This window comes from Oryctolagus cuniculus, unplaced genomic scaffold, assembly GCF_964237555.1.
Source record: "Oryctolagus cuniculus unplaced genomic scaffold, mOryCun1.1 SCAFFOLD_94, whole genome shotgun sequence".
In the NCBI taxonomy this organism is placed as follows: domain Eukaryota; kingdom Metazoa; phylum Chordata; class Mammalia; order Lagomorpha; family Leporidae; genus Oryctolagus; species Oryctolagus cuniculus.
The window spans coordinates 52,762-124,850 of NW_027208303.1; the positions used below are offsets into that span (position 1 = coordinate 52,762).

The 72,089-nt window shown below is 41.5% G+C and overlaps 2 pseudogenes; both read right to left on the reverse strand.

The window, feature by feature from the left end:
- Nucleotides 1-36,571: 36,571 nt before the first annotated feature.
- LOC138848193 (high mobility group protein B2 pseudogene) lies at nucleotides 36,572-37,694 on the reverse strand (annotated as a pseudogene).
- Nucleotides 37,695-50,353: 12,659 nt separating this feature from the next.
- LOC138848194 (U6 spliceosomal RNA) lies at nucleotides 50,354-50,421 on the reverse strand (annotated as a pseudogene).
- Between the last annotated feature and the right edge of the window lie 21,668 nt (nucleotides 50,422-72,089).

Below are 72,089 nucleotides of genomic sequence, written 5' to 3' on the forward strand. Positions count from 1 at the left end.
TTATGGGACATTCCAGAACATTCTGGAACATTCTGAAAACATCCCAGAACATTCCAGAAGCTTCCAGCAGAGATTGCAAGTGAGGGGCAGGGAGACGTTGGCTTTTTACCTGTTGGGGAGGAGAAAAAAAATGTGGAGCATTCTGGAAATGTCGCAGAATGCTCTGGAATGTTCCAGAATATTCCTGTTGCCTGAACATCTAGAACATTCTGGGATATTTCGGAAACACTCTAGAATGTTCCCCTGGGAAGGTGTGAGGACTGGCTGGCACCACACTGCTCACCTGGGCGTCAGCATCATCACTGGGGACAGGTGTCTGTCAGGGAGGAGAAATTGGCTGAGTCAGCATGGGATGGCCTGGTGGCTCCATGGAACGTTCTAGAGTTTTCTAGATTTTTCTGGAACCCCCTGGAATGTTCCACCCAGGCCACACCCACCAGTTCATTCCCCTCCACCCAGACCACACCTGATTCTCATCCATGTCAGCCATGCCCCCAGCTCACAGCCATGCCTCCACCCTGGCCACACCCCTGGCTCACTCGTGACAGCCATGCCCATCCTGGCCATGAACCCTCCACACTGGCCACACCCCCAGCTCACCCATGCTGGCCACACACTCCATGTTCCCCCAGGGATCCCGTTCTCCTTCATTAACACCAAGAACTGTGCCAGGTGCTTATCGCTCAGCTCCTGGTCCTGGGCTGTGGGTGGCGCCAGCTGTATACACTTGCCCTGTCTAGTGGGCGCTGACTGTATACAGCCAGCCAGACGCACCTCAGGCAGCATGGGCTCCGTGCTGTGTACACCGAGGGTGCCTCTGTCTAGAGGGTGCCCACTAACTACCACTGGGTCTGCACCAACTGTATACAGTCACAGTCAGGATGGCTCCTTCTAGTGTGTGCTGACTGTATACAGTCAACCAAAATCACCCAGGATAGGATGGGGCTGGGATGGTTCTGTTCAGTAAGCACTGACTGTATACATTCAGCAAAACCTGCCCCAGATATCTAGTAGGTGCTGACTGTATGTGCTTGCCCCATCTAGTGGGTGCTGACTGTATACAGTCAGCCAAGCCCACCCCGGACAGGATGGGATCTACTTAGTATGCACTGACTGTATACAGCTGGCCGAGCCCCCCTCTAGGGTGTGCTGGGGTTGAGGATCTTGTATTTAGTAGGTGCTGCCTGAACACAGCCAGGGTCAGGCTCTCTCTCTAGTGTGTGCCACCAGTATACAGCTGGCCAAGCCCCTCTAGGATGCACCAGGGTCAAAGTTATTCTGCATAGTAGGCACTGATTGTATACGGTCACGGTCAGAATGTATCTCTCTCTAGTGGGTGCTAACTGTATACAGCAGGGTCAGGCTTTCAGGTTGCAATGTGTGTCCCTAGTAGGAGCCGACTGTATACACTCAGGATCCATGTATACAGTCAGGGTCAAGCTCTGGACTGGTTGCATACACTCAGGGTCTGTGTATACAGTCAGGGTCAGACTCTCTTTCTAGCAGGTGCTGGCTGTATCCACATGTGTGTGCAGGGGGCTCACCAGCAGTAAGGGTGACGCAGGTGGCAGTGCCATCGGTGCCCACATTCTGATTGAGAAAGAAGATGTGGCCATTCTCCTGCACCAGGAACTTGAAGTAGTTCTGGCCTTCAACTTCAGGGGGAGAGGTGGGCATTCAGGGTGTGCCAGGGCATGCTGGAACATGGTGGAATGTTTCAGGGCATTGTGGAGCATGCTGGGACATCCTGGGGCATGCTGGGACGTTCCAGAGGCATTTTCTAGAACATTCTGGAACATTCTAGAACATTATGGAATTTTTCTGGAACACTCTGGATGCTTCCCTAGGGCCTGCTAGAGTCTACTGGGACTGTCTGTAACATTCCAGAATGTTCTGTAATATTCTGGGGGAGAGATTCTAGAACATTCCAGAACATCCTAGAATTGTTAGAAACAAAATTGGAAAGATTCTGGAACATTCTAGAACATTGTGGAATTGTCTGGATGTGTTCTAGAACATCCTGGAATATTCTGGAACATTCCAGTTGCTCCCGTAGGGCCTGCTAGAGAGTCTATTGCAATCATCTGGAACATTCTGGAACATTCTAGGACATTATGGAACATTGCACAAATGATGCGAGTAATTGATACCTGGGCACAGGCCACGCCCACCACAAGGGCAAGAATGAGAGCCTTCATCATCATCGTCTTTTCGTCGTCTGGAACCGGCTGCTACCAGGCATCTCTTTATAGCCAGGGCTTGGGAGAAGTGGGCAGGGCTGAGGTTGTGCAAACATCCAGGTGGCACTGGGATGGGATGAGGTCCCGGGGCATTCCAGAATGTCCCAGGAGCTTCCATGAGCTTCCATTATGGATTCTCTGGGGCTAGGGATTTTCCAGAATTTTCTAGAATGTTTCAAGGACACTAGGCGAGTGTTTCTCAGGTCTTAGAATATTCTAGAATTTTATGGAGTTTTTTTTTTAGAACTTTCTAGAATGTTCTTAGAACTTTTTCTAGAATACCTGCTGAGTGTCTTCGGGGGTCATAGAATTTACTAAAACGTTCTAGAATACACTCAGAATTTTCAAGAATGCTCTCAGAAATTTTTCCAGAATGTTTCCAGAATGTTCTTGGAATTTTTCCTGAACACCAGGTAGGCATCATTGGGGTTTTAGAAATGTTCTAGAAACAATGGTGAATATTCTCAGAATTTTCTAGAATGTTCCCAGAACATGCAGTGAAAGTCTTTGGGGGTCCTGGAATTTTTTAGAATGTTCTCAGTATTTCTAGATTTTTGTAGAATGTCCTAGAACATTCCAGATTGCCCAGTGACCATCTTGGGGGGCCGAGAACCTCTTCTGATGGGCTGGAAATTACTACGGCCCCCAGAGATCAGCACAGGATGTCCTGGAGTGGCCACACCCCCTTGACTCCCCTCCCATGTGTGCAGGTGCTTAGGCTATGTGCGCTGTGTAAATGTCAGCCGGGCTGGGCACAGCACCAGGACACCCGCTGCACCTGGCTGGGGAATTTCCACTCAGACCTGCATCCCAGAATCCCCCTAGGATAACTAGGTGGCATTTTGGAACATTCTGGAACATCCTACAAAATCTCTAGGACATTCTGGGAAAATTCTAGAATATTCTAGAATGTTCCAGAAGATTCCAGAATCTGGATTTTTTTTTCCAACTTTTTCCCTGGCAGGTGTCCAGGCATGGTCTTGTGAGCTCCGGGGAGGTCATTCTGGGTCTCTGTCTCTCAGTGAAAAAACTGGCTTGGAGCAGTTTTGCAGCATGAAATCCTTTAATCCCATTTCCTACTCCAATGACCCCAGGGTTCTGGCTGGCTTCAGCCAAAACAAACTGCCCAGGGGAAGCACAGGAGTTTGTGGGGGGCCCCCTGAGAACAGGCAGTGCCGAATCTGGAAGATGCTATGGTGTTCTGGCTTGTACTCTCTTGTACAAAAGTGGTTAAAAGACATCCTCATACTTAAGAATGAGGTATGCCTCCTAAGTAGTGGTTTACCCTGCTGCACCACAATGCTCATCCTTGGCATTTTATCTGATGTTTCCCTGGCATTTGGACTTGTTTACCTAAGTTCATTTGTTGGAGCCAGTGTTGTGATGCATTAGGATAATCTGTTGCCACTGATGCTGGCATCCCATATGGCCACTGTTTGTGTCTCAGCTGCTGTACTTCCCATCCAGCTCTCTGGCAATGCATCTGAGAAAGCAGCAGACAACCCAAGTTCTTGAGTCCCTGCCACCCATGAGGGAGACTTGGGTGGAGTTCCAGATCCTGGCTTTGATCTGACCCAGTCCCAGACATTGTGTCCATTTGGTGGGTTGACCTGCAGATGGAAGATCTCTCTCTCCCCCTCCCTGTCTCTCCTTCTTTATAACTCCATCTTCCAGATAAATAAATCCTTTTCACATATTTATTTTTCAACATTTTTTCTCCTTACTTGCTAGTATAGCATTCTCCCTTGGTGCTGCTGCTCTCTGTGGACTTGTCCTCCTCAGCCTCTGACTAGAGCACAGCCACCTCTCCAATGCTGACATCCTCTGACACATGTTTCACTCTTCTGTTCTCTCTAAACTGCAGACTCTTGATCTACCCAACTAACTCTCATGCATAGACACACACACCTGAGGACTCCAGAGTCTTGGATTTCAGGTTGTAATTAACTTTCCTTTTCAGAGGACTGGTGAAAAAACAAGTCTGGAAGCCAGGGTGCAGCCTTATGGTTCAGATGTCTGTGTCCCACATTGGAGTTTTTGGGTTTGATTCCCGGTTCCAGCCCCTGACTCCAACTTTCAGATAATGTAGACCCTGGTAGCTAGCAAGTGATGGTTCAGATGATTAGGTTCCCTGCTCCTGGGCCAGCCCTGACCGCTGTGGACATTTCAGCAGTTAACTAGAGGGTGAATACCACTTCTCTGTCTACTTGTTCATTTCTTTGCATCTCAAAGTAAAAAACAAAACAAGTATGTTTGCATCATCCATTAAAATAACTTCCTCAATGGAAAAAGTAGTGTCATTGTTATTTTTGGGGAAAAATAATGCTTCTTGGTTGTAAATGATATTTGAATAATGCATAAGTGTACATCAAACTTCCATTGTGGACAAGGAAGAGAAAGATGGAAGCAATAATTTTTGCTTCTGGCTTTGGTACTTGTCATGTAACCTTGAAAAATTCATTTAAACTCATGGGACCTGAGCATCCTTAAAATTACAGGCTCGTCTAGTTGAGGCAGGTGGTGTAAGGGGAGGTGGCAGGAAGCTGAGAGCTTTCCTTGTTTCTGTGCCAACAGAGCTAAGTGACATTAGCAAGTCATTTGACCCCTCTGGATCTTCCTCCCTTGTGAGATAAGATTGTCTTTGTAGTTAAAGGATTTATTCTACACAGTCCTATCTTATGGTAAGGTTCACATGACTGTGAAGTGTTTTATAAACTGGCAGTGTAATAATCAAGTTGGCACTGAAGATGAAATGCTAAACAGCATAGAACTTCTAAGGCTTGTAGTTCTATTAGGAGCTACACAGAAACATTCAAGTTCATGGGCATTTTTAAATTTAAAAACAGAAACATTGAATCACTGTTCAGAATCAGTATAGTTGCTAAAATTCTTATTTATAATCACTGAGATTGGTAGTGTAATTACTGATAGCATACTCCTAGTGTTGTATATTTTAGTTTATACAATACTTAGACTATATAAAATATAGGTAGCATGGGAAGTGCGATACACAGCAGTCTCGTAGAATAGTAGATGTCCTAAACAGCACTCTGGCCTCAGAATCAGCCCTTAAGGCACTCAGATCTGGCTGAAGAGCCCATGAGAGTATTTTAGGTATGGAAAGCTGTGGGGAGCAACTCGGACTATACTGTTACTGGAATTAAGACTTATTCTATGCATCTGCTCTCCCACAATGTGGCGCTGGGAGAGGAGCGTACAGCTTCTACCCAGCTGCCCCTTACCAACTTGATAAGCTGCAAGAGCCGCTCCTGATTGGAGGAGAGCGGCGGGCTCAGCATGTGAGTAGCAGAGCACGGATTGGTGGAGAGGACTATATAGGAGGAGAGAGATGGCATGGTGGTGTGGGTTGGTTGGAGAGTGCGTTGGAGAGTTCGCGGGGAAGTTCGTTACTTCATTCTTTCTCACTTCTCTCTACTCATTCTTGCTTTGGGAGTTCGCTGTTTACTTATTCTTACTTTACTATAGAAAGGACTTGTTAAAAAAGGGAACAACAAGCGTCCGGTCTGGTGTGGCTCCTCCGCGTGCGGAGGAGCAGCAAATGGTGCCGTGACTCAGATAGGAAACCTAGGAGGGAAAAAACGGGAAGAAGTGGGAAATTACCGGAGAGAGAGACTAGCAAAGAGCCTAGGGGAAGGCCAGATGGAAAGAGTGCCGGTGAAAAGCTAGTTAGAACCCAGGAAAAAAGCCGTGGGGGAAGAAAATTAGAAGCTAGGAAAGAGGTATTAACTGGGAACGTCTGGGAGACTCAGTCTTCCATTACGCCCACCGCTCCAACATGTCACAGACGGTACAGACAATGGAGTTCTTTGGCTACTCTTTGCCCACTGGCTACCTCTTCCTCCTGCTAGGCACCATTCTCTATTTCTCCCTAAAGATCATCCATTGTGGGCTGAATGTGGTTTCTCTCTCTTCCTACTCCCCACCTCCTCGCAGCTTTTCTTCTAAGCGAGGGAAACGAGGGGGGAGGAAAATTCATGCATTCGTAAGAGCAGTCGTGGAGATGTCCCCCTGGTTTCTACAGCAGTGGAGGCAGGTGGGATGGAAATTACGCGAGGCTGGGGAATCGATAGAAGTGCTGAAGCTGTGGCAACTCGTTGATCAGGTGCTTCAGGACCCCACGGAAGGGATCGAGTTGTTGCTTAATGAGGGGAGTGAATTGCAGGAAGAATTATGGCAGGGCAGCCAGGAGAGCAGCTATTGTAATGAACAGGTGAGAAGAAAATCAAAGAAGGATTTAGAGAGCCAGGAAGCTTACGTGGGGGAGAAGGAAGCTGAAGAGGGAACCTCGCCCCCGAGAGAGATGCCAAGAATATATCCTGGCCCTACAAGGCTGGCAAATTCAACCATAAAGGATGAATCACCACCCCGGTATCGCCCATTAGTACTACCAAAGTTTCCTCCTGTAAAGAAAAGCCCCTTTTTTCCACATGAGATTGAAGAAGAGTGGGAGGAGGAAAAAGGAGTGATGGAGGGAGTAGGTATGCAGGAGGAGATAGAAAGGCCGAGAACCGAAAGCAAGCAAAGGGGAGCTGTTTATAGAAAACCTGCTTGGGAGCAGTACCAGGAACCAGGCCAGGTGTTTCCTGTAATTCAGGATCAACAGGAAAACAGGGGTTGGACACCTCTTGACCATAAATTACTTAAAGAGTTGCAACAATCAGTACAATTGTATGGGCCCCATGCAAGTTACACTCAGGCAATCCTTGATAACATTGGGCAGCAAGGCCTAATACCCGAGGATTGGAGAAACTTAGTAAAGGCGGTGTTGGGTGGGGGTGACTTCCTCTTATGGTTAGCTGCTTATAAAGAATTCGCGCGAGAATATTCAAAGCAGAACTATCAAGCAGGGAATCAAGCATGGGATGAGGAAATGTTAAATGGAGAAGGGCGATTTGCCAATCCTGATGAGCAGGCCCGATTACCAACAGCTGTCCTCTTACAAGTGAGAGAGATAGCAAGAAGAGCCTGGAAGGTGATACCCAGAAAAGGAGAAATAAGACACAGCCTAACTAAGATAGTACAGGGCCCTACTGAACCTTATGCTGACTTCGTGAACAGATTAATGGAAGCAGCAGGAAACATTTTTGAAACTGTGGAAGAAGCAATGCCCTTAGTCAGAAGATTGGCGTATGAACAGGCCAATAAAACATGTCGTGAAGCTCTTAGACCATGGCAGCATAAAGACATCCCTACCTTTTTGAAAATCTGTAGGGATGTCATGGATGATGTAGCTTCTGGATCACATGCTGCAGTAGCTGTAACCCGACAATTTAGACAGAACATGAGGGGACGAATATGCTTTAGATGTGGTTGAGAAGGGCATCTAATGAGGGAATGTAGGGTGAAATTTCCAGCCCGAGATCGGCAGGGCATAGAGAACTCGAGAAGACCAGGCCTTTGCCCACGCTGTAGAAGAGGGAATCATTGGGTCAGTGAATGTTACTTTAAAATGAATAGCGCAGGCAATCCCCTGAGGATGCCAAATGAGCCGGGCCCCATAAGAAGATCAGGTGTATATGGACAACAGCAAAAAAACGGAATGTGGGCCCCTGCACCCTGGGGCCAAAACAATTGGTGGGTGCCACGGTCCCAACAATACAAAAACCAAATATTTACTGCGCAGAGTTACGAGCCACCGAATATTCGGTACTAACACCTCAAATGGGGCCACAAGCCATAGAGGTGAGGGCAGAAACAATTTCAGCGGAGCATAAGGGACTTGGAATAATCATAGGAAAAGAAACAAATGCTTTAAGAGGCCTAATGGTCATTACCGGAGTCATTCAATTACCTTTTGATAAGTTAAAAGTGCTAATACAATCTACAAAGGGTATTATTCAAATCAAGCCAGAAGAACCTGTGGCTCAAATGCTGATCATGATTGGAGCGCAGGATGTTCATGGACCCCAAGGGGAGAAATTTACAGCCTTGTCCCTATCTTTAGCAGATCGACCTCTGTGGACCTTAACCATTAGAGGAAAGTCGATTCAGGGCCTGCTAGATACAGGTGCAGATGTAAGTATAATTTCAGAAAATGATTGGCCGAAGTCATGGCCCCTTCAGCCAGGAGATAATACTTTAGTAGGCCTAGGTGCGGCCATGACACCATCAAGAAGTGCTCAGGTGCTTCATTGGCAGGATCAAGAAGGGAACAAGGGAAATGTGCAACCTTATGTTAGTGCACTCCCCATCACATTATGGGGAAGAGACATTTTAGAACAATTGGGACTGACATTAACAAATGAGGACCAATTGGAGAGTTCTACAGGACGGCGTATTATGTATAAAAAGGGATATCAGGAGAGAGGATTAGGCTCCAGAGAAGGCAGAAGGGACCTAGCCCAGCCCAAAGGCGATTTTAAAAGACAGGACACGGGTTTTTCGTGGGGGCCACTGAGATGCAGCCGCTACCATTGTCATGGCTGGACAACAAGCCAAAGTGGATACCACAGTGGCCCCTTACCCAGGAAAAGTTGGCTGCGGTAAATGATATAGTGTTACAACAATTAGAGGCAGGCCATTTGCAACCATCAACCTCCCCATGGAATACGCCAGTATTCGTGATAAAGAAAAAATCGGGGAAATACCAGTTGTTGCATGATTTACGGGCTGTTAATCAGCAGATGCAACCCATGGGGGCATTACAACCTGGACTCCCGGTTCCTACTATGATCCCAAAGCATTGGCCATTAATAGTACTCGATCTGAAGGACTGCTTTTTTAGCATACCTCTACATGAACAAGACATTCAGAGGTTTGCTTTCACCGTACCTTCCATTAATCATCAAGGTCCCGACAAAAGATATGAATGGAAGGTGCTTCCCCAAGGAATGACTAACAGTCCTGCCATATGCCAGCTATATGTTGACCAGGCAGTAGAGCCGGTTCGACAACAGTGCCCAAAAGTACAAATTTTACACTACATGGATGACTTGTTAATAACGGCTGAAAGTGAAAGTCACCTTATGGAAGCATATAAGCTGCTGCTATTATATTTGGAAAAAGTTGGGTTACAAGTAGCGCCAGAGAAGATACAAAAAGGGGAAGTAGTACAGTACTTAGGGCTTAAAGTAACTTCTGAAAAGGTGACCCCATTAGAATTTGAAATTGCAATAGATGGGTTGCAGACCCTTAATGACTTCCAAAAATTATGTGGCAATTTAAATTGGTTGAGGCCCTATTGTAAATTAACCACCGAAGATATGATGCCATTATTCAATATTTTAGAAGGAGATGCCCAGCTTGATTCCCCTCGTAGATTGACAAAAGAAGCCCGCTTGGCGTTACAGAAAATCGAAAAACAAATTAAAGCAATGCAGATGGAAAGATGTGATCCACAACAAGCCCTAGAAATATTAATTTTTATGGAACAGCTGTATCCCTTCGCAGTCATTTGGCAAGGAGAACCCTTGTTGTTTGTATACCCACATTCACATGCACCGCGTGTACTATACACCCAAGGCATAGCAGTGGCTGATTTGATATTAACAGCAATAAAAAAGGTGACAGAAATGGCGGGGAAGACTCCAAAGCGATGTGTAGTTCCCTTTGCTCAAGAGGCAGTAGAAGCCTTTACAAGGGAATGCTGGCAATGGGCATACATAGTTCTCATTCTACAAATAGAGATTGACAATCACTACCCTCGCCATCCATTTGTTAACTTCTGCACACAGGTTTCAATAAAACGGGTGCAGAAGGTGCGAAGGGATCCAATTCAAGGGGCAGTTACCATATTTACGGATGGAGCTAAAGGCGGAACAGGAACAGCTATATTTAACAATCAACGATATTTTGTCTTAACAGCATCCCCTTCTCCACAACATGCAGAATTAGCTATTATCGCAACAGTATTACGCAGAGAGAGCGCACCCATGAATATTTTGTCTGATAGTGCATATGTGGTGAATGCAGTTCAGATGCTTGCTACACAGTGCCTTATTCTTAAATCCTCCTCAGTCTATTCTTATTTAAGTGAAATTCAGGGGTTATTAAATCAAAGAGAGCATGCTATTTACATAGGCCACATAAGAGCTCATTCTAATTTACCTGGCCCACTTACTCGAGGAAACATGATGGCAGATCATTATTCAAGATTCTTGCTTGCATGCACCGCTTTGGAACAAGCTAAAGAATATCACTCTAAATGGCATGTTAACACCCACACTTTAAGTTTTAAATTTAATATTCCCTGCAAGCAAGCAGAAGATATTATTAGATCCTGTGAAAAGTGCGTTGTTACCATAGTTCCAAAGATTCCTGCGGGAGCCAATCCCCGTGGCCTTAAACCAGGACATATCTGGCAGATGGACGTTACACATATCCCCTCTTTTGGGCGACAAAGCTGTGTTCACGTCACTGTAGATACATATTCAGGTGTAGTTATGGCCACAGCCATGAATAAAGAAGGAGTACAACAAGTAATCCAACACTGCTTGCAGGCTTTTGCAGCCTGGGGAGTTCCTCATGTGATCAAAATGGATAACGGCCCAGCGTATACATCAACTCGTTTTGCTGCATTTTTGAAAGAATTCGGAATCTCCCATATTACCAGTATTCCATACAATCCACAAGGGCAAGCTGTGGTAGAACGCACTCACTTATATTTAAAAAATTTAATAATTAAACAAAAAGGGGGAATAGGGGAAATGGCCACATCCAACAAGGATGCCTTGGCCCTAGCTCTTTATACAATTAATTTTTTGAACAAGAAAAAGAACGGTAAAACACCTGCAGAAATGCATGCTCAATCAGCTGATAAGGAATCAATACAGTGGATAATGTGGAAGGATTTACAGGACAACCAATGGAAAGGCGCCGTTTGTTTTTTTCCACAGGGTGCGGCACAACCAATATGGACCCCTGAGAGAAGAATTCGGTTGGTAAACCTACCAGCAGAAGAGCTAGAAGAAAAAAACTCTATTTGAGGAAGAAAAACAATGAATAACCAATCCCTGGGATCTTGAATATGGGACATTTTTCAAGGAACTCTGAAGTAGCATGACAAACAAGACAGTCAATAGCATGAAGATCACGCTGAACTTTACACAGGCGCGTATCAACGCCAAAAAATTAAAAAGAAAGGGGGATCTGTGGGGAGCAACTCGGACTATACTGTTACTGGAATTAAGACTTATTCTATGCATCTGCTCTCCCACAATGTGGTGCTGGGAGAGGAGCGTACAGATTCTACCCAGCTGCCCCTTACCAACTTGATAAGCTGCAAGAGCCGCTCCTGATTGGAGGAGAGTGGCGCGCTCGGCGTGTGGGTAGCAGAGCACGGATTGGTGGAGAGGACTATATAGGAGGAGAGAGATGGCATGGTGGTGTGGGTTGGTTGGAGAGTGCATTGGAGAGTTCGCGGGGAAGTTCGTTACTTCATTCTTTCTCACTTCTCTCTACTCATTCTTGCTTTGGGAGTTTGCTGTTTACTTATTCTTACTTTACTATAGAAAGGACTTGTAAAAAAAGGGAACAACAAGCGTCCGGTCCGGTGTGGCTCCTCCGCGTGCGGAGGAGCAGCAGAAAGCCACTCTGGCAAAAAAGAAAAAAAAAAGGACCTAAATAAAAGATCTCTGTGAGTGAGATCCCAGTAGAAAGAACAGGCCATCAAAGAAGGAGGTACCTTTCTCTGAAGGGAGGAGAGAACTTCCACTTTGACTATGACCTTGTCTAAGTAAGATTGAACTCAGTGAACTCAAGAGGCTTCCATAGCCTTGGCAACTCATGACTAGAGCCCAGGGAGATTTCGGATGCCATAAACAAGAGTGTCAGATTGTTAAGTCAACAACAGGAATAACTGTGTGCTTACTCCTTATGTGGGATCTCTGTCCTTAATGTGTTGTCCAATGTGAAGTAATGCTATAACTAGTACTCAAACAGTATTTTACACTTTATGTTCTGTGTTCTGCAAACTGATGAAATCTTAACTGAATATAAACTAAATCGATCTTCTGTGTATAAAGATAATTGAAAATTAATCTTGATATGAATGGAATGGGAGAGGGAGTGGGAGATGGGAGGGGTGCTGTTGGGAGGGAAGTTATGGGGGGGAAGCCTTTGTAATCCATAAACTGTACTTTGGAAAATTATATTTACTAAATAAAAGTTTAAAAAATTTAAAAATAAAAAAATAAATAAAAATATAGGTAGCAATATTTAATGCTTCTCTTACTGTTCCTGGATTGGATTATAGTATATGTTAATAAACCCTTTTTAAAGATTTATTTATTAATTTGAAAGACAGAATTATAGAGAGAGACACAGAAATAGACAGAGATGTTCTGTCTGCTGTTTTACTCCCCACGTGGCTGCAAGCAGCTGGAGCTGGGCTAATCCAAAGCCAGGTGCTTCTTCCAGTTCTCCCACATGGATTCAGGGGCCCAAGTATTTGGGCCATCTCCTGCTGCTTTCCCAGGCACATTAGCAGGGAGCTAGATTAGAAGCAGAGCAGCTGGGATATGAACCAGTGCCCATAGGGGATGCCAGCACTGCAGGTGGTGGCTTCACCTTATATGCCACAGCACCAGCTACAGCCTATTCATTTTAAATTAATAACTAAAGATTATCTGCTGTTCAGCCTCCAGGCTTTGGCTTGGCCCAGCCTCTGCTGTTGTGGACATTTGGGGAGTGAACCAGAGGTTGAAAGATCTCTTTTCTTATGTCTCTCCCTCTCTAACCTTGCCTTTCAAATAAATAAATGAGTCTTTGAAATAAAAATACATACACACACACAAACACACACAGTACCAACACAGTGGGTAAAGCCATGGCCTGCTGTGCCAGCATCCCATATGGGTGCTGATTCAAGTCCCAGCTGCTCCACCTACAATCTAGCTCCCTGCTAATGTGCCTGGGAAAGCATCAGAAGGTGGCCCAAGTGCTTGAACCACTGCATTCATGTGGGAGGCCTGCAAGAAGCACCTGGCTTTAGATTGGCTCAGCTGAGGTCAATTTGGGAAGTGAACCAGCAGATGGAAGATCTGTCTCTACCACTTCTTTGTAACTCTGCCTTTCAAATAAATAATAGATTTTTAAAATGGGGGAAAAGGGCAGTTTTGTTGCCTTCCCTTTCCTTAGAGTAACATAATCAAAATCTGTTAGGCAAATGAATAAGGGAAATTCTGAGATCATGTATTGACCACAGAAGAGAATGGATTCCTTGTGCATTTTCTGGAAGCCCATGCTAGTTAGAACCAAGGGAAGCATAACAAAAAAGGGGAGGCCTATATCCCTCTTATTTGTCTTCTTTGTTCATTGGAGCAGTGGAGAGTTGAGTAATGTAATATTGGTGTTTGTCTCCATACAGTTCACTTCTATTTAGCTGGTTCTTTTTTTATTTTTGCATTTCTTTTTTATTTATTTTAAGAGATTTATTTGAAAGGCATAGAGACAGGGGTCTTCCATCTGCTGGTTTGATCCCCCAATGTTTGGGTGAGGCTGAAGGCCGATGAGCCCCCTTCCAGTTCTCCCATGTGGTGTGGGGTCCAAGCACCTGTCCATCACCACTGCACCTGTTGGCTGGAGTGGGACAGGAATTTGGGCGGCAGGGATTTGAATCAGCAACTGTGATGCAGGCCTTGCAGTTCTGGTTGCACCCCCAAACCATGGTGCCAGCCTTGATAAACTTTTCTTTAAAGTGGAATTAGGGGTAAAAACGATCTGAGGTGCATGTGCGGTTCCATTGTGAGAGGGTCTGAGGCCCCACGGGTGACCAGGGGCCAATAGGAACACCTGCAGCCTTGGCCCGCAGGTCCCAGGCATCTCCCCTCTCCTTCTGCCCCACCCACAGCAGCCCGGCCCAGGCTCCAGTGGTGCCTCAGGTATTTCCACCCCAAACTGGTCAATTCAGGTCACTTTGTGATCCCTGAACAGATTCAGTAATGCATGCTTCTTCTCTACTACAAAGATCTTATGTTGGTCATATTTCCAGTTACCAAAATCAAATCAACTCACACCTGGACTCTGAGTATTCAATGACATTAGTTATCAAAATAAATGTATTCAAATATTCAAAGACCACTTCAAAGCTTAACTGCCTTCAAGAGTTTTTGGCACTGGAACAGCCACTGTGGTTTTCTACACATGAGCACTCACTATTTTATATACCATTTAACAATTCAAACATCACTTCAGCTTCAGCAATACACAACAATAGAATGGATGATTCTACATAATAAACATGTTACATTAGTTTGGACTTAAAACCTAGAACTAAAACCATGTGGTAATATGGATGGATTTAAGGAAAGATGTAGAGCTAGGTAGCTAAGGCCACAGAATCCCAGACCTATTGATTTTAAGTGAGTCTGGAACAACAGCATTCCATTGCATTATCTTCCATCTCAGAGTCCTGCTTTTCCAGTGAGACCCACCCCACTCAGACCATGTATTTCCTGCCTGTGTCTTCATGGTGGTGGAAGCTGTTCTGATACAGGCATCTCCTGGATAGTCACCAGCTTCCTGATTTACTACCTGAACTGGAATCAACAGTTGTGAGGGATGTTTCCCAAACACCCAGGCTGAACTGAATGTTCGTCTCTGGCAGTCAAAAACTTCTGCCGTAGGAAACAGAACATGTCCTCTACTCTGGGACTCCTTTTTCTTCTCATGGGGTTCTGTGGTGATCTGTGGTTTTCAACACAAATCCTGGTAGCATTCTGACTCAAAAGAAAGACCAGGGATAAGAGTTCTTTCTGGGGGCTGGTGTTGTGGCATAGCAAGTTACACTGCTGCATGCAGCACTAACATCCCACATGGATGCCAGTTTGACTCCCAGCTGCTCTACTTCTTCCCTAGCTCCTTGCTGGGTAAAGCAGCAGAGAATGTCCCAAGCACTTGGTCCTCTGCCCCCACATGGGAGACCTGGAGGAAGCTGCTGGCTTCAGCCTGGCCCAGCCCTGGCCATTGTGGCCATTTAGGGAGTGAGTCAGCAGATGGACCTCTGTGTTTCCTCTCTTTTTCTCTCTGTAACTATGCCTTGCAAATAAATACAACTTCAAAAAGTTATTCTCCATCAAGTAATACACCCTTTTCCAGGCAGTTGTAAAGCTGGGAGTCATAGCTTCTTTTATATTTTGGATAATAAGAGTTCTGGTTTGAAAGCATGTTCATCTGAAACAAAGATCACTCATTATCCTTTGTTAGAGAAGGGGGCTCTGCTCTTTGAAAGTGAAAATTAGAAGCGGTAATGTGTGATGAGCTCCACCTGCCAGGTCTGGGGAGACTTATTTGAAAGACAGGATACCAGGAGAGGAAGCTTTTCAGATTCCCTGGCCCTTGCTTTAGTCTTATGTCTTTACTTCTTTTGTTGCATCTTGATGTCAAGAGTGTACTCTTTATGCTGAAATGAGGAATTGTGTCTTACCTCTTTTGGGCCTTTTTCTAAGAAGAGTGTATATATTTTTCTTGCATATAAGGATGGCTTCTGGGGTGGGTGGATCTTTCTTGGAAGTTTTCACAAGCCAGCCAGTAGCCTATATTTTCTTCACAGAATTCAGTTTTTAGAAAAGCCTCCAATACAGCCAGACCATCTGTATGTAGGGAAGAGCAGGCAGAAAAATAAAAAGAAACATGAGGAATATGAGGAAGCTAATGATGAAATAATCCCTTGTACTTTTCTAGTACTAGGATTAGCTATTCTCGTTTTTACTCAATCCTGTAATCCTGCGGATTTAGCTCTTTAAAGACAAAGATGCCTGTAGGCAAAATACTTCATTGGTTCCATACTACTAAAACAGAAATACTTCAGTTTGTTTTAGTGCCAAAAATGTATTTACAGGAGAGGCATAAATCCTCAGGGAACTAAGTCTCTTGCAAATACTGCATGCAATGAAAAGCATCCTCAGCCTCAACCAAGAGCACTGCCATTGCAGAGCTGAAGGGTGATTTATCTTCCCCACCTGGTGTGAATATGCTGCAAAATAAGCGGAGATAAACAGACCTTCTAGGTTAAGTCAAATTCTCCCTGTTGAGCTGCTGATTTGAGGACACAGCCTTTCTGCACTCTTGTGATACTTGCAATGGATTCAATTCAAGCCTAATTCACAATTGCTGGCCAGCAGCTCCTGGAATGCTTCTGACCACAACAGTGCTTCCTTCGGGGAAGGTCTGCAAGAGCAGTTCTCTAATGAGTTGTACTCAGAGCAGTTCCCCTCCCAGCTCAGCAGTGAGCTCTTCAGATTGCAAACACAGGAATCTCAACTTACTTGATGAAAGCTTGCTACCTGCTTTTCTTGCCAATTGTGGCCTTCCCAGGAATGGTGGAGTTTTGCCATAGGTAGCTCAACCCGGTCTTCAGTACTCTTCTTCTTACAAAAAAAAAAAAAAAAAAAAAGACAATTCAGTAAGTGGTCATCCTTGAATACACTACTGAGCCTGAAAGCATTTTTACCAAATAAAGTCGCCCAATAGCTATAAACCAAAAGCCAACAACAGGCTTACCCACCTAATATTACACTCAGCCCCGAAGTACTAAGCAGTTTCATCAGTTCCTCAGAATGTAACTATGCTGTGAGCACTAAAGATAGGACTGCCCAAATTTTAATTATCAATACACTGCACAGCTAATAAGGCAGATGCTGTCTCTGGCCCACAAATGGAGACAGTTTCCCTGCAAGGTTAATCACAATTGGGAGACATTTTGCACCTGATGGAACCTGCAGCAGTACTGCCTTGAGCCTACTCCTCTCCTTCCCTTTCCACCTTTAGTCCTGGATGGGCCAGAGACCATGCACAGGAGGTTCCATTGGTCACCCGTGGCCCCCTGTCTACCTGCAATGCTCCTGGTAGGAAGATGCTGCAGAACAGTGATTTGTCCCATGATTGTCACTGTGTGAGATCAGCCCATCATGAGAAAATGACCATGGATTCAAATGAGATATCAACCGCAGAAGCACTTCCCCCAGCATCAGTGCAGGAGGGTGGATGATGGAAGGCACAGCATGGCCAGGACTCTAGGGACCCTGCAGGACTCTGCTGCCCTGGATGCCTATAGCAGGCAGCTGCATGAGGCCCAGTGTGCCAACAGCGCCCTCCTACGAAACCCTTCCCCCTGTCTGCCCATACAGACCACACAGATGCTGTGTCAGTGAGTAAATCAGCACCGCGCACTTGGTTTTCCTGATGAGACTTGGCCTTCATTACTTCCCCAAGCGCAGCACGTGCTGCAAGCCTCAGCCAGCAGGGCCAGCGGGAGAGGTGGCAACTACCAGCTGCCCAACAATGACCACCGCCTTTATAGCCAGCCTACATGGGGCGGGTCTGGCAGCACTGGTCCTGCCCCAGGGCAGGAAGGATTGGCCCCAGGTTCCCCGCTGGGTGGAGCCTGAGCTGTCCTGCAGCAGATTCTGGAAGCAAGAGAGCTGCTGATGGCTGAGGCCCTGGCTCAGAGCACACTTAGTGAGACCCCATGCCCGGCAAGGGCGCTGGGGCCCTGGACTTTCCCAGGCTGCAGTCCTAGGGTGGAGGCTTACTCAGCCCTCCTTCCCCAGCCCTGCCCACAGGTGGAGTGGGGTTCCCATGGGGGCATCTTCCTTCATGGGAGCATGGGTGAACCCCAAATGCCGCGACTCCCAGTTCTGAGTGCTGGCCCGCAGCCTTCCGGGAGGGAGTAGGATACAGAGACTTTGTGGGGAGGTGACACTTGAGCTGGGCCTGTATTTTGGGTTTGCTCTGGATGCACAACCCAGCGCGCCTGGACCTGCTGGTCTGCTGCAGGCCTCCTGGAGGCTCTGGGAGCTGGGCGTCCTGGTGGCAAGGGCAGGAGGGTGGGAGGTCGAGGCGCTGAGCTCCCGCTGGGTGCACCAGGCACTTTGGAGCTGTTCAGAGTAAGGAGTTGAGGTCACCTCCTGAACCACTGCTGGTCCCAAACTCCTGGTTTGGGATTTTCCAGAACCTGAAGTAGGGGTGTGGTGGGGGTGGTAGTGGTTGGCTTCAATGCACTGTATTTGTGAATTCTTCAAACACAGCTTCTCCCTACTCCTGCAGGCTTTCAGGTGATTGACGAGGACAGAGTCCCTCCACTGCAAAGTGACTGAAGTTTGGAAACTACGTCCAGAACATCACAGTGTGTATTCAGCTGATCATCCTTCAGGCCTGCAGGTGGACAGCAAGAGCCACAGTAAGATATTAACTACTGTAGATACTCTCCTTTCTTTCTGGTAGACCCACCAAAAGAGAATGGGAGATGAGTACTTGAACATTGGAACCAGTCAGCATGCTAGGGTGAGCTGCCAGTACTTGGAGCTCAGGAGTGGACATGGAGAGCAAAACATGCATTGTAACTAAAGAGGACAGTAAGGCATTTTACTGTGAAAAGGGAAATCATTTAAAAGTGAGCAAGACACCTTAAGGAAATGTCTGTATAGTTATTTTTGTTTCTTTGCAAGGCAGAGAGAGCCCTTCCATTTATTGCTCATTCCTCAAATGTCTGCACCAACCAGAGCTGGGTCAGGCTGAAGCCAGGAACTCAGTGTGGGTCTCCCACACAGGTGGCAGGGACTCAAGTACTTGAGCCATCAGCTGCTGCCTCCCAGGGTTCTGTTAGCAGGAAGCCAGAAGCAGAAGCAGGGCTAGGGCTTGAGCCCTGAGAATTCTGACTGGGATGTGGAAGGCTTTACCACTATGCCAAACACATGCTCCAGTAAGCTGTTTCAACACGTTTGCAAAATGTAAGAATGTGGTTTTAAATATATGCTCTTTATCTTAAAAATTTGCATAATCTTATATTCAGTTTCATATGATTCAATACTTATTATTAAATACAAGTAACATTTAGATACATGCTTTCCTCACCAATACAAACCTCAGTAATTTTTTCACTTAGAACCTTGAATATTAGCATTCATTCAGACTGAAGTTCACTCATAAGCTGGGAATTCTGACAAAGAGACAGTAGGGAAAAAATCTAGATGTGTATCTGATACCTAATAAGGTTCTGAACCTGATTGACAGAATCTGAGTAACTGTTCAGAGAGTGACTTCATACCTCTCCCCTCTGTAATGAGAAGACTGTGTCCTTTGGCCACTTTCACATGATGTTATGTAAATTTTACCTGAAAAGCCTTTTATAAATTCTGAAGTACCATACAGAAGCATATATGCATTTCCATATGTGTGAAAAAAGGCAATGTCAAAGGCATAGCTATTCCAGAGAGAAGTTAGGAGGATTAGCTCAGTTTTTAAGTGTGTAAGTACCATTAAATATCAACATATTTGAAATAGATTTATATATAGAGTGTGGAGTTCATGATAGATATTGAATAAATGCACTCTGGATAATAAGCAAATATCAGAAATAATGCCACACCCATCAGTGTTTAAACTCTTCAGACAGCTCCGTGCCAGGGAAGTGCAGTGATCCCTGTAAATTAACAAAAATCAATCTGTGTATACCCATGGAAGCCACTGGTTTATATGCAGCCTATACTAGAGGTTTTTGTGTTTAGTTAAATTACTTGATTTTTTAATGAATGTTTTCAGACTGATACCTGATGCTGAGTGGCAGACAATTTTTTCTGAAAAGTATGTGGTTGAGAAATATAAATATAAATCAGTTTATAATTTTTGTGTCTGAATATTTTTATGCATTGAGACAGTACCTGCAATAATCAGAAGACTTTTCCTCAAAAAGTTGCTACATTGATGCATCTTCATTTATGTATATAATGTATGTTTAGGTAAAAGGAAGAGAGAGAGAGAGAGAGAGAGAGAGATCTATCTTTCATCTGCTGGCTCACTTCCAGATGGCCACAAAAGCTGGGGCTGAGCCAGGCCGAAGCCAGGACCCTGGAAGTCTGCTCCAGTCCCCCATGGGGGTGCAGGAACCCAAACACTTGGGCAATCTTTGCTGCTTTCCCAAGCAAAGAGCTGGACGAGAAGTGAAGGAGGTGAGTCTCAAAGCAGTGCCATAAGGAATGCTGCTGTTGCAGTTGGCAACTTACTCCTTTGTGCCACAACGCTGGCCCTGGATTGATGACATATTGAAGTGCTGCCACTGGCTTTTGGCTAAATAGGATGACTTAACGTGTTTTCCACTCTGTGGAAGAGGAACAAATAAGGCAGTTGGTTGTAAAAGTTGCCCATGGAAACCACAGCCTGAGAAAGATGAATCAACTCACCTTGCATTTTCCACGTTGCATCTACACCACCCTTTTCTGGACAAACATCTGATGGTATGCCCTTGTGATGGAGGTTCTCAGGGTGCTGGAACTTTTTGTAATTTTTTTAAAAATATAGATTAAGAAGAAGGCAAATAAACAAAAAATTACAAACTGCTGCCAATACCAAGAAGAGATTATTGAGCGTAAAAGGTCACCTGTTGGAGCTAGCACTATGGCACATCAGGTTAAAGCCCTGGCCTGAAATACAGGCATCCCATATGAGTGCTGGTAGAGTCCCAGCTGCTCCACTTCCAGTCCAGCCTCCTGCTAATGCACCTGGGAAAACATTATAGGATGGCCCAAGTCCTTGGGCCCTTTTGCTCATGTGGAGACCCAGAAAAAGCTCCTGGCTCCTGGCTTCTGATCAGCTCACTCTCTACCTCTCCATATAACTTTTTCAAATGAATAAAATATTTTTTTTTAAAAAAGGTATCCTGCCATACTTCTTTCTTCCCTGTTAATTCCTAGGAATTAAAAATTGTTACAGGGCCAGCACTGTGGAAAAATGGGTTATAGCAACACCTGCAGCACTAGCATCCTCTATGGGCACCATTGCATGTTCTACTTCTGATGCAGGTCTCTGAAAACATACTGGGAAAACAGTAGAATATGGTAGAAATCCTTGAGTCTTGCACCCAAGCGAGAGACCTCGATGAAATTTCCCTGACCCCTGGCTTTTTTTTTTAAAGATTTGTTTATTTATTTGAAAGAGTTACAAACACCCACCCACCCACACACACACACACAGAGAGAGAGAGAGAGAGAGAGAGAGAGAGGTCTTCCATCTGATGGTTTACTCCCCAGCTGGTTGCAATGGCTGGAGCTGCGCTGATCTGAAGCCAGGAGCTAAAAGCTTCAAGTTCTCCCATGCATGTGCATGGGCCCAAGCACTTGGGACATTTTCTACTGCTTTCTCAGGACATAGCCAGGAGCTAGATCAGAAGTGGAGCAGCAAGGACTCAAACCAGTGCCCATATGGGATGCCCATAATGTTTTCTTTAATTGGAGAAATGTTCCTTTGATAGAATGAGCGTATGACCCCACAATATTCTCTACTTACTCATAATAGGGTCTGAAATGTAAAAGTCATGATTAATTTCTTAGAAGAAAATTTACATACCCAGAAGCAAAGAGTGAAAATTAACCTTTTGTTTTTCTCATGAATGAATCAGAGTTTCAAAACTAATACTTAACTTGTATTTTAGAGGAGTTAATGACTTAACCATCTCTTCTATTAGAAATACTACGTTGTGGCCAGTGCTGTGGCACAGCAGGTTAAAGCACTGGTCTCAAGTGCCAGCATCCCATATGGGCTCCGGTTCTAGTCCCAGCTGCTCCTCTTCTGATCCAGCTCTCTGCTATGGCCTGGGAAAGCAATAGATGGCCCACATCTTTGGGCTGTTCTGAAGCTCTTAGCATAGTGAACATATATTAGATTCTCATTATTGAAATCTTTAGAAATGTCAGAAAGCATGTAACTTTCTTTAATGATCTGAAACAGAGATGAGATCCATAAGGGCAGAACTGCTCAGCAGCCACACTGCAGGAATATGTATCTTTCTGACGATATCTTCATCTGCTTCTTGCAGTTGCAGCTAGTCTATGAGCTCTTGGTCTGTTTTCTGCCCTTGGGAGGGCCTAGGGTGCTCTATATTGTCTGTAAGGATTCAAAATTTGTTGTATATTAGTGTCTAATCATAAAATTTCCAAAGTGACAAGCTGGATGTAATAAACTATTCCAGACTGCAAAAAAAAAAAAACACAAAAAACAAGAAAATACAAACATGGTGTACTGTCTATAAAGTACAGCGGTAGATCTGTATTATAGAGATACACATCTCTACACAATTCTCTGTTTCTTTCCCTCTGAAAGTCTACATTCAGCTCTCGATGGTGTGATTACTTAGGAATAGATTTCATATACTTACTTTCATAATCAGTGAACTCGGAATTATTATTGTAGTATTGAGGATTGTACTGACTAAAACACTATGTTTATTCCATGTTAAATAACATCATCGTATCTTTGGATTCCATTTGTCCTGCTACTGATGTATTCACAGGAGAGGGGAGGTGGGAGGAAAACCCAAGATCCATTGGGGTGGAGGAGGAATGTCAGAGGCTGTGGTTCTATTGTACTGCAGCTTGGGTTCTGGAAGAACACATTAATGCACCCAGATGGTTTGAAGCTAACTGAAGGGCTATGTTCTGTACAATTGTCTGTGGTGCTGCATTTTCATTTATGTAAAATTTATTTCCTTCAAGTAATATATTAATTTGGATGAAAATGAAGATGTTAAGGAATTTTCAGAATGGGTCTGTTTAACCCTCATTGGCTTTGTTTTTAGGCACTTAACTCAGAAAAGAAAAGATAGAAAAATACGTTTTGGGTTCTCTTCATCTGTACCACGGCACTCTTTGGTTAAGATTTGTCATTTTGTCATATTTGATTCTCTAGACTCCCTGAAAAATCCCCTACTTCATTAGATGGAGTCCGTGTCTCACCATGGCAGTGAAATGTTCCAGCTTTGCATTTAGCTAGGCCGTGGACACATGCCATGGCACTTGCCAGCCAATTGTGTCAGGGGCATCATCTGAATCAGAATTACTTGCATGAAAACAAGGAGTTGCAGATTCTTCCAGTGAAAGTGGAGAGGAGCAAGAGCTGCAGAACATTGCCAGGGTTGAATGTGCCATGGGATGCCATGTGGTGGCTGGTGTCTGGGGTGCTGGTTCTGCAGAAGATAGGGCTTATGGGGGCTGGTGCTGTGGTATAGCAGGTGAGGCTGCCTCCTGCAGTGCCAGCATCCCATATGGTCACCGGTTGGAGTCCAGCCTGCTCCACTTCCAATCCAGGTGTGCTGTGGCATGAGAAAGCAGTAGAAAATGGCCCATGTCCTTGGACCCCTGAACCCACATGGGAGACCTGGAAGAAGCTCCTAGCTCCTGGCTTTGGATCAGCTCTGCTCTGGCCATTGCATCCAATTGGGGAGTAAACCAGCAGATGGACGATTCTCTCTCTCTCTCTCTCTCTCTCTCTGCCTCTCCTCTCTCTGTAATTCTGACTTTCAAATAAATAAATCTTTTTTTTTAAAAAAAGCTTATGCTTAAGGGTAGTGTTCATGGAAAATGTGTGGGACATTTTTCAGCAAGATTTTAGATGAATTTTCCAACCCCTGAACCTCCTAGAGATTGGAATAGACTTCTAATGCGTAACTTCCACTTATGCTTAATTAGGTTTTTGTTTTGAATTGTTTTTGATGAAACAGCAAGGAATTCTGAGTTATAGACTTCCTATTTCAGAGACAGAAGAACACTGATGCCTGCATTATAATTAAATAATGCCTATCACCCTTTCTTAAGCAACAAATGATCACAGATTCTCTCTTTGCTGCTAAGTAATGAGCATGGTGATTCTTCCCACCGTAACCACCTTCCCACCTACACTCCCTCCCCTCTTCCTCCTTCCTCTCCTATTGACATGGAATGCCTTACATAGCTAGGCTGAACTTTTAATCCACTTGGCCCTAGGTGTTCATACACTTCAACTCTGTGTGATTATTCATATGCCCTTTTTATGACAAGGCTTATGTCAGAATGACAAATTATATATTCACCTAATACTGAGAGTCATCAAATTGATTTCTATTTTCTTCTCTCTTAGGCAGTTCTTGAGGGGCAGAAATATTTATTTTGTATATCATGTATTTATTCAACTAAAAGACTGACTGTCAAGATGCTGAGTTTTAGTGTCAAAGCAAATATGTTTCTAGACCCCATGAAGTTTACAGTCTGGCAAGAAAGAGCCATCTACCCAAAGAATATTGTTTAACATAGTAAATGCTGGGGTGAAGTCAGTGGATAAAGATTGAAGCATTCTTAATCTAGCACCAACTCTAATCCCATGATCTCTAATTGAGAGAAGTAATCAGAAACACAGAACTCCATGTTACCCAGTTATCTCTTTGAATTTCTGATTAAAAAATAAAACATATCAAACAACACACAAATACCTAGGAGTGCATAATATTTATATACTATCTTGATATTAAAAATAAGAACAAATAACCATTAAATAATAGCAACTTTGAATCTCCTTTGTTTTCTAGACAAGTTATAATCCTATGTGGTTCTTTACAGTACATTATTACTATAAATTACAGTACATCATTACAGTAAATTATTACAGTAAATAATTACAGTAAATTATTTTTGTAGGTACTCTTCATCTCTCTCACATTTTTCCATTTGATAAATCAGATTTTAAAAACTGAGACACAAGACAAAAGAAATATCTTTAAGCTAGTATTATATATTGATTGACATTCTAAAAAACAGTTATTTATTTATTTGAAAGTCACAGTTACACAGAGAGGAAGGGGAGAGAGAGAGAGAGAGAGAGAAGCATCTTCCATCTTTTGGTTCACTCACCAATTGGTCACAATGGCTGGAGCTGTACAGCTCCAATGCCAGCAGTCAGGAGCTTCTTCTGGGTCTCCCACACAGATGCAGCTGCCCAAGGACTTCGGCCATCTTCCACCGCTTTCCCTGGCCATAGCAGAGAGTTGGATCGAAAGCAGAGTAGCCGGGTTCAACCTCCACCCATATGGAATGTCAATGCTTTACATGCTATGCCACAGTGCTGGCCCCTTGATTGGCCTTTAACTTAGACTTTTTTATGATATTAAAAAACACCATGCTTTTCTAAGCTCTTTCCATTCAGTTTCTATTTTGTAAACTCCAGATAATACTGTCCCCAGAATTAATCTAAGGTATAAATGCTATGATATAAGGCATTTAAACCCTTAACCTGTCTCTTTGAATACGCAGCTATGTTAGCTCTGTGTCCATTCTTCTGTCTCTGTACTAGATGAATAAAAAGACAGTGTAAAATGATTTGAAAAGAACTATAAGGGGTCGGTGCTGTGCTGCTGCTGCCAATTGGGGAGTGAACCAGCAGATGGTAAACCTCTCTCTCTCTCTCTGTCTCTGCCTCTCCTTCTCTGTAACTCTGACTTCCAAATAAATCAATAAATCTTAAAAGAACTATAAACATCAATAAAACACAAATGAAAATTGTATTCTCAAAACTGGATATTAAACCATGCCTTCTACACCTCTGTTAAAAGCTACATTCTATCATAGTCATTTATGATTTCTAGGGCCAAAGTAGTAAATAAGATTTTTCTGGAAGAGACAGAGGTTATGAGGGAGCCAGGATTTGGGGTCAGTTAGCAGCAGTGAGTGTCACTCTTTCAGATTTGATTCAGGAAAGGAAGAAAGCAACTGATCCCTGAGATTTTGGTGGGGGGAAGGAAAGGAAGGAGGGACTGAATAAAAGCAAAGGCCCTCTGGTTGTGGGCACCCACCCCTGACTACAGCCTTTGGGAGGGCCAGCTGGTGTCTCTATGGATGATGTGGCCTGTACTCCATTTCCCAGAGTTCCCAGGAGCTCAGATGTATTATGCCTTCTGAATGCCTGTGCACATGTGCATGCTGCTGCCATTCCCTGGGGCCTGAGTTGGAACAGAGGGAGTTCATTCCCTGATCAGGGTCAGCCCTGGGGGCTGTGCTTCTCCTTCTCTGGCATTTACTGCATCTCCTGCTCTGCACATGCGATCCCAGGGAGTTTCCAAGTGCTCACCCCGAGCCTGCCTCCTGCTGCATCTTCCCTCTTCATCATTCACCTGTGGGTCCCACTTACCAGGGAGTCTCTTCCCGCCACTCCCCGAATCGCTCCCCGTGTGTCCAGAAGAAAGGGTACCTCCTCCAGGGACTTTCTGCTGCAGGTTTGGCATGCAGGAAGGGGCAGGACATGTGTGGGAGAAGGGTGGGTGCCAGGGAGCCATAGATCATGGCAGCTTCCCCCGAGGTCAGGACTGGGACCCGGGCTGTTCTGTCTCCCACCTCCACTTCCCAGGCTCCCAGTGCCTAGAATCTCTCCTGCAGGACCTCACCCAAACTGTCCCTAATGCGCTTTATTTAGTGGTTACAGGAGAGAGGGGGCAGCATTCTGGGAACATGCACACGCAGGGAAGGAAGGCAGAAAGACTCCAGCTCTCCACAGTTAAATAAGCTGGGTTCCCACTGTGGGTGGTCTCAGAATGCAGTCTGGCCAGGCCTCTTGATGTTTACTGGACTGGTTCCTGCAGGGTGGGTCTGGGTGGCCTTCAGCAGGGAGCCTGGGGCAGCAGAGGGGTGGGCAGGAGGATCTGACTAGGTTCTGCCCCACTGCTCTCATCCTGCACCTCATCTTCCTGGTGGGGAGCAGTGTGAAGTGTGCATTGATCCCTCTCAAGTATTAATTATCAGACTTTTCCAATGTGGAATTTGAAGCTGTTCCAGAAACCTGGGGTGGGAAAACTCCCTTCTTTCAAACAGGCACAGAGACAGGGGAGGATCCAAGGAGTTTCTATTAATGGCCCTAGGCACAGCTGGAATGATTTCCTGAGAATTGTGCATCAAATTCAAGTTTCTTAGCTGTTACAGCATTGGTGGGTTTAAATGGCAGCCTTCATGACTTAGGTCCACATTTCCAATGGTCAGTGGGTCCAGTATGTTTGTAAAAGAGATGCCGGGGACAGATTTATTAGGATAGATTTATGACTGGAGTTTACAGAAGCAGAACTTAGGACATCTTCCCTCCCTAGATAAGATTTCAGTGGGCAGCTGTTTCACTCGTTAATTGTGAGCATCCACTTTTAAAGGTTTGTGTTGGATGTGGTCCACTTCTCTTTCTTTGATGATTTATTTGGCTGCTTTTCATTTTCTGTCTTCAGCTATTTCTTCTCCTGTTAGCAAGGCTGTCAACTGTTTTGACCTGACGCTGATCCCTTTGCAAAGTGAGAAGGGAACTAAAATTAATGCAAGTCTACTGTGTTGTCAATAACTGGAGCTACTTTTTTAAAGATTTATTTATTCATTTGAAAGAGTTACACAGAGAGAGGAGAGAGAGAGAAAGAGAGAGAGACGTCTTCTGTCCGATGGTTCACTCCCCAATTGGCAGCAACAGCTGGAGCTGTGCCAGTCTGAAGCCAGGAGCTTCTTCTGGGATGAAGCTGTTTTTTAAAATAATTATTTATTTATTTGAAAGGCAGAGTTACAGAGTGGTAGAAACAGAAATCAATGGTTGGAGCTGTTTGGATCCAAAACCAGAAGCCAGGAGCTTTGTCCAGGTCTCATAGGTGGGTGCAGGAGATGAGGGATTTGGGCCATCTTCTACTGTTTTCCCAGGCCACAGCAGAGAGCTGGATGGGAAGTGCAGCAGCCAGGATCCCAACCGGCACCCATATAGGATGCTGACACTGCAGGCAGTAGCTTTACCCACTATGCAACAGTGTTGCCCACTAACTGGAGCCCTTTTAATCTGAGTTTGCATAAAGTGGAGAATTACAACATCATAAATACAGATAAGTAACATCTTTTTCTCTGCCCAGTACTTTACAGTTACCCAGTGATCCACTGAGAATCTTACATTCCACACTGTGTAATTAAGAAGGTCAGTTAATTGTCTTATTTTGGGTTCTGTGGTTAAACCCATGACATTTTTGACATGGGAGGATATTAGTTCTACAATTTCATAAAGACTGCTCTGTGGAAGCATCAATAGAAGTTATAACTGTGAGAGTGGTAAGAAAGAAGAGGGGAAGAAATAAGTGCCCCTTACTCCACTCAGAGATGTCCACAAATGGAGTAGAAGATGTGCCCTTGAAAACTATGGCTGACTTTCTGGGACAAACTGTGTTTGAGTGCTTCACATGTTCTTATAGAAAGGTGTTGCCACCAGGTTATTAGTATATTTATTTAGTTAGTTTTTAAAGATTTATTTATTTATTTGAAAATCAGAGCTACACAGAGAGAGAAGGAGAGACAGAGAGAAAGAGAGAGAGAGAGAGAGAGAGAGAGAGAGAGAGAGAGAGAGAGAGAGAGATATGTCTTCCATCAGGTTCATTTCCCCAGATAATACTACATCATTGTGAACTTTGCTCAGTTCCTGACCTATACCTTTCCTTTAACCTAGTACTTTGCCATGTAGTAGCCCATGAAAACTGCAGACTGCATAAATGAATGAATATTTGGAGGGTTGTGATTTCTTAGAGGAACATCATGAGACAGAAGGAATAAAACAAAACAAAAGTATCCTCCGTATATAGAAGATATACTGTTTTTGCAAGCTATAGAGAAGAGGAAGAAGAAGGAAAGTAGTGAGACTGGAAAGGTTGTGGCAAAGGTAATAGGCACTAGTCAAGAATTCAACAAGCCCATTAGGAAAGTATTTTTTTTTATTTTTTTTATTTTCTTTTTTTATCTTTTATTTAATGAATATAAATTTCCAAAGTACGACTCATGGGTTACAATGGCTTTCCCCCCCATACCGTCCCTCCCACCCACAACCCTCCCCTTTCCCACTCCCTCTCCCCTTCCATTCACATCAAGATTCATTTTTGATTATCTTAATATACAGAAGATCAGCTTAGTATACCTTAAGTAAGGATTTCAACAGTTTGTTCCCACACAGAAACATAAAGTGAAAAATAATAGATGATTTTTTTTTTAAATGATGATGAAATCAGATCAGACCTATTGTCATGTTTAATCCCAGTGAGAGTCAAGTTGGGAATTGATAATTTCTTTTTTTTTTTTTTTTACAGAAGATCAGTTTAGTGTACATTAAGTAAAGATTTCAATCGTTTGCACCCCCATAGAAACACAAAGTGAAATATACTGTTTGAGTAGTCGTTATAGCATTAAGCCTCAGTGTACAGCACATTAAGGACAGAGATCCTACATGAGGAGTAAGTGCACAGTGACTCCTGTTGTTGACTTTACAAATTGACACTCCTGTTTATGGCATCAGTAATCTCCCTTTGCACCAGTCATGAGTTTCCAAGGTTATGGAAGCCCCTTGAGTTCTCCGACTCTTATCTTGTTTAGACAAGGTCATAGTCAAAGTGGAGGTTCTCTCCTCCCTTCAGAGAAAGGCACCTCCCTCTTTGAAGACCTGTTCTTTCCACTGGGATCTCACTCACAGAGATCTTTTTGCCAGAGTGTCTTGGCTTTCCATGCCTGAAATACTCTCATGGGCTTTTCAGCCAGATGCGAGTGCCTTTAGGGCTGATTCTGAGGCCAGAGTGCTATTTAGGACATCGCCATTCTATGAGTCTGCTGAGTATCTCACTTCCCATGTTAGATCACTCTCCCCTTTATTTATTCTATCGGTTAGTGTTAGCAGATACTAGACTTGTTTATGTGCTCCCTTTGACTCTTAGTCCTTTCATTATGATCAATTGTGAACTGAAATTGATCACTTGGAATAGTGAGATGGCATTGGCACATGCCACCTTGATGGGATTGAATTGGAATCCCCTGGTATGTTTCCAACTCTACCAATTGGGGCAAGTCAGCCCGAGCATGCCCCAAATTATACATCTCTTCCCTCTCTTATTCCCACTTTTATGTTTAACAGGGATCACATTTCAGTTAATTTTCAACACTTAAGAATAACTGTGTGATAATTACAGAATTAAACCAGTCATATTAAGTAGAACAGACAAAAAAAAAATACTATGAGGGATAATGTATTAAGTTGTCCATTAGCAGTCAGGGCTATGCTGATCAAGTCACCATTTCTCATAGTGTCCATTTCACTTCAGGAGGTTTCCTTTTTGGTGTTCAGTCAGTTGTCACTGATCAGGGAGAACATATGGTATTTGTCCCTTTGGGACTGGCTTACTTCACTCAGCATGATGTGTTCCAGATTCCTCCATTTTGTTGCAAATGACTGGATTTCGTTGTTTCTTACTGCGGTATAGTATTCTAAAGAATACATATCCCATAATTTCTTTATCCAGTCTACCAATGATGGGCATTTAGGTTGGTTCCAGGTCTTGGCTATTGTGAATTGTGCTGCAATAAACATTAGGGTGCAGACCGCTTTTTTGTTTATCAATTTAAACTCCTTTGGGTAAATTCCAAGGAGTGGGATGGCTGGGTCGAACGGTTTCTGAGGAATCTCCAGACTGATTTCCATAGTGGCTTGACCAGTTTGCATTCCCACCAACAGTGGGTTAGTGTCCCTTTTTCCCCACATCCTCGCCAGCATCTGTTGTTGGTAGATTTCTGTATGTGAGCCATTCTAACCGGGGTGAGGTGAAACCTCATTGTGCTTTTGATTTGCATTTCCCTGATTGCTAGTGACCTTGAACCTTTTTTCATGTGCCTGTTGGCCATTTGGATTTCCTCTTTTGAAAAATGTCTATTGAGGTTCTTGGCCCATCTCTTAAGTGGGTTGTTGGTTTTGTTTTTGTGGAGTTTCTTGATCTCTTTGTAGATTCTGGTTATTAACCCTTTATCTGTTGCATAGTTTGCAAATATTTTTTCCCATTCTGTCGGTTGTCTCTTCACTCTCCTGACTGTTTCTTTTGCAGTACAGAAACTTCTCAATTTGATGCAATCCCAATAGTTGATTTTGGCTTTGACTGTCTGTGCTTCCCGGGTCTTTTCCAGAAATTCTTTGCCTGTGCCAATATCTTGAAGGGTTTCTCCAATGTTCTCTAATAACTTAATGGTGTCAGGACGTAGATTTAGGTCTTTAATCCACGTTGAGTGGATTTTTGTGTAAGGTGTAAGGTAGGGGTCTTGCTTCATGCTTCTGCACGTGGAAATCCAGTTTTCCCAGCACCATTTATTGAATAGACTGTCCTTGCTCCAGGAATTAGTTTTAGATCCTTGATCAAATATAAGTTGGCTGTAGGTGTTTGGATTGATTTCTGGTGTTTCAATTCTGTTCCATTGGTCTATCCATCTGTTTCTGTACCAGTACCATGCTGTTTTGATTACAACTGCCCTGTAGTATGTCCTGAAGTCTGGTATTGTGATGCCTCCGGCTTTGTTTTTGTTGTACAAGATTGCTTTAGCTATTCGAGGTCTCTTGTGCCTCCATATGAATTTCAGCATCATTTTTTCTAGATCTGCGAAGAATGTCTTTGGTATCTTGATTGGGATTGCATTGAATGTATAAATTGCTTTTGGGAGAATGGACATTTTGATGATGTTGATTCTTCCAATCCATGAGCATGGAAGATTTTTCCATTTTTTGGTATCCTCTTCTATTTCTTTCTTTAAGGTTTTGTAATTTTCATCGTAGAGATCTTTAACGTCCTTGGTTAAGTTTATTCCAAGGTATTTGATTGTTTTTGTAGCTATTGTGAATGGGATTGATCTTAGCAGTCCTTTCTCAGTCATGGCATTACTTGTGTATACAAAGGCTGTTGATTTTTGTGCATTGATTTTATATCCTGCCACTTTGCCAAACTCCTCTATGAGTTCCAATAGTCTCTTAGTAGAGTTCTTTGGATCCTTTAAGTACAGAATCATGTCGTCTGCAAAGAGGGATAGTTTGACTTCTTCCTTCTTGATTTGTATTCCTTTGATTTCTTTTTCTTGTCTGATGGCTCTGGCTAAAACTTCCAGAACTATGTTAAATAGCAGTGGTGAGAGTGGGCATCCCTGCCTGGTGCCAGATTTCAGTGGAAATGCTTCCAACTTTTCCCCATTCAATAGGATGCTGGCTGTGGGTTTTTTATAAATTGCTTTGATTATATTGAGGAATGTTCCTTCTATACCCAATTTGCTTAGAGTTTTCATCATGAAAGGGTGTTGAATTTTATCAAATGCTTTCTCTGCATCAATTGAGATAACCATATGGTTTTTCTTCTGCAGTCTGTTAATGTGGTGAATCACATTGATTGATTTGCGAATGTTGAACCATCCCTGCATACCAGGGATGAATCCCACTTGGTCTGGGTGGATGATTTTCCTGATGTGTTGTTGTATTCTATTGGCCAGAATTTTATTGAGGATTTTTGCATCTATGTTCATCAGGGATATTGGTCTGTAATTCTCTTTCAGTGCTGCATCTTTCTCTGGCTTAGGGATTAAGGTGATGCTGGCTTCATAGAAAGAATTTGGGAGGATTCCCTCTTCTTCGATTGTTCTGAATAGTTTGAGAAGAAATGGGATTAGTTCTTCTTTAAATGTCTGGTAGAATTCAGCAGTGAATCCATCTGGTCCTGGGCTTTTCTTTGTTGGGAGGGCCTTTATTACTGTTTCAATTTCTGTTTCAGTTATGGGTCTATTTAGGTTTTCGATGTCTTCATGGTTCAATTTTGGTAGATTGCATGTGTCCAGGAATCTATCCATTTCTGATAGGTTTTCCTGTTTGCTGGCATACAGGTCCTTGTAGTAATTTCTGATGATTCTTTTTTATTTCTGTGGTGTCTGTTGTTACGTTTCCTTTTTCATCTCTGATTTTATTGATTTGGGTCTTTTCTCTTCTTTTTTTTAGTTAGTTGGGCCAATGGGGTGTCAATTTTGTTTATTTTTTCAAAAAACCAGCTTCTCGCTTGGCTGATTTTTTGTAATGTTTTTTTGGATTCAATCCTGTTAATTTCTTCTCTGGTTTTAATTATTTCTCTTCTCCTTCTAGATTTGGGTTTGGTTTGCTGCAGTTTTTCTAGGTCCTTGAGGTGCGCTGAAAGCTCATTTATTTGGTACCTTTCCAATTTCTTGATGTAGGCACCTATTGCTATAAATTTGCCTCTCAATACTGCTTTTGCTGTATCCCATAAGTTTTGATATGTTGTGTTGTTGTCTTCATTTACTTCCAGAAAGTTTTTGATTTCTCTTTTGATTTCTTGAATGACCCAGTGTTCATTCAGGAGCATGTTGTTCAGTCTCCATGTGTTTGCATACTTTCTGGGGTTTCCTGAGTTGCTAATTTCCAGCTTCATCCCACTGTGGTCTGAGAAGCTGCATGGTATGATTCTAATTCTTTTAAATTTGCTGAGACTTGCTTTATGGCCTAGTATGTGATCAATCTTAGAGAAGGTTCCATGCGCTGCTGAGAAGAATGTGAAGTCTGTAGATGTAGGGTTGAAAGTTCTGTAGATATCTGTTAGATCCATTTGGACAATAGTGTCAATTAAATCTGCTGTTTCCTTGTTGATCTTCTGTCCAGATGATCTGTCTATTTCTGAGAGTGGAGTATTGAAGTCCCCCAGTACTATTGTATTGGAATCTAAATCTCCCTTTAAGTCCCTTAACATATCTTTTAAATAGACCGGTGCCCTGTAATTAGGTGCATATACATTTATAATAGTTACATCTTCCTGTTGAATTGAACCCTTAATCATTATATAGTGTCCCTCTTTGTCTCTCTTAACAGTTTTTGTATTAAAGTTTATTTTGTCTGATATTAATATGGCTACACCTGCTTTTTTTTTGGTTTCTGTTGGCATGGAATATCTTTTTCCAACCTTTCACTTTCAGTCTGCATGCCTCTTTGTTAGAGAGATGTGTTTCTTGTAGGCAACAAATAGTTGGGTTGTGTTCTGTGAGCCAGTCAGCCAAACGGTGTCTTTTAACTGAAGAATTCAGACCGTTAATGTTCAATGTGACAATTGATACGTAGTGACTTTGCCCTGCCATTTTCCCGGAAATATTTTCTAGTATATGCTTTGAGCTTCCCATGCTCTTTTACTGGTAGGTGTTCTTCCTTTCCCTTCTTTCATATTGATGGCCGTGTTTCTGTGTTTCTGAGTGTAGCACATCTTTAAGTATCTTTTGCAGGGCCGGACGAGTGGCCACAAAGTCTTTCAATTTCTGTTTGCTATGAAAGGTCTTTATTTCACCTTCATTCACAAATGAGAGCTTGGTAGGATATAATATTCTGGGCTGGCAATTTTTCTCTCTTAGCACCTATGCTATGTCTCGCCATTCCCTCCTAGCTTGTAGGGTTTCTGATGAGAAGTCAGCTGTGAGTCTGATTGGAGATCCTCTGAGAGTAATCTGACGTTTCTCTCTTGCACATTTTAGGATCTTTTCTTTATGTTTCACTGTGGTAAGTTTAATTACCACGTGTCGTGGTGAGGATCTCTTTTGGTCATGTTTATTGGGGGTTCTATGAGCTTCCTGTACTAGGATATCTCTGTCCTTCTCCAAACCTGGAAAGTTCTCTGCTAGTATCTCACTAAAAAGGCCTTCCAATCCTTTCTCTCTCTCCATGCCTTCAGGAACTCCTAGAACTCGAATGTTGTTTTTTTTAATAGTATCCTGTAGATTCCCAACAATATTTTTTAGGTTTCTAATTTCCTCTTCTTTTCTTTGGTTTGACTGTATGTTTTCCTGTGCTCTATCTTCTAAGTCCGATATTCTCTCTTCTGCTTCACCCATTCTGTTTTTAAGGCTTTCTAATGTGTTTGTCATTTGATCTATTGAGCTCTTCATTTCATTTTGATTTCTCTTGACTATTACACTTTCCTGTTCTACTAGTTTCTGAGTTTCATTTTGACTCTTCCTTAAAATTTCATTTTCACGAGAGAGATTTTCAATCTTGTCCATTAAGGATTTCTGTAGTTCAAGGATTTGCTTTTGAAAACTTCTAAATGTTCTTATCATAAATTTTTTGAAATCCGTATCTTGCATTTCTTCTATCTCATCATCTTCATACTCTTGGCTTGGGGTGTTTTGCTTATTTGGAGGCATCATAGTGTCATCGTTGATCTTGCTCCCTCTATTTCTGTGTTTGTTACTCGGCATAGTTAATTCTTCTTGCGTCACTGTGCGTTTTTTTTCTTTTTTTTTTTTTTTTTATACTGTGTCCGTGTTAAGTGGACTGCCTGCTGTTGGAGGAGCCTTGGAGGCTTGAGATGGGTGCGGCCTGAGAGCTCTGCCTGGTTCTTCCTGGTTAAGGGTGTGCAAAGGTGACACCCTCAGGTTATGCGTGGTAAATCTCTCTCTTTTTATTTATTTATTTATTTTATTTATTCAGGGGGTAAGTAACACCGCAGGGCAGGGCTGTGCAGAATTGATGGTATTTAGCTTCCAGTCTTTGGCTCCTCTGGACTCCCACTGGGTTGGCTAGGCTACTGAATTGTAGTGACTCAGTTCCTTAACTCTCCCCCATTGATATGTAAATCCAAAGAGGAGGCCTGCTCTTTTTCTTGGGAATTCTTCAAGCCTTGCAGCCTTGTAACCTTTGCAAGGTTAGGGGGAAGAGAAACCCCAAAGCTTTTTTTTTTCCTTCTTTCCGGTAGTGAGTTTGCTGCACTTTCCGGCCCCCCTCTAGATTCTGACCCCCGTTTCCCCACCAATGTCTCGGGTTATTGAGCTCACCTCCCCTTCCAGCGCCGATGTGTGGACTCGGAGCCCTGAGTGTCCCAAGTCTCCCCGCTGTTGTCTGTGTAGCATGCACTCCCCTTGGAGCACTGTCGCGCAGACCCTGGGGCTTCTGCGTCTGGGTCCCGCGACTTGGCTTCCGCGCGGTGGGCGACCTTGTTCTCCCAGTAGGTCCTCCGATTCACGCCTGCTCCATCCAGAAGGGTTTCCCCTGTATCTTTGTGGGGAATCAAGGCAGGACTGCCTGTTGCTCAGCCACCTACACCCACACCTGAGCAGTTTCTGGACCACTTCCCGCTTGCGAGGTCTCAGGCTTCCTCTTCTCCCATTAGGAAAGTATTAAGGATTCTTTACTTCCATGTAGACTCTGCCCTCTAATGGTGAACAGGGTCCTCTAAACCCACTTGTTGCACAAATGAAAACCCAAGCATTGTCTTCTCCCACAGATGGAGTCTGCTATTGGTTTTGATTTACATTTCCCTAATGGCTAGTGATATTGGGCATGTTCATCTATGTCTTGACAATTGAGATTTCTTCTTCTGAGAAACATCTATTCTGATCATTGCCCATTTCTTACGTGTACATTTTGCTTCTTGTTTGGAGTTTTTCCAGTTCTATATATGTATGTTCTGGCTATCAATCTTTTGTCATAGTCAGAGTTTTCAATGTTTCCTGCCATTCCGTCCATTGTATCTTCACTCTGTTGATTACTTTGTTGTGAAGATGTATCTTAATTTGATATGCTCAAATTTGTATATTTTATTTTTGTTACTTGTGCTTTTGGAATCTTATGCAAACTGTTGTCTCTGCTAATGTTTTACAGTTTCTCATATGTTTACTTAGGTTTTGGGTTTTTTTTTAACATACATAATTTTATTACAAAATTTTTTTTAAAAAAACAACACAGAATGCAACATCCTAACAAAAAATCCAAATTTACAAATGATATTAATTCCTACAACTTTGCTGCGCTACCATACACAAGTCAAGAAATTAAAGAAACCATTAAATATTTAGGAACATTCAACATCAGAAGCTTTAAAATCTAACTGTATGTAGTAGCCCCTCAAAAAGCTACAACCTGCATTTTTTAAAAAAAGTATTTTCTCTACAAAGAATCTTATCAGCTATACAAAAATCTGTACAGTTTTTTTATACTGAAGCTAATATTGAGCTGCACTTGAATTCACATTCTTAGCAAAACAACTGCCTGAGCACACACGCACACTCCACACTCATCATTACAGGATAGCCATTTATTCTTCATCTTCATCCTCTTCCTCATCATCTTCATCTTCTTCTTCTTCCTCTTCTTCCTCCACATCTTCAGGTTCATTCTTCTTGTTTGAGCCTGTGGGCCTACCAGGGCCCTTCTTTCCCGCTTCACTTTTGCCCTTGGCACGGTATGCAGCAATATCCTTTTCATATTTCTCCTTTAGCTTAGCTGCTTTCTGTTCATATGGTTGTTTATCTTTGGCTGAGTGTTCAGACCGCATCTCACCCAATTTTTTTGCAGTGTCCCCAATGGACAGGCCAGGGTGTTCACTTTTGATCTTTGGGCGATGTTCAGAGCAAAAGAGAAAGAAGGCAGATGGTGGTCTTTTAGGAGCATTGGGATCCTTTTTCTTTCCCTTCTTATCACCCTTGGGAGGAACGTAATTTTTCATCTCCCTGTCATAACGAGCTTTTTCACTTTTTGCCATATCTTCAAACTTGGACTTTTCCTTTGCAGACATGGTCTTCCATCTCTCCGAGCATTTCTTAGAGAATTCTGCGAAATTGACCGAAGAGTCAGGGTGTTTCTTCTTGTGCTCTTCCCGGCACGTCTGCACGAAGAAGGCATAGGAGGACATTTTGCCCCTTGGCTTGTTGGGGTCTCCTTTACCCATGACGACGGAACGGCGGCCACCTGGTGTGAGTTGTTCCTCAGACTCCCGCAGAGCGGCCAGATCCGACGGCATTGCTTCCTTCCCTCAGCTCCGGCATGAACTCAGGATGTGAGGGCGATCTGGCTGCGACATCTGTCACCCCATTGATCGCCAGGGTTGATTCGGCTGATCTGGCTGGCTAGGCGGGTGTCCCCTTCCTCCCTCACCACTCCATGTGCGTCCCTCCTGAAGCTGCGTGCTGGGTCGAAGAGGACGACCTTCCCCGCTAGAGGAGGACCGGTCTTCGGTCAAGGGTATACGAGTAGCTGTGCTCCCCTGCTAGAACCTCAAAACAAGCTCTCAAGGTTTTGGTTTTATATTTAGACTTTTAATTAACCTTGAGTTGCTTTTGCATAGTGTATGAGGTGTTGGGGTATCTTTTCAGGCTTCTACATATGGATAATCACTTTCCTTTAAACCATTTGCTAAGGGGATTCTTCTTTCTCCTGTTTGTTTTCTTTCTTTTATTAAATAGGGGTTGGCTGTAGAAAAGTCAGTTTATTTCAGCTGCCTATTTTTTCCATTGAACTATGTGTCTGTTTTTCCAACAGTGCTAACACTGCTTCTATTTTTTTTTAAGATTTCTTTATTTGAAAGGCCAGATGCTTCTTCCAAGTCTCTCATGTGGGTGCCAGCACCCAAGAACATGGTCCATCTTCCACCAATTTCCCAGGTGCATTAGTAGGGAGCTGGATTGGAAGTGGAGAACCTGGTCTTCGAGCAACAACATATGGGATACATGCACAGCAGGACAAGGCATTAACCTACTACACCACAGCATCAAACCCTTCCTTATTTACTTCTGCTGTGATCTTTCATTATTCACTTTTCTACTGCCCCACAACTTGACTCATTCCTGTTTTTTTTTTTTTTTCTGGGTCCTGGAGGATGGTAGTAGGTTGCTTCTGGGATATCTTTTTTTTTATGTTAGTAGGTACTTGGTAATCTAAAATCATAGTTTTTACTTTCTATATTTCTCTGCTAATCACGAGGACCTTCTAGATGACAGCAGAAAATGCTAGCAGAAATGAGGATATATTAATTTGCTAAGAAAATACCACAGAGAATATGATTTAAATCATGGAATTTTACTTCTCAGAGTTGTAGAGCTTGAAAATATCAGATCAAGGTGCTAATAGGCTCGATTTTTCCAGAAGCCCTTCTCTGATGTGACAGACACATCTATCATTTGATCTGCTTAAAAGCACTTTCTTCAGGTAGAGTTATGTTGGTGGTTAGCACTTCAGTGTTTGAGTTTTAGGGAGGCACATTTCAGTCCACAACAGCAAAGGGGCCCTGTGGTCTACTTCAATGACAGCCATCTCTGCGGAGGATAGAAAGTTTGAAATCAGCATTAGGATTTCTCACATTATTACTGTCAGTGCTATCTCCATCAAATGTGCATTCATGTACACACAAACAAAACTACCTGTACACATAAACACATTCAACAGTGGAAATGCCTGATGGTTGTGTACAGATAACATCAATATAATAATCCATAAGATGGCCTATTAGCAGACATTAAAAGAGAATTAGAAAGAATGACAACAAAATCTGCAGTTACCTATATTTATGTCTATATGTATGATATTCAGTATTTATAGTTGCTAAAAGATGAATACTGATGTGTGGAAATAAAAGCTAAACCTTACCTTGCAATATTGCAGCCTAGTCTACATGAAAGATGTCTTCCTAAAACCTTTCCCTGGGCCCACTCTGTGGCATAGTAGATTAAGCATCCACCTGCAGCACCAACATCCCACATGGGCACCAGTTTGAGTCCCTGCTCCTGCACTTCCAATCCAGCTCTTTGCTAATGGCCTAGGAATGCAGTGGAATATGCCCTGAGTGCTTGGGCCCCTGCACCCATGTGAGAGACCTGGAGGAAGCTGCTGACTCCTGGCTTCTGGCACCTGGCTTCAGATCGGCCCAGCTCCAGCCATTCTGGCCATTTAGGGGTGAACCAGTGGATAGCAGACCTCTCTTTCTCTTCCTCTCTATATCTGTCACTCTGCCTCACAATAAAGAAATACATTTTTTAAAAACTTTTCCCTTTTTAAATTTCTTAATTGTTTTAAAGATTTATTTATTTATTTATTTACAAGTCGAGTTACAGACAGAGAGGAGAACCAGAGAGAAAGAGGGAGGTCTTCCATCTGATGTTCACTCCCTAATTGATTGCAACTGCCATAGCTGTGCTGATCCGATGCCAGGAGCCAGAAGCTAGTTCCAGGTCTCCCAGATCGGTACAGGGGCCCAAGGACTTGGGCCATCTTCTACTACTTTGCCAGGCCATAGCAGAGAGCAGGATCAGAAGTGGAGCAGCTGAGTATTGAACCGGCCCCCATATGGGATGCTGGAGCTTCAGGCGAGGGTGTTAACCTGCTCCACCACAGCACCAGTCCAACATTTTAAATTTCTGATACTCTAAAGTAGCAAAGGACTGCATTACATCTAGGAAAGATGTATTTAAAAATTATAAATCTAGTGCATTTTAGCAGAAGTCCTAACAAATACTTCTGATTTTCTCAACATTATGTATAAATAAATGATAGAATGAGTCATTGTCAGATTAATAGAAGGAGTTTGAGAGGATTGTCTCTCTTTCAATTGAGTTGAATAGTTTGAGAAGCATTAGCTCTTTAAAAGACTTGTAGAATTCAATAGTGAGGCTGTCTGATCCTGGACTTTTCCTTGTTGGGAGGGTCTTTATTACTCATCCAATCTCTGTCTTGGTTTTTGATTTGTTTAGCTTTTCTATGTGTCTTCATGACTCAATTTTGGTATATTGTGTATGTCCAGGAATCTGTTGATTTTTCCTCTAGGTTTTCCAATTTGTTAACCATCACAACAGATGCCCGCATCATATATTGCAGTGCTAATCTGCGTTTTGGGTACTCCACTTCCAAATCAGTTTCATGTTAATATCCCTGGGAAGCAATGGATAATAGCTCAAATTCTTTCCTTCTTGTCATCTAATTTGGAGAACTGTAACCTCAATGGGGACTTGAAACCTGGTCTTGCACAGTGGTAGCCATATAGAAAGTGAACCAGCAGATGGGAGATCTCTCTGCTTCTCTTTCCTTCTCTCTTTGTCTCTGTGTCTCTCTGCCATTTTTTATCATATTAAAATATTTAATTACTTATTTGAAAGAGTTACAGAGAGAGGGAGAGACAGAAATCTTCCACCACCTAATTCATTTTTGAGATGACTTTAATAGCCAGAGTGTGGCCAGGTTGAAGCCAGGAGCTTTTCCTCCGATGTGCGTGGCAGCATCCCAGCCACTTGGGCCAACTTTCCCTGCTTTTTCAGTCCATTGGTAAGGAGCTGGATCAGAAATGGAATAGCTGGTACTTGAACTGGTGCACGTAGAGGATGCCAATGTAACAGATAGCAACTTTGTCCACTGCACCACAACCACCAGCTCCTCTTTCTGCCTTTCCAATAAATAAATCTTTTGAAAAAGAATTTAAGGTAGTAAAAGTAATCATGACTGAGCAATGACAAATTTATTGAAGTGATCGACTTTCTTAAAGGTCTATTTATGAATTTGAAAGGCAGCACTAGAAAGAGAGAGTGGGAGAGATGGATCTTCCTCCTGGTTTGTTCGCTCCTCAAATGGCTGCAGTGACTGTGGCTAGGCCAGACTGATATCAGGAGCCAGGGGCTTCTTCCAGGTCTCTCACATGGGTGCAGGAGCCCCAATATTTGAGTCACCCTGTGCTGCTTTTCCAGACACATTAGCAGGGAACTGGATCCGTTTGGAGCATTAATGTCTATGATACTCTCCTTGCAGTTGAAGGATTTAGAATCCATTTCAATTATGGGTGGGCCAAGTACAACAGCTCCCAATTGTCCAAGGTTTGGATTAGATGGGTTCTGAGAAATTTTGTTAAAATAGTTATTAATCATAACTCTCAGTTTAAGCTTTTCTTACCAAATTTTCATGTTTGCTGATGTTTATATCTATGGGAAAATTGGGTCTCTGGATTGCAACCAATGAAAGCATCCAGACTAACAGTAATAAGGTCAACAGTCAGCAGAATGATGTCCAGCTGAACTGAAATAGCTTTTCTTATTTGGTAGAGGGGTTACCTCCTGCATTATACTGACATACTGACATAGACAGTAGATATTGGAGCCTGTCTCTTCTGCCAAATGGAGAATGCCGCATTTTGATCCATCATATATATTTATATATTATAATCTATATTATATATTTCTATACATAATATAGAATTACATATAATTATCATAAATATATAATATATAATTATATATAAATATTATATATGAATTTATTTATATATAAATATGTAATTATTTCTGATCCAGCTCCATACCAATGGATTGAAAAACCAGTGAAAGATGGTCCAAGTGCCTGGGTTGCTGCCACACACATTGGAGGAGGAGCTCCTGACTTCAACCTGGCCACACTCTGGCTATTGAAGTCATCTCAATAATATATATATATGATATATACAATAGTTATAATAAATTATATAATATTATCTGTTTATAATTATTATATATTATATAATATATGATAAAGCATAATATATTTTATATATGAATATATTTATATACATAAATATATATAAATAAATGTAAATATATATATATATAGAATTTATTTACGTATTTGACAGGTGTACTTACAGACAGTGAGAGGAAGAGACAGAGAGAAAGGTCTTCCATATGCTCATTTACTCCCCTAATGACTGCAATGTCTGCAGCTGGGCCAATCTGAGCTAGGAGCTTCCAGGTCTCCCACATTTTGGCAGGGACCAAAGCACTTGGAACAGCTTCTACTGCTTTCCCAGGCTATTGCAGAGAGCTGGATGGGAAAAGGAGAAATGGGGACTAGAACTGGTGCTCATATGGGGTGCCAGCATTGCAGGTAAAGGATTACACCACTGCACCACAGTGCTGGCCCCAGTCTATCCTTTATTAAGGAGATCTCAGTAATCATGTTCAGGTATTGCTGTCCTATATTCATGGCCAAAGTCCTAGCAGGCAACATGGTTTGGAGAATCATAAGCACAAGGTGTGTAGGAGACTTCATTTCTCATACAGCACAGTTAATAACAAGGTTCCAAGAGGGGAAATTACTTGCATCATAGTCTTTGAGAACTAATGGACAGCACAGGTGATCTAAAGAATTTAGAAGGTTTGTGAGCCCCTAGAGTGAAAAAGTCACTGGGAGCACAAGGACAGTGCCTAGAGTTTATTTTGATGGATTTTAGCCCCTTTCATTGGAGGGAGGCCCGAAGAAGCTGGACTGATTAGTAAACCTCAGAAGTGTCTTTTCAATGTGAAGGCAAACTGAGACTGAGGGGTTTTTGGAAAAACGTTGAACAAAAGACATTTCCCACACGTGGTTAAGACACATCATTTATCTACTGATTTTCATCAGATCTGTTAACATTAGGTATAAGGTACGGTGGACATGGTGGATGGCATATAGCAATATGATTTTAGTAATATATCATGAGGTGCTTTTTTTAAATGGATTTAGCAGGTAAAATTGGGCTACCTAATGGGATGTAGCTGGAATAATCACCTTTTTGTTAAATAAATCTGAGGTAATAAATGTTAGTGTATGAAGACATTGAGTTTTCTTTTATTGGGCCTTCTTGGTTATTTTAATCTGGGATCTGCGAATTCTCATTTTCTTTATTTTATTCCTCATCATGTCGGACCAACTCTGCTGCTTTGGGGATTTTTTTAGTACATCTGACATTTGGAAATTTAGACAATAGTATAGTTAAAATGAGATGTACCAAGTAAAGTATTTATTTTTATTCTGATACATATTTTGGAATTCTTCTAAAATTCCTATTGAGTATCCTTGTTAAATTTAGTTGCATCCCAGGTTAAGACTTATTGGAGGCAGGCTCCATGGCTCAATAAGCTAATCCTCCACCTGCGGTGCAGGCACACCAAGTTCTAGTCCTGCTGGGAGAGCCAGATTCTGTCCCAGTTGCTCCACTTCCAGTCCAGCTCTCTGCTATGGCCCAGGAGTGCAATGGAGGATGGCCAAAGTGCTTGGGCCCCGTACCTGCATGGGAGACCAGGAGGAAGCACTTGGCTCCTGGCTTTGGATCAGCGCCATGTGCCAGCCGCAGCACACTGGCGGCAGCGGTCACTAGGGGGTAAACCAACAGAAAAAGGAAGACCTTTCTCTCTGTCTCTCTCACTGTCCACTCTGCCTGTCAAAATAAAAAATAATTTTTATAAAAAGACTTATTGGAGCCACTTTAGTGATTACACCCATGAAACTTTGTTAATAAATGCAACTAGAACCTGGGAAAATTGATGTATATCTTATGCTGTAGAGACTTAAGATTGAACATCTTTTTTATCTTTTTTAATTATATAATTTAAAAACAAATTTTAGATTTTTTTTTTTTACTTTACTAAGTCACAGCTCTGGCCCCATTAATATGACTTAACAATGTTTTTTCCTCTCAGACTTATCTCTATTGTTTCAGTTAACTGCATGCCTTTTCTTTACATTCAGATTCCCTCAGCTGTCAAAGCTTATTCATCTTAATTCTGTTGTTCCTATTTCCCTCCCTTTTATTCTGTCCCTAGGCTAATTGAGATCATGATTCTCCATTCCTTCTGTGTGGTGTCACAGTAGGCTTGAAGTGTTCTTTTTCTCTTCTGATTTCTAAAGAAAGAAATTATGTATTCCCCCAGTTTAGATATTTTAATAAAGCACTCTAAAACAAAGGTTAAATGTTCTTAATTTGACAAGAATTTTCAGGGCCAGTGGTGTGGCATAGTGGGTAGAGCCACCACTTGCAGTGCTGGCAGCTCATATGGATCCAGATCTCTGCTATAGCCTGGGAAAGCAGTAGAAGATGGCCCAAGTCCTGGGCCCCTGCACCCATGTGGGAGACCTGGAAGAAGCTCCTTGCTCCTGGCTTTGGATTGGCACAACTCTGGCCATTGCAGCCAACTGGGGAGAGAACCAGTGGATGGAAGACCCCTCTCTCTTCTCTGCCTCTCTCTGTGCAACTCTGACTTTCAAATAAATAAATAAATCTTTTAAAAAAAGATTTTTTTCTAATTTTAGATTTGTTCTACTTCATTGCCACTTCAGGGTGTGTGTAAGGAGTGCATATCCAGTTTTTCTATTTTGGAATTTGGGGATTTTGTATTAGCTCTGCTGTGTATTCATTTTTCTTGAGCATTGGTGATATCTTCTCCTTAGTTGTATTAAGAGAGAGAGCAATAGCCCTCATGTCTTTTTAGGTAAGTAAGACATATTAAAAACAGAGCATTCAGTATACATTCATAGTATTTTGACTTGTTCAATTGATTTACGTGACCTCCCTTGGACATTCTTGGTCTCTGCTGTACAACTTTCTATACTCATTAATTCTTTGATATTCTCAAATCCAGAAAATGAATGACTCAACAGCTGTGTTCCTGTATTTGCTGGGATTCAGGGTAAGAAGCAAAGTGGAGGTGTTCAGGAATCTACAGGTACATGCTACATAGCAAAGCACATCATTTCCTATACAAAGTGACTGGGAAATCCAGAATCTTTTGCACACATATTGGATCCTGAACTATTACTGGACTATTCAGTAAGATTTTAATGTATTTATTTTCTGTGTGTGTGTTTGTATTTCTAAATAAACTCTGCTGGGCTACTTAACATTAACATGTATTGCAGAATTCTTTCATCAGTTTTTACTTTTAAAAAGTTTCTCTTTCAGTTTTATGGGAGAGGGTAGAAGTTTCCTGCTATGTAACTGAAAATTCATTCATTCATTAAAGTTAAAAATATTTGTTGCAAATTGGTAGAATACTATTAATTCTCATGTGATTTACATGAAACTAAATACATTCTCTATTTTGTTTTGCTTAAAATTTCCGCATGTGTGGACTTCTTTTTTCCTTCTTGCCCCAAATCCCTTTTTGTATTGGGATGGCAAATGGGTTTTACACTGGAGAAAACATGTTATTTTGGCAAAGAAGTACTTAGCGTTCCTGCTTCAAGTATTCAAATATTGCATTGGAAATCAGTATATTTGTTTACTGTACAAATGTCCTTCATACAATTTTGTAATCTTCTGGGATGGGAGAGGAAGCAGGAAATAGGAGGATTATGGGTGGGAGGGATGTTTTGGGGGAGGGGAAGCCACTGTAATCCAAAAGCTGTACTTTGGAAATTTATATTTATTAAAAAAATTAAACAATTTTGTAATCTTCATCTTCCTTTTTATTTCATCCTTTTTTTAAAAAAATTCATTTATTTTACTTGAAAATCAGAGTTACACAGAGAAGGAGAGAGAGAGAGCAGTCTTCCAACCGCTGGTTCACTCCCCATTTGGCCACAATGGCTGGAGCTCTGCCAATCCAAAGCCAGGAGCCAGCAGCTTCTTTTGGGTCTCCTATGCAGGTGCAGGAGCCCAAGGGCCTGGGCCATCCTCTACTGCTGGATAGTAAGTCTTACTTGCCTAAAAAGATGGATAGTAATTTGAGTAGCCAGGACTTGAACTGGCACCCAATTGGAATGTCAGCACTGCAAGCCACAGCTCTACTTGCTACTCCACAGCATCGGCCCCCTAAATTCTTATGAGTATTGCTACACGATTGGAATTTATAATTGATAATGCTGAACAATTGAAACTGTCTTATTTACAATTGTAGGACTGGATATGGCAGTTCTACTTGAAGTAAAGTATGTAGCCTGCTTATTGTATGATTTTCGGAAAAGCATGTATTTATATATAACAGCAGATCTGTTAATCATTTAAAAGTGAATTGTCATGATTACCCAGATGTAAAGAATGCAATATGTGCTAATGAGTTAGCAGTCACAGACATTTAGAATTAGAGGGATTTTAGAACTTTTTCAATACTGCAGTTTTTATGAAAAACTAATAATTTTTTTTATTTGACAGGTAGAGTTATATACAGTGAGAAATCAGAAAGGCCTTCCTTCCATTGGTTCAGTCCCCAGATGGCTGCCACAGTTGGAGCTGTGCCCATCCAAAGCCAGGAGTCAGGTGCTTTCTCCTGGTCTCCCATCTGGGTGCAGGGCCCAAGCACTTGGGCCATCCTCTACTGCCTTCCCGGGCCATAGCAGAAAGCTGGACTGAAAGAGGAGCAACCAGGACTAGAACACTTTGCCCATAAGGGATACCAGCACCACAGGTGGAGAATTAACCAAGTGAGCCACGGCGCTGGTCCCTGATAAATTTACTCTTAACAAAATATCAAAATATCTTATTTAGTATAAAGTTAGTAGTGAAAAGAGACTACCTTGTTGAACACAGAAATTTGAGATTATATTTCTTGGTATTAATTTGCATCTTAAGGCTTATTGCCTAGTTTATTTCAATATTTCAATCTAATATTACTAATAATATCTTGTACTTAGTGGTTCACTGTGTGCCAGACAATATTCTTTTGATTTTTTAAAAGATTTATTTATTTATTTATTTGGAAGTCCGAGTTACACAGATAGTGAACAAGAGGAAGAGAGAGAGTTCCTCCATCTGCTTTTTCACTCCCCAGATGACCTAAAAGGTCAGAGATATGCCAATCTGAAACCAGGAGCCAGGACCTCTTCAGGGTCTCCCATGCAGATTCAGGGGCCCAAGGACTTGGGCCAACTTCCTACTGCTCTCCCAGGCTATAGCAGACAGCTGAATGGAAAATGGAGCAGCCTGGACTTGAACCGGCCTCCATATGGGATGCCCCCACTGCATGCAGTGGCTTTACTAGCTACACCACAGCACTGGCCTCAAGACAATGCTCTAAAATGATGCATTAATTATTCCCAAATATTGAAAAGTGGCATGGTACACATTTGAATGTGTTGTTTTGTACTAGTTGTAGAAACAGTTTAAAATATATTTATATTTAAAAATGTAAGCTTTGATCTAAAGGTTTACTTTCCCTTAAGGTGCCTGTTTGGAAACTGAGAGATCATTGAAGTCTCAAGATAGAGTACAACTGATCTTATCCAAGCCTCCTTTATCACATGAGGATGCTAAATGCCAAGCCCAGAGAAGTAAAGTGAATTGTTCAAGGTCACATAGGTAAGTTGTGGCAGGGATAATTCTGTATTAGCATTAGGTATCCTGATACATAGGCCACTGTTCTGTCAATTTTGTACTCCTTCTGGAGTTAAAGATTCTAAGTTGTGGAAAATTGAATTTGGAAATTTAGTGGTTGCTATGTTGTTATGGTGAGAAATTTCTGTGTATAGCTATGAGTTGCTTAAATTTTATTCAATATATTTTTCTAGTATGTTTGCTATTTATTTGAAATGTATAACAAATAGCTTCATCTATTTGCCAAAAGAATTTTTTAAAGATTTATTTATATTATTTGAAAGTCAGAATTACACAGAGAGAGAAGGAGAGGCAGAGAGAGTGGTCTTCCATTCACTGGTTCACTCCACAGTTGGCCTCCATGGCTGCAGCTGTGCTGACTGGAAGGCAGGAACCAGGAGCCTCTTCCTGGTCTCCTATGCAGTTGCAGGGGCCCAAGGACTTGTACCATTTTATAGTGTTTCCCAGGCCATAGCAGAGAGCTGGATAGGAAGTGGAGCAGCCAGGTCTTGAACTGATGCCCCTATGGAATACCAGCACTGCAGGTGGCAGCCTCACCCACTATGGCACAGTGCCAGCCCTTGCCAAAAGAATTTATAGAAGCTATTCCATATATACACTTAACAATTATTTAGTTACTTGACATGAACTATCCCTGCATATTTGAAAATTTTGAATGGTATCACTTGGGTTTTAAGAATGTTATATTTTAGGTCTCTTAATATTTTTAGTGATGATGTTTTAAAAGCCCTTCCTGTTTTATGAAAAATGATAAGGATTTTGTTTTACAATGGCCATAGTATTACTACTTAAAGCAATAGATTAAATAACACTTTTAAACAAAGTCATTTAATACTAAATTCTAACACACTGGTATATTTTAAAGTGAGAAACTGGATTTCTTTCAGATATTCTAAAGAAGAATGATAATCAAAATTGAAGACATCTACAGTTTTTAATCACTTGTTTTAAATATTGGTCATAATGGTCCAATTTTGAGTTTAATTTTAATTAGCTTTTAAATGATTCAATATGTTTTATAGAAAAAATTCGGAGAACATAATTATATACTCAACCTCCCTCCCTTCTTTTTCCTTCTTTTTCATTTTTTTTAGCTTATGAAATGACATTTTCAGTTTACATTACATTAAAAACGGTTGTTGAATCAAGGGACAAGTTTAACAGGCAAAAAGCAAAAAGATCGTAATTTAGAGGGAATACAGACAATGGCTCTAAACAATATTTGAATATCACATCTAAACAATATTTGAATAAATTGATAAATATTTTAATTTCTCCTACTAAAATGCTCAAAGTCTTTAATTATTTATCAAATATTAGTGCAAAATTATGGATTTAAATGATCCCAAAAAGTGATGAATTTTTGTGTAATAAAGTCCAATTTTTGTCAAGGCTTTTTGACAGTCTCACAGAAAACTTATGTTTGTGAATGGGAAGAATAATACCAAAATATCCATACTACCAAAAGCAATTTGCAAATTCAATGCAATCCCAATCAACATACCAACGATGTTCTCAGAGCTAGAAAAAATGATGCTAAAATTCACATAGAAACATGAGAGATGCTTAACATCTAAAGCAATATTATAAAGCAAAAAAAAGCTGGAGACATCACACCATATTTTAAGACATATTACAGGGGTCAGCACTATGACAAAGCAGGTAAAGTCACCGTCTGCAGTGCTGGCATCTCATATGGGTGCCAGTATGTTTCCCAGCTGCTCCACTTCTTATACCCCTCTCTGGTATAGCCTGAGAAAAAAGTAGAAAATGGCCAAAGTCTTTGGGCCCCTGCACCTGCATAGAGACCTGGAAGAAGCTCCTGACACTTGGATTCAGATCAACAGAGCTCCGGCCATTGTGGCCATTTGGGGAGTAAACCAGTGGATGGAAGACCTCTCTCTCTCTCTGCCTCTACCTCTCTGTAACTCTGCCTTTCAAATAAATATACTGCAAAAAAAAAAAAAAAAAAGAAGAAGAAGTGTTAGCACTGATATAATAACAGACACATAGTTCAATGGAAAAGACTTGGTAGCATAGAAATAAACCCAAATTTCTACCAGCAACTCATATTTAACAAAGGAACTAAAATGAACTGGAGAAAGAAGAATCTCTTTCACAAGTGGTGCAGAGGAACTTGATTATCCATATGTAGAAGCCTGAAAAGAGACTCCAACATCTCTTACACTATGTGAAAGTGAACTCACAGTGAATTAAAATGTAATCATAAGACCCAAACCCAAGTAAACATAGGGAAACTCTAAATATTGTCAACACACAATAGCTTTTGGGTAAGATTCCAATAGCAATAGTCACAAAAATAAAAACAGAGACATTTGAGTATATCCAACTAAGATACTTCTTCACAACAAAGTAAACATCAGAGTGTAGATACAATGAACAGATGGCAGGAAAAATTAAAACTCTGAATGTTTACAGATTTCCAGAGCATTTACATGAATTGGAAAAACTCCAAAAAATACAGTGAAGAAACAGGCAAGGATCTGAATAGACATTTCTCAGAAGAAATGTACATGGTCAAAACATGTGAATATGCCCGATGTCACTAGCCATTATGTAAATATAAATCAGAACACCATATCAGTCTCCAACACCTGTGGGAGAATACAACACTCAGGTGTTTGTGTGTGCAGCAAGTGGGTTTAGAGGACCCTGTTCACCTCTGGAGAGCAGAGCCTACAGGGAGGTAAAGAAACCTTACTGCGCAGGGGCATGCTAATCTTCTCTGTATCGTTCCAATTTTAGTATATGTGCTGCCGAAGCGAGCACATGTGCTGCCGAAGCGAGAAAGAGATGAAAAGAATTTATCTCAACTAGCCACTAATATTCAAGAAAAAAGGTCTTCAGGAAAGCCAACTCAACTGACATTTTCATGTCATTGTTAAATAAAGGAAAAATTATCTAGGTTCAGCAATACGTAGTTTATAAGAGAAAGACTACAGAGTAATTTCCTTGGCATAGAAATAACTTTGTCTTTTTTTTTTTATCTATGAGGGCTTGCTATCACCACCACACACCCACATCCCATATACAAATGTCTGGCTTGAGTGGTAGCTTCTCTGCTTTGAGGCAAGTTTCTGCTAGTGTGCACCCTGGGAGGAGACGGAGGATGGCAGAAGTGCTTGGGTCCCTGCACCCAAATGGGACATCCAGAATGAATTCCCAGTTCCTGGTTTTGGCTTGGTCAAGCTTTGGCTATTGCAAGTGTCTGGGGAGTGAAGCAGTGGTTCCCTCTTCCTGTCACTCTGCCTTTCAAATCAATAACTGTTGTTGGTAATGACTAATAATGATATTCACTGATTGTCAAATTTTGAATCTATTAATTATAGACAATTTCTCTTTGTATTTTTAAACTTTCATAATGTTCTGTAGCCAATTTCATCACTAGAAATAAAAACTTTTCCTCAAAAAAAAAAAAAGAAACCTTACTGCTTTCCTAATGTGCTTATTAAGTTCTTGACCAGCGCCTGTTAGTCTTGCCACAAACTTTCTAGTCTTACTACTTTCCTTCTTCTTCTTCTTCTCTGTGACTTGTAAAATAGTATACATTCTATATACTGTGGATACTTTTGATTTATTTTATTCCTTCGGTCTCCTATGAAGTTCCTCCACAAAAGCACAGCCCTCAAAATATTCATTCATTTATGCAGTCTGCAGATTTCATGAGCTACTAAATTCCAAGTAGTATGTTAAAGGCAAGATCTGGGCCTAAGAGAAAAGTGGTCTAAATTCTGTGCCTAGAAGAGGATTTGGGACATAGTAGAACTTCAGTGAAGTGCTATGTGAATGACATGCACTCATTAAATGAGTAATCTAAAGCATACACTTCATTTAAGCAACACAGCAGCCCTACTCACCTCAGGTAGAGCAATTGAGAGGAATAATGTGAACAAAAATAAGACATCAATAAGTTGAATAATAACAGAGAAAAAACAAAATGAGATAGATGCCAACATTACTGAGCTATTTTTGAGGAATTAAATTGATAGAGGGGCTGGCATTGTGGCCAAGTGGGGAAAGCTGCAATCTGTGAGGCCAGCATAACATCTGAGTTCCACTTTGAGTTTAGGAATCTCCACTTCCAATTTAGCTCACTGCTAAACACCTGGGAAACCAGCAGAAGATGGACGAAGGACTCAGGTCCTTGCCACTCATGTGGGAGACTTGGATGAAGCTCCTGACTCCAGCATGCCCCAGGCTCAACTGTTGAAACTCTCTGGGGTGTGAGCCAGCAGATGAAAGCTATCTATGTCTTTCCCTCTCTCTCTAAATCCACCTTTCAAATAATAAAGATTTAATAAACAAATTAACTGATTTCAAAATACACAAAAACATCATTTTTATGCCAAACTGATAAAAAATAACAAATGCTAGAGAGCACATGGGAAAAGAAAACCACCATATATGGTAGGTGAAAACACAAGTTAGTACAGATGTTATGCAGAACAGTATGGTCATTCCTTATAAAGGATAAAAATTGGGGCTGGCGCTGTTGTGCAGTGAGTTAAAGCCCTGGCCTGAAGGGCCAGCATCCCATTTGGGTGCCAGTTCTAGTTCCAGCTGCTCTTCTTCCAATCCAGCTCTCTGCTATCTCCTGGGATAGCAGTAGAAGATGGCCCAAGTCCTTGGGCCCATGCACCCATGAGGGAGACCCAGAGGAAGCTCCTGTCTCCAGGTTTCAGAATGGCATAACTCTGGCCTTTGTAGTCATCTGTAGAGCGAACCAGCTAATGGAGGACCTCTCTGTGTCTCTACCTCTATTGTAACTCTTTCAAATAAATAACAAAAATTAAACTAAGATAAAAATTGACCTACCATGTGAGAGTTATCTTGCTCTTGGCTATATAGAATAAGGAAATTTTATTAGAAGGAAAGGAGGAGAGCATATCAAAGATACAGCAATTTTCCCATAACACAGCCACTATAACACAGTTCACTGCAGCCAGGATGTGAAACCAATCTAGCTGTCCATCAGTGAAAAACAATGGACAGGGCAACCTCTTTTAGATACAAAAAAAGAACAAAATATTATTAAATTAATTGAAATAAGCCAGAAGCAGGAACACAAATGTCACCTGGTCCTTGTCGCATGTGGAAGTGAAAGAAAATAATGGATCTGAACACAGAACTGTGATTACTAGAGGCTGAGAAGGGAAGCAGCTAGGGATAGAGGGGGATTGGATAATAGGTATCAAAAATCAAAGAGGCAGAAAGAACTTCTGGTGTTCCATAATATAATGAGATGACTACATTCAACCATATTAGGTTCTGTGTAAAGAACTGAAGGAGAGGAGCTGGTAGTCTCAAATCATGGAGAAGAATTAGAAACTGTAGTTGCTTGGGGGCCAGCATTGTGGCACAGTGGGCTAACACCCTGGCCTGAAGCACCAGCATCCCATGTGGGTACCAGTTCTAGTCCTGGCTGCTCCTCTTCTGATCCAACTCTCTGCTATGGCCTGGGAAAGCAGTAGAAGATGGCCCAAGTCCTTGGGTCCCTGCACCCAAGTGGGAGATCTGGAAGAAGCTCCTGGTTCCTGGAATCAGATTGGCAGAGCTCCGGCCATTGTGGCCATCTGGGGAGTGAACCGGCAGAGGAAGACCTCTCTCTCTCTCTGCTGCTACTTCTCTCTGTAACTCTGTCTTTCAAATAAATAACTCTTTAAAAACTTAATAAAACTGTAGTTGCTTAGCTTGATCACTTTTTACTGCATAAATGTGTGCAAATATTGCACTACACCCTGTAATAATGCATGACTAGGACACATTAATCACAAATTATTTCAATGAAATTTTAAAAATTAGAAGCATTTCTTTATATTAACAATGAACTATTTGAAAATGAAATTAGAGAAACATTTCCATGCATAGCAGCATAAGAACCAGGAACCAATGTCTTCAATGTTATCAGTGATGAATCAGATTCACAGCCCCCAGCACTCAGTTTTTGCCATATACTTTACCATGGCAATTGTGGGCATATAGTAGTAAATCAATGGACAGGAATCCTTTGTCTCTAAATCTGCTAAATAAATAAACAAGGAATTCATCAAAGAAAAAGAGATATCAATTTGGATGCCAGGCACAAAAACACATGCACTTGAGCTATCCTCCAGTTTGTGATGCCAACAAATCTTTCAGACATGTTACATTTTCAGAGACTTTTCTGTAATCTTGCTAAGCTTTCTGGAAATCTGCCTTATAGCAAAGGGTTTCCCAATTCCATTACACTCATGATTTTTCTTTTGTGTGATATATTAGTTTACCATCTAGAGATAATTTATGGTACAAAACTTTTCTATGCATGCATGTTTTCTCATTTGTGAGTCTATTCATGGGAATTGAAGACTGATTTATAACAGAAATACATTTTCCAAATTCATTGCATAGACTTTTGTTCCTTATGAATTCTCTGAAGTCTGTTGATGTCTAATTTCTGGCTAAAGGTTTTATTGTATTTACAGCATGCAAAGACTATCACCTTTTGTGAATTCTGTGTCTATACAAGCCTGAAATAAAGAAAATGTTTTTGCACAATCAGTATACGCCTAAGAAACCACCTGTGTCAATTCTCTGATGTACCATTGACTTCTGACTCTAATAATATTTATAAGCTTTCTCCTTTACATGAGTCTCTGTTGGATAGGATGTGATTTCCAGCAAAAGGTTTTGTCACAATACTTACATGAATTTTGGAGAAAAGCTCTTCCACATTCATTATATTGTTAAGGTCTCTCCCTTGTTCAAATTCCATGATGGATTATGAGGCATTACCTATGTGAAATGACTTTCTCACATTTATTTCATTCATTAGATATATATGTTGTGCATTCTGATATAAGGAGAGATTTGGGCAGAGCTTTCCAACACTCATTACACCCATAAGGTTTCTCTCCCACGTGAATTCCCTGTTGTCTTATGAGGTATGGCTTCTAATTAAAGGGATTTTACTTTCAAAGGAGTTTTTCCCTATATGAATTTGATGATGTACAATGAGGGCTGAATTATGGTAAAAGGCTCTGAGTCATTACATTCATAAAATTGCTCCCCATGAGAATTCTTTTATGTTTGATGAGGTCTGATTTGCACCACAAAGGCTATTCACATGTATTATATTCATGCATTTCTCCCCTTGGTGAATTCTCTAATATTTCATGAGATATAACTTGCACAAAAAGGTCAAGTAGAAAATTCCCTGTGTGGATACTCTGATATCTTATGAGTTATGAAGTACAGCAAAGAGGCTTTCCACCATCCTTCCATCCATAAAACCTACCTAAATTGAGCAACAAAGATATAGAAAACCTAAACACACACATAACCAGATGGAAATGATACCAGTAATAAAGACCATCACTACCAAGAAAACCCCAAAACTGGAAGGCTTCACTGCTGAATTCTAACAGACATTTAAAGCACTAACTGCAATTCTTCTCAAGTTATTCAAAACAATTGAGAGAGAGGCGATTCTCCCAAATTCTTTCTATGAAGCCAACATCACCTTCATTCCTAAACTTGAAAAAAGTGCAACAAAGAAAGTAATTATAGACCAATTTCCCTGATGAACATACATGCAAAGATCTGCAACAGAATTCTGGCCAATTGAATCCAACAATGCATCAGAAAGATCATCCACCCAGACCAAGTGGGATTTATCCTTGGTATGCAAGGATGGGACCAAAGGCTTTTCCACAGTCATTTCATTTATAAGCTTTCTCCATGGTGTGAAGGCTCTGATACTTTCTGAGGTTTGACTTCTCAGCAAAGGTTTTTCCACAGTCATTGCAATCATAAGGTTTCCCCCAGTACAAATTGTCTGATGCTTTGTGAGCTTTGATTTCTCAGCAAAGGCTTTTCCACAATGATTGCATTCATAAGGTTTCTCCCCTCTGTGAATTCTCTGATGATTTATGAGGTTTGCCTTCTGGCCAAAGGATTTTCCATAGTAATTGCATTCATAAGGTTTCTCACCTGTGTGAATTCTCTGATGATTTATGAGGTTTGCCTTCTGGCCAAAGGATTTTCCACAGTCATTACATTCAAAAGGTTTCTCACCTGTGTGAATTCTCTGATGATTTATGAGGTGTTTCTTCTGGCCAAAGAACTTCCCACAGTCATTAGATTTGTAAGATTTCAACCCTGTGTGAATTCTCTGATGTCTAATGAGATCTGACTTCTGGTGAGTGGTTTCCACACAATCATTACACACATGAGGGTTTTCCACAATATGAGTGCTGTGATGGAGGGTATTTAATACTGAATGAATTCCCACAAGGTTTACATGCATAGGATTTCTTCCCTATATTTGGTCTATGATTCAGTCTAACATGTGATTGGTAAATGACAGGTTCCACAGTCCCAATATACTTATAAATGTTCTCTCTTTTCAGGTGAATACAATCAGAATTCCACAGTCAGTCAGCTGGGAGGGGTGGATGAATCCGGAAACAGCTGGTTTCCTTGTACTAAAACAAGCGCCATATCACGAAGGACTCTTGCATTTCTTTTTCTTTTTTGCATTTTTCACATTTTCTTATTTATCATGGTTTGTAATAAATTTTCTGATGTGGGTTGTGGTTTTGAGGCTGGCTTAAGGAGTTCAGGGAACCAGAGGAATGGTCTTTTTCAATTAGGGCACAGCTGTTGTTTCTCTCCAATTCTGGCTTTCTGTAATTGCTTTGGGTGCCTCAGGTAATTTTTCATTTTGAGCGACTTTTTCCTAAATGCTTTGTTGGTCTGAGTTGGTTTTGCCTTTTTCCTTTTCAAATTGTGTATTCTGATGCAATACAAACAAGGGTTTAGAACGAGGATCCATCAGGAAATTGAAAAACAGAACATATTGGGTTTTCATGATTAGAAATCATAGGCAACATGACCAAGATGAGTTTTTGGGTTTTGGAAAATGACATAGAACCCTTCCACTGAGGGGCAGATATTAATTTCCTCCAAATCGAGAGTGAGTGCGATTTTCAGGTGAATTCAATCAGAATTCCACAACCAGTCAGCTAGGAGGGGTGGATGAATCCGGGAACAGCTGGTTTCCTTGCAACTAAATCAAGCCCAATATCACAAAGGACTCTTGCATTTCTTTGGCTTCTTTCTCTTTTTTCTTTTTATCATGGTTTGTAATGAATTTTCTGATGTGAGCTTTGGTTTTGAGGCTGCAATATAGAGTTCAGTGCACAGGAGGAATGGTCTTTTTCAAACAGGGCATAGCTGTTGGCCTGCTTCAATTCTGGCTTGCTGTCATTGTTTTGGGTGCCTCAGCCGATTTGTGGTTTCTTGTGTGGCAATTTCCTAAATGTTTTGTGGGTCTGAGTTGGCTTTGCCTTCTTCATTCCCAAATTTTGTATTCTGACGCAACACAAACAAGAGTTTGGACAGAGTAGCCATTATGAAATAAAAAACATTACAAATGGGCATTTGAAGAATATATATCTACAGGTAACACGACCAAGGTGAGTTTTTGTGTTTTGGAAAATCAAATGGAACACTTTGGCTGAGGTGACAGATATTAATTGCCTCCAAAATGAGTTTCACTGTGATTTTCAGGTTAATTCAGACAGAATTCCACAGGCATCAGCTGGAGGTGTGGAAGAATCCGGGAACATTCGGTTTTCTTGAGACTAAATCAAGTCCAATATCATCATGGATTCTTGCATTTTTTTGGCTTTTTTCTCTTTTTTCTTTTTTATCATGGTTTGTAATGAATTTTCTGATGTGAGCTTTGGTTTTGAGGCTGGCGTATTGAGTTCAGGGCACAAGAGGAAGGTTCTTTTTCAATCAGGGCACAGCTGTTGGCTTGCTCCACTTCTGGCTTGCTGTCATTGTTTTGGGTGCCTCAGCTGATTTGTGGTTTCTTGTGTGGCAATTTCCTAAATGTTTTCGGGGTCTGAGTTGGTTTTGCCTTCTTCCTTCCCAAATTTTGTATTCTGATGCAATACAAGCAAGATTTTGGACAGAGTAGCCATTATGAAAGAAAAAAAAAAAACACAGCAAATTGACCTTTCAGGATTAGAAATCCATAGGCAACACAACCAAGGTGAGATTCTGTGTTTTGGAAAATGACATGGAACGCTTCTGCTGAGGTGACAGATTCTAATTCCCTCCAAATGGAGTGTGAGAGCGATTTTGAGGTGAATTCAATCAGAATTCCAAAGTCAGTTTGTGGAAGGGGGAGATGAATCTGGAAAAAGCCAGTTTCTTTGTGTCTAAATCCTGCCAAATATCACAAAGGACTCTTGCATTTCTTTGGCTTTTTTCTCTTTTTTCTTATTTATCATGGTTTGTAATGAATTTTCTGATGTGAGCTTTGGTTTTGAGGCTGGCATATTGAGTTCAGGGCACAAGAGGAAGGTTCTTTTTCAATCAGGGCACAGCTGTTGGCTTGCTCCAATTCTGGCTTGCTGTCATTGTTTTGGGTGCCTCAGCCGATTTGTGGTTTCTTGAGTGCCAATTTCCTAAATGTTTTCTGGGTCTGAGTCGGTTTTGCCTTCTTATTCCCAAATTTTGTATTCTGATGCAATACAAGCAAGATTTTGGAGAGTAGCCATTATGAAAGAAAGAAAAAAAAAAAAAAACACAGCGCATTGCCCTTTCAGGATTAGAAATCTACAGGCAACACGACCAAGATGAGTTTCTGTGTTTTGGAAAATGACATAGAACGCTTCTGCTGAGGGGACAGATTCTAATTCCCTCCCAAATGAGTGTGAGTGCGATTTTGAGGTGAATTCAATCAGAATTCCAGAGTCAGTCTGTGGAAGGGGGGGATGAATCTGGAAACAGCCAGTTTCTTTGTGTCTAAATCCAGCCAAATATCACAAAGGACTCTTGCATTTCTTTGGCTTTTTCACATTTCCCTTATTTATCATGGTTTGTAATGAATTTTCTGATGTGACCTTTGGTTTTGAGGCTGCAATATAGAGTTCAGGGCACCAGAGGAATGGTCTTTTTCAAACAGGGCACAGCTGTTGGTGTGCTCCAATTCTGGCTATTGTCTTTGTTTTGGGTGCCTCAGCTGAAATTTGGTTTCTTGAGTTTCACTGCAATTGTCAGGTTAATTCAGTCAGAATTCCACAGGCAGTCAGCTTTAGTGGTGGATGAATCTGGGAACAGCCGGTTTCCTTGCAACTAAATCAAACCCAATATCATTATGGATTCTTGCATTTCTTTGGCTTTTTTCTCTTTTTTCTTATTTATCATGGTTTGTAATGAATTTTCTGATGTGAGCTTTGGTTTTGAGGCTGCAATATGGAGTTCAGGGCACAAGAGGAAGGTTCTTTTTCAATCAGGGCACAGCTGTTGGCTTGCTCCACTTCTGGCTTGCTGTCATTGTTTTGAGTGCCTCAGCCGATTTGTGGTTTCTTGTGTGGCAATTTCCCAAATGTTTTCAGGGTCTGAGTTGGCTTTGCCTTCTTCCTTCCCAAATTTTGTATTCTGATGCAATGCAAAGAAGAGTTTGTATAGAGTAGCCATTATGAAATAAAAAACACAACAAATAGGCATTTGAAGCTTAGAAATCTACAGGTAACATGACCAAGGTGAGTTTTTGTGTTTTGGAAAAAAAAATGGAACACTTTGGCTGAGGTGACAGATATTAACTGCCTCCAAACTGAGTTTCACTGTGATTTTCAGGTTAATTCAGTCAGAATTCCACAGGCAGTCAGCTGGAGGGGTGGATGAATCCGGGAACAGCCGGTTGCCTAGCGACTAAATCAAGCCCTATATCATTATGGATTCTTGCATTTTTTTGGCTTTTTTCTCTTTTTTCTTATTTATCATGGTTTGTAATGAATTTTCTGATGTGAGCTTTGGTTTTGAGGCTGGCGTATTGAGTTCAGGGCACAAGAGGAAGGTTCTTTTTCAATCAGGGCACAGCTGTTGGCTTGCTCCACTTCTGGCTTGCTGTCATTGTTTTGGGTGCCTCAGCTGATTTGTGGTTTCTTGTGTGGCAATTTCCTAAATGTTTTCGGGGTCTGAGTTGGTTTTGCCTTCTTCCTTCCCAAATTTTGTATTCTGATGCAATACAAGCAAGATTTTGGACAGAGTAGCCATTATGAAAGAAAAAAAAAAAAACACAGCAAATTGACCTTTCAGGATTAGAAATCCATAGGCAACACAACCAAGGTGAGATTCTGTGTTTTGGAAAATGACATGGAACGCTTCTGCTGAGGTGACAGATTCTAATTCCCTCCAAATGGAGTGTGAGAGCGATTTTGAGGTGAATTCAATCAGAATTCCAAAGTCAGTCTGTGGAAGGGGGAGATGAATCTGGAAACCGCCAGTTTCTTTGTGTCTAAATCCTGCCAAATATCACAAAGGACTCTTGCATTTCTTTGGCTTTTTCACATTTCACTTATTTATCATGGTTTGCAATGAATTTTCTGATGTGAGCTTTGGTTTTGAGGCTGGCATATTGAGTTCAGGGCACAAGAGGAAGGTTCTTTTTCAATCAGGGCACAGCTGTTGGCTTGCTCCAATTCTGGCTTGCTGTCATTGTTTTGGGTGCCTCAGCCGATTTGTGGTTTCTTGAGTGCCAATTTCCTAAATGTTTTCTGGGTCTGAGTCAGTTTTGCCTTCTTATTCCCAAATTTTGTATTCTGATGCAATACAAGCAAGATTTTGGAGAGTAGCCATTATGAAAGAAAGAAAAAAAAAAACACAGCGCATTGCCCTTTCAGGATTAGAAATCTACAGGCAACACGACCAAGATGAGTTTCTGTGTTTTGGAAAATGACATAGAACGCTTCTGCTGAGGGGACAGATTCTAATTCCCTCCCAAATGAGTGTGAGTGCGATTTTGAGGTGAATTCAATCAGAATTCCAGAGTCAGTCTGTGGAAGGGGGGGATGAATCTGGAAACAGCCAGTTTCTTTGTGTCTAAATCCAGCCAAATATCACAAAGGACTCTTGCATTTCTTTGGCTTTTTCACATTTCCCTTATTTATCATGGTTTGTAATGAATTTTCTGATGTGACCTTTGGTTTTGAGGCTGCAATATAGAGTTCAGGGCACCAGAGGAATGGTCTTTTTCAAACAGGGCACAGCTGTTGGTGTGCTCCAATTCTGGCTATTGTCTTTGTTTTGGGTGCCTCAGCTGAAATTTGGTTTCTTGAGTTTCACTGCAATTGTCAGGTTAATTCAGTCAGAATTCCACAGGCAGTCAGCTTTAGTGGTGGATGAATCTGGGAACAGCCGGTTTCCTTGCAACTAAATCAAACCCAATATCATTATGGATTCTTGCATTTCTTTGGCTTTTTTCTCTTTTTTCTTATTTATCATGGTTTGTAATGAATTTTCTGATGTGAGCTTTGGTTTTGAGGCTGCAATATGGAGTTCAGGGCACAAGAGGATGGTTCTTTTTCAATCAGGGCACAGCTGTTGGCTTGCTCCACTTCTGGCTTGCTGTCATTGTTTTGAGTGCCTCAGCCGATTTGTGGTTTCTTGTGTGGCAATTTCCCAAATGTTTTCAGGGTCTGAGTTGGCTTTGCCTTCTTCCTTCCCAAATTTTGTATTCTGATGCAATGCAAAGAAGAGTTTGTATAGAGTAGCCATTATGAAATAAAAAACACAACAAATAGGCATTTGAAGCTTAGAAATCTACAGGTAACATGACCAAGGTGAGTTTTTGTGTTTTGGAAAAAAAAATGGAACACTTTGGCTGAGGTGACAGATATTAACTGCCTCCAAACTGAGTTTCACTGTGATTTTCAGGTTAATTCAGTCAGAATTCCACAGGCAGTCAGCTGGAGGGGTGGATGAATCCGGGAACAGCCGGTTGCCTAGCGACTAAATCAAGCCCTATATCATTATGGATTCTTGCATTTTTTTGGCTTTTTTCTCTTTTTTCTTATTTATCATGGTTTGTAATGAATTTTCTGATGTGAGCTTTGGTTTTGAGGCTGGCGTATTGAGTTCAGGGCACAAGAGGAAGGTTCTTTTTCAATCAGGGCACAGCTGTTGGCTTGCTCCACTTCTGGCTTGCTGTCATTGTTTTGGGTGCCTCAGCTGATTTGTGGTTTCTTGTGTGGCAATTTCCTAAATGTTTTCGGGGTCTGAGTTGGTTTTGCCTTCTTCCTTCCCAAATTTTGTATTCTGATGCAATACAAGCAAGATTTTGGACAGAGTAGCCATTATGAAAGAAAAAAAAAAAACACAGCAAATTGACCTTTCAGGATTAGAAATCCATAGGCAACACAACCAAGGTGAGATTCTGTGTTTTGGAAAATGACATGGAACGCTTCTGCTGAGGTGACAGATTCTAATTCCCTCCAAATGGAGTGTGAGAGCGATTTTGAGGTGAATTCAATCAGAATTCCAAAGTCAGTCTGTGGAAGGGGGAGATGAATCTGGAAACCGCCAGTTTCTTTGTGTCTAAATCCTGCCAAATATCACAAAGGACTCTTGCATTTCTTTGGCTTTTTCACATTTCACTTATTTATCATGGTTTGCAATGAATTTTCTGATGTGAGCTTTGGTTTTGAGGCTGGCATATTGAGTTCAGGGCACAAGAGGAAGGTTCTTTTTCAATCAGGGCACAGCTGTTGGCTTGCTCCAATTCTGGCTTGCTGTCATTGTTTTGGGTGCCTCAGCCGATTTGTGGTTTCTTGAGTGCCAATTTCCTAAATGTTTTCTGGGTCTGAGTCGGTTTTGCCTTCTTATTCCCAAATTTTGTATTCTGATGCAATACAAGCAAGATTTTGGAGAGTAGCCATTATGAAAGAAAGAAAAAAAAAAAAAAACACAGCGCATTGCCCTTTCAGGATTAGAAATCTACAGGCAACACGACCAAGATGAGTTTCTGTGTTTTGGAAAATGACATAGAACGCTTCTGCTGAGGGGACAGATTCTAATTCCCTCCCAAATGAGTGTGAGTGCGATTTTGAGGTGAATTCAATCAGAATTCCAGAGTCAGTCTGTGGAAGGGGGGGATGAATCTGGAAACAGCCAGTTTCTTTGTGTCTAAATCCAGCCAAATATCACAAAGGACTCTTGCATTTCTTTGGCTTTTTCACATTTCCCTTATTTATCATGGTTTGTAATGAATTTTCTGATGTGACCTTTGGTTTTGAGGCTGCAATATAGAGTTCAGGGCACCAGAGGAATGGTCTTTTTCAAACAGGGCACAGCTGTTGGTGTGCTCCAATTCTGGCTATTGTCTTTGTTTTGGGTGCCTCAGCTGAAATTTGGTTTCTTGAGTTTCACTGCAATTGTCAGGTTAATTCAGTCAGAATTCCACAGGCAGTCAGCTTTAGTGGTGGATGAATCTGGGAACAGCCGGTTTCCTTGCAACTAAATCAAACCCAATATCATTATGGATTCTTGCATTTCTTTGGCTTTTTTCTCTTTTTTCTTATTTATCATGGTTTGTAATGAATTTTCTGATGTGAGCTTTGGTTTTGAGGCTGCAATATGGAGTTCAGGGCACAAGAGGAAGGTTCTTTTTCAATCAGGGCACAGCTGTTGGCTTGCTCCACTTCTGGCTTGCTGTCATTGTTTTGAGTGCCTCAGCCGATTTGTGGTTTCTTGTGTGGCAATTTCCCAAATGTTTTCAGGGTCTGAGTTGGCTTTGCCTTCTTCCTTCCCAAATTTTGTATTCTGATGCAATGCAAAGAAGAGTTTGTATAGAGTAGCCATTATGAAATAAAAAACACAACAAATAGGCATTTGAAGCTTAGAAATCTACAGGTAACATGACCAAGGTGAGTTTTTGTGTTTTGGAAAAAAAAATGGAACACTTTGGCTGAGGTGACAGATATTAACTGCCTCCAAACTGAGTTTCACTGTGATTTTCAGGTTAATTCAGTCAGAATTCCACAGGCAGTCAGCTGGAGGGGTGGATGAATCCGGGAACAGCCGGTTGCCTAGCGACTAAATCAAGCCCTATATCATTATGGATTCTTGCATTTTTTTGGCTTTTTTCTCTTTTTTCTTATTTATCATGGTTTGTAATGAATTTTCTGATGTGAGCTTTGGTTTTGAGGCTGGCGTATTGAGTTCAGGGCACAAGAGGAAGGTTCTTTTTCAATCAGGGCACAGCTGTTGGCTTGCTCCACTTCTGGCTTGCTGTCATTGTTTTGGGTGCCTCAGCTGATTTGTGGTTTCTTGTGTGGCAATTTCCTAAATGTTTTCGGGGTCTGAGTTGGTTTTGCCTTCTTCCTTCCCAAATTTTGTATTCTGATGCAATACAAGCAAGATTTTGGACAGAGTAGCCATTATGAAAGAAAAAAAAAAAAACACAGCAAATTGACCTTTCAGGATTAGAAATCCATAGGCAACACAACCAAGGTGAGATTCTGTGTTTTGGAAAATGACATGGAACGCTTCTGCTGAGGTGACAGATTCTAATTCCCTCCAAATGGAGTGTGAGAGCGATTTTGAGGTGAATTCAATCAGAATTCCAAAGTCAGTCTGTGGAAGGGGGAGATGAATCTGGAAACCGCCAGTTTCTTTGTGTCTAAATCCTGCCAAATATCACAAAGGACTCTTGCATTTCTTTGGCTTTTTCACATTTCACTTATTTATCATGGTTTGCAATGAATTTTCTGATGTGAGCTTTGGTTTTGAGGCTGGCATATTGAGTTCAGGGCACAAGAGGAAGGTTCTTTTTCAATCAGGGCACAGCTGTTGGCTTGCTCCAATTCTGGCTTGCTGTCATTGTTTTGGGTGCCTCAGCCGATTTGTGGTTTCTTGAGTGCCAATTTCCTAAATGTTTTCTGGGTCTGAGTCGGTTTTGCCTTCTTATTCCCAAATTTTGTATTCTGATGCAATACAAGCAAGATTTTGGAGAGTAGCCATTATGAAAGAAAGAAAAAAAAAAAAAAAACACAGCGCATTGCCCTTTCAGGATTAGAAATCTACAGGCAACACGACCAAGATGAGTTTCTGTGTTTTGGAAAATGACATAGAACGCTTCTGCTGAGGGGACAGATTCTAATTCCCTCCCAAATGAGTGTGAGTGCGATTTTGAGGTGAATTCAATCAGAATTCCAGAGTCAGTCTGTGGAAGGGGGGGATGAATCTGGAAACAGCCAGTTTCTTTGTGTCTAAATCCAGCCAAATATCACAAAGGACTCTTGCATTTCTTTGGCTTTTTCACATTTCCCTTATTTATCATGGTTTGTAATGAATTTTCTGATGTGACCTTTGGTTTTGAGGCTGCAATATAGAGTTCAGGGCACCAGAGGAATGGTCTTTTTCAAACAGGGCACAGCTGTTGGTGTGCTCCAATTCTGGCTATTGTCTTTGTTTTGGGTGCCTCAGCTGAAATTTGGTTTCTTGAGTTTCACTGCAATTGTCAGGTTAATTCAGTCAGAATTCCACAGGCAGTCAGCTTTAGTGGTGGATGAATCTGGGAACAGCCGGTTTCCTTGCAACTAAATCAAACCCAATATCATTATGGATTCTTGCATTTCTTTGGCTTTTTTCTCTTTTTTCTTATTTATCATGGTTTATAATGAATTTTCTGATGTGAGCTTTGGTTTTGAGGCTGCAATATGGAGTTCAGGGCACAAGAGGATGGTTCTTTTTCAATCAGGGCACAGCTGTTGGCTTGCTCCACTTCTGGCTTGCTGTCATTGTTTTGAGTGCCTCAGCCGATTTGTGGTTTCTTGTGTGGCAATTTCCCAAATGTTTTCAGGGTCTGAGTTGGCTTTGCCTTCTTCCTTCCCAAATTTTGTATTCTGATGCAATGCAAAGAAGAGTTTGTATAGAGTAGCCATTATGAAATAAAAAACACAACAAATAGGCATTTGAAGCTTAGAAATCTACAGGTAACATGACCAAGGTGAGTTTTTGTGTTTTGGAAAAAAAAATGGAACACTTTGGCTGAGGTGACAGATATTAACTGCCTCCAAACTGAGTTTCACTGTGATTTTCAGGTTAATTCAGTCAGAATTCCACAGGCAGTCAGCTGGAGGGGTGGATGAATCCGGGAACAGCCGGTTGCCTAGCGACTAAATCAAGCCCTATATCATTATGGATTCTTGCATTTTTTTGGCTTTTTTCTCTTTTTTCTTATTTATCATGGTTTGTAATGAATTTTCTGATGTGAGCTTTGGTTTTGAGGCTGGCGTATTGAGTTCAGGGCACAAGAGGAAGGTTCTTTTTCAATCAGGGCACAGCTGTTGGCTTGCTCCACTTCTGGCTTGCTGTCATTGTTTTGGGTGCCTCAGCTGATTTGTGGTTTCTTGTGTGGCAATTTCCTAAATGTTTTCGGGGTCTGAGTTGGTTTTGCCTTCTTCCTTCCCAAATTTTGTATTCTGATGCAATACAAGCAAGATTTTGGACAGAGTAGCCATTATGAAAGAAAAAAAAAAAACACAGCAAATTGACCTTTCAGGATTAGAAATCCATAGGCAACACAACCAAGGTGAGATTCTGTGTTTTGGAAAATGACATGGAACGCTTCTGCTGAGGTGACAGATTCTAATTCCCTCCAAATGGAGTGTGAGAGCGATTTTGAGGTGAATTCAATCAGAATTCCAAAGTCAGTCTGTGGAAGGGGGAGATGAATCTGGAAACCGCCAGTTTCTTTGTGTCTAAATCCTGCCAAATATCACAAAGGACTCTTGCATTTCTTTGGCTTTTTCACATTTCACTTATTTATCATGGTTTGCAATGAATTTTCTGATGTGAGCTTTGGTTTTGAGGCTGGCATATTGAGTTCAGGGCACAAGAGGAAGGTTCTTTTTCAATCAGGGCACAGCTGTTGGCTTGCTCCAATTCTGGCTTGCTGTCATTGTTTTGGGTGCCTCAGCCGATTTGTGGTTTCTTGAGTGCCAATTTCCTAAATGTTTTCTGGGTCTGAGTCGGTTTTGCCTTCTTATTCCCAAATTTTGTATTCTGATGCAATACAAGCAAGATTTTGGAGAGTAGCCATTATGAAAGAAAGAAAAAAAAAAAAAAAACACAGCGCATTGCCCTTTCAGGATTAGAAATCTACAGGCAACACGACCAAGATGAGTTTCTGTGTTTTGGAAAATGACATAGAACGCTTCTGCTGAGGGGACAGATTCTAATTCCCTCCCAAATGAGTGTGAGTGCGATTTTGAGGTGAATTCAATCAGAATTCCAGAGTCAGTCTGTGGAAGGGGGGGATGAATCTGGAAACAGCCAGTTTCTTTGTGTCTAAATCCAGCCAAATATCACAAAGGACTCTTGCATTTCTTTGGCTTTTTCACATTTCCCTTATTTATCATGGTTTGTAATGAATTTTCTGATGTGACCTTTGGTTTTGAGGCTGCAATATAGAGTTCAGGGCACCAGAGGAATGGTCTTTTTCAAACAGGGCACAGCTGTTGGTGTGCTCCAATTCTGGCTATTGTCTTTGTTTTGGGTGCCTCAGCTGAAATTTGGTTTCTTGAGTTTCACTGCAATTGTCAGGTTAATTCAGTCAGAATTCCACAGGCAGTCAGCTTTAGTGGTGGATGAATCTGGGAACAGCCGGTTTCCTTGCAACTAAATCAAACCCAATATCATTATGGATTCTTGCATTTCTTTGGCTTTTTTCTCTTTTTTCTTATTTATCATGGTTTGTAATGAATTTTCTGATGTGAGCTTTGGTTTTGAGGCTGCAATATGGAGTTCAGGGCACAAGAGGAAGGTTCTTTTTCAATCAGGGCACAGCTGTTGGCTTGCTCCACTTCTGGCTTGCTGTCATTGTTTTGAGTGCCTCAGCCGATTTGTGGTTTCTTGTGTGGCAATTTCCCAAATGGTTTCAGGGTCTGAGTTGGCTTTGCCTTCTTCCTTCCCAAATTTTGTATTCTGATGCAATTTAAAGAAGACTTTGTACAGAATAACCATTATGAAAGAAAAAACACAACAAATAGGCGTTTGAAGCTTAGAAATCTACAGGTAACATGACCAAGGTGAGTTTTTGTGTTTATGAAAATAAAATGGAACACTTTGGCTGAGGTGACAGATATTAATTGCCTCCAAACTGAGTTTCACTGTGATTTTCAGGTAAATTCAGTCAGAATTCCACAGGCAGTCAGCTGGAGGGGTGGATGAATCCGGGAACAGCCGGTTTCCTAGTACCTAAATCAAGCCCTATATCATATGGATTCTTGCATTTTTTTGGCTTTTTTCTATTTTTCTTATTTATCATGGTTTGTAATGAATTTTCTGATGTGAGCTTTGGTTTTGAGGCTGGCATATTGAGTTCAGGGCACAAGAGGAAGGTTCTTTTTCAATCAGGGCACAGCTGTTGGCTTGCTCCAATTCTGGCTTGCTGTCATTGTTTTGGATGCCTCAGCCGATTTCTGGTTTCTTGTGTGGCAATTTCCTAAATGTTTTCTGGGTCTGAGTCGGCTTTGCCTTCTTATTCCCAAATTTTGTATTCTGATGCAATGCAAAGAAGAGTTTGTACAGAATAGCCATTATGAAATAAAAAACACAAAAAATAGGTGTTTGAAGCTTAGAAATCTACAGGTAACATGACCAAGGTGAGTTTTTGTGTTTATGAAAATAAAATGGAATACTTTGGCTGAGGTGACAGATATTAATTGCCTCCAAACTGAGTTTCACTGTGATTTTCAGGTAAATTCAGTCAGAATTCCACAGGCAGTCAGCTGGAGGGGTGGATGAATCCGGGAACGGCCAGTTTCCTAGCGACTAAATCAAGCCCTATATCATTATGGATTCTTGCATTTTTTTGGCTTTTTTCTCTTTTTTCTTATTTATCATGGTTTGTAATGAATTTTCTGATGTGAGCTTTGGTTTTGAGGCTGGCATATTGAGTTCAGGGCACAAGTGGAAGGTTCTTTTTCAATCAGGTCACAGCTGTTGGCCTGCTCCAATTCTGGCTTGCTGTCATTGTTTGGGTGCCTCAGGAGATTTGTGGTTTCTTGAGTGCCAATTTCCTAAATGTTTTCTGGGTCTGAGTCGGTTTTGCCTTCTTATTCCCAAATTTTGTATTCTGATGCAATACAAGCAAGATTTTGGAGAGTAGCCATTATGAAAGAAAAAAAAAAAAAACACAGCGCATTGCCCTTTCAGGATTAGAAATCTACAGGCAACACAACCAAGATGAGTTTCTGTGTTTTGGAAAATGACATGGAACGCTTCTGCTGAGGGGACAGATTCTAATTCCCTCCAAATGGAGTATGAGAGCGATTTTGAGGTGAATTCAATCAGAATTCCAAAGTCAGTCTGTGGAAGGGGGGGATGAATCTGGAAACAGCCAGTTTCTTTGTGTCTAAATCCAGCCAAATATCACAAAGGACTCTTGCATTTCTTTGGCTTTTTCACATTTCCCTTATTTATCATGGTTTGTAATGAATTTTCTGATGTGACCTTTGGTTTTGAGGCTGCAATATAGAGTTCAGGGCACCAGAGGAATGGTCTTTTTCAAACAGGGCACAGCTGTTGGTGTGCTCCAATTCTGGCTATTGTCTTTGTTTTGGGTGCCTCAGCTGAAATTTGGTTTCTTGAGTTTCACTGCAATTGTCAGGTTAATTCAGTCAGAATTCCACAGGCAGTCAGCTTTAGTGGTGGATGAATCTGGGAACAGCCGGTTTCCTTGCAACTAAATCAAACCCAATATCATTATGGATTCTTGCATTTCTTTGGATTTTTCTCTTTTTTCTTATTTATCATGGTTTGTAATGAATTTTCTGATGTGAGCTTTGGTTTTAAAGCTGGCATATTGAGTTCAGGGCACAAGAGGATGGTTCTTTTTCAATCAGGGCACAGCTGTTGGCTTGCTCCAATTCTCGCTTGCTGTCATTGTTTTGAGTGCCTCAGCCGATTTGTGGTTTCTTGTGTGGCAATTTCCCAAATGTTTTCAGGGTCTGTGTTGGCTTTGCCTTCTTCCTTCCCAAATTTTGTATTCTGATGCAATGCAAAGAAGAGTTTGTACAGAATAGCCATTATGAAATAAAAAAACACAACAAATAGGCGTTTGAAGCTTAGAAATCTACAGGTAACATGACCAAGGTGAGTTTTTGTGTTTATGAAAATAAAATGGAACACTTTGGCTGAGGTGACAGATATTAATTGCCTCCAAACTGAGTTTCACTGTGATTTTCAGGTTAATTCAGTCAGAATTCCACAGGCAGTCAGCTGGAGGGGTGGATGAATCTGGGAACAGCCGGTTTCCTAGCGACTAAATCAAGCCCTATATCATTATGGATTCTTGCATTTTTTGGCTTTTTTCTATTTTTCTTATTTATCATGGTTTGTAATGAATTTTCTGATGTGAGCTTTGGTTTTGAGGCTGGCATATTGAGTTCAGGCACAAGAGGAAGGTTCTTTTTCAATCAGGGCACAGCTGTTGGCTTGCTCCACTTCTGGCTTGCTGTCATTGTTTTGGGTGCCTCAGCTGATTTTGGTTTCTTGTGTGGCAATTTCCTAAATGTTTTCGGGGTCTGAGTTGGTTTTGCCTTCTTCCTTCCCAAATTTTGTATTCTGATGCAATACAAGCAAGATTTTGGACAGAGTAGCCATTATGAAAGAAAAAAAAAAAAACACAGCAAATTGACCTTTCAGGATTAGAAATCCATAGGCAACACAACCAAGGTGAGATTCTGTGTTTTGGAAAATGCCATGGAACGCTTCTGCTGAGCGGACAGATTCTAATTCCCTCCAAATGGAGTGTGAGAGCGATTTTGAGGTGAATTCAATCAGAATTCCAGAGTCAGTCTGTGGAAGGGGGGGATGAATCTGGAAACAGCCAGTTTCTTTGTGTCTAAATCCTGCCAAATATCACAAAGGACTCTTGCATTTCTTTGGCTTTTTCACATTTCCCCTATTCATCATGGTTTGTAATGAATTTTCTGATGTGAGCTTTGGTTTTGAGGCTGGCATATTGAGTTCAGGGCACAAGAGGAAGGTTCTTTTTCAATCAGGGCACAGCTGTTGGCTTGCTCCAATTCTGGCTTGCTGTCATTGTTTTGGATGCCTCAGCCGATTTGTGGTTTCTTGAGTGCCAATTCCCTAAATGTTTTCTGGGTCTGAGTCGGTTTTGCCTTCTTATTCCCAAATTTTGTATTCTGATGCAATGCAAAGAAGAGTTTGCACAGAATAGCCATTATTTTATAAAAAACACAAAAAATAGGTGTTTGAAGCTTAGAAATCTACAGGTAACATGACCAAGGTGAGTTTTTGTGTTTATGAAAATAAAATCGAATACTTTGGCTGAGGTGACAGATATTAATTGCCTCCAAACTGAGTTTCACTGTGATTTTCAGGTGAATTCAGTCAGAATTCCACAGGCAGTCAGCTGGAGGGGTGGATGAATCCGGGAACAGCCGGTTTCCTAGCGACTAAATCAAGCCCTATATCATTATGGATTCTTGCATTTTTTTGGCTTTTTTCTCTTTTTTCTTATTTATCATGGTTTGTAATGAATTTTCTGATGTGAGCTTTGGTTTTGAGGCTGGCATATTGAGTTCAGGGCACAAGAGGAAGGTTCTTTTTCAATCAGGGCACAGCTGTTGGCTTGCTCCACTTCTGGCTTGCTGTCATTGTTTTGGGTGCCTCAGCTGATTTGTGGTTTCTTGTGTGGCAATTTACTAAATGTTTTCGGGGTCTGAGTTGGTTTTGTCTTCTTCCTTCCCAAATTTTGTATTCTGATGCAATACAAGCAAGATTTTGGACAGAGTAGCCATTATGAAAGAAAAAAAAAAAAACCACAGCAAATTGACCTTTCAGGATTAGAAATCCATAGGCAACACAACCAAGATGAGATTCTGTGTTTTGGAAAATGACATGGAACGCTTCTGCTGAGGTGACAGATTCTAATTCCCTCCAAATGGAGTGTGAGAGCGATTTTGAGGTGAATTCAATCAGAATTCCAAAGTCAGTCTGTGGAAGGGGGGGATGAATCTGGAAACAGCCAGTTTCTTTGTGTCTAAATCCAGCCAAATATCACAAAGGACTCTTGCATTTCTTTGGCTTTTTCACATTTCCCTTATTTATCATGGTTTGTAATGAATTTTCTGATGTGAGCTTTGGTTTTGAGGCTGGCATATTGAGTTCAGGGCACAAGAGGAAGGTTCTTTTTCAATCAGGGCACAGCTGTTGGCTTGCTCCAATTCTGGCTTGCTGTCATTGTTTTGGGTGCCTCAGCCGATTTGTGGTTTCTTGAGTGCCAATTTCCTAAATGTTTTCTGGGTCTGAGTCGGTTTTGCCTTCTTATTCCCAAATTTTGTATTCTGATGCAATACAAGCAAGATTTTGGAGAGTAGCCATTATGAAAGAAAAAAAAAAAAGCGCATTGCCTTTCAGGATTAGAAATCTACAGGCAACACAACCGAGATGAGTTTCTGTGTTTTGGAAAATGACATAGAACGCTTCTGCTGAGGGGACAGATTCTAATTCCCTCCCAAATGAGTGTGAGAGCGATTTTGAGGTGAATTCAATCAGAATTCCAAAGTCAGTCTGTGGAAGTTGGGGATGAATCTGGAAACAGCCAGTTTCTTTGTGTCTAAATCCTACCA